This window comes from Hylobates moloch, unplaced genomic scaffold (assembly GCF_009828535.3).
Source record: "Hylobates moloch isolate HMO894 unplaced genomic scaffold, HMol_V3 SCAFFOLD_10, whole genome shotgun sequence".
NCBI classification, from domain to species: Eukaryota; Metazoa; Chordata; class Mammalia; order Primates; family Hylobatidae; genus Hylobates; species Hylobates moloch.
In genome coordinates, this window is record NW_026652285.1 from 73510061 (window position 1) to 73571008 (window position 60948).

At 39.0% G+C, this 60948-nt stretch overlaps 2 protein-coding genes and 1 pseudogene across 2 annotated transcripts; 1 reads left to right on the forward strand and 2 right to left on the reverse strand.

Annotated features, from left to right (window-relative positions):
- Positions 1 to 37385: 37385 nt before the first annotated feature.
- On the forward strand, positions 37386 to 41368 carry LOC116475339 (zinc finger and BTB domain-containing protein 10). The gene is given in 17 exon segments (XM_032761396.1): positions 37386 to 39201; positions 39204 to 39326; positions 39329 to 39392; positions 39394 to 39426; positions 39428 to 39509; positions 39511 to 39541; positions 39838 to 40048; positions 40050 to 40102; positions 40105 to 40226; positions 40229 to 40360; positions 40363 to 40423; positions 40426 to 40485; positions 40892 to 40993; positions 40996 to 41032; positions 41034 to 41092; positions 41095 to 41235; positions 41238 to 41368. Coding segments are annotated over 17 exon segments (1716 nt in total). The 5' UTR covers positions 37386 to 38927.
- Positions 40474 to 53399, reverse strand: BAAT (bile acid-CoA:amino acid N-acyltransferase). Its single transcript, XM_032164692.3, has 3 exons — positions 52680 to 53399; positions 49892 to 50094; positions 40474 to 43138 (listed from the first exon to the last, which is right to left on the reverse strand). Exons 1-3 carry the CDS (start codon positions 53140 to 53142, stop codon positions 42551 to 42553), a joined length of 1254 nt encoding a protein of 417 aa, XP_032020583.1. The 5' UTR covers positions 53143 to 53399; the 3' UTR covers positions 40474 to 42550.
- Positions 53299 to 58381, reverse strand: LOC116475441 (UAP56-interacting factor-like; annotated as a pseudogene).
- Between the last annotated feature and the right edge of the window lie 2567 nt (positions 58382 to 60948).

Consider the following 60948-nt stretch of genomic DNA (forward strand, 5'->3'; position numbering starts at 1 on the left):
GGTTTAAGTGTGCTGGTGAGCAGGTGCAGCTCCACCACAGCTGCCCATTGTCTGGTGAAGGTTTCTCTGGTTCAGGGCCTGGACCCAATGAGGTCTGTACCTAGGAATAACTAACTAACCAGTCACCACTTGTGGAATTAATTCATCATTTGAGGGATTTAAGTTAAGTGTGACAACCTTGAAAACTAATTTCTGTACATTTGGTAAAATTAAGTCAAGCCTACAAGGCAGACCCGGGAGCCAAGATTCCAGGAGAACATTGCAAAGAAGAAAGCTGAAAAAAAAAAACCACATTTTATTTTGCTGAAATCAGATCCCTGAAAAGTAAGACCTGGGTGGTGCTGATCCCGTTGAGGGGACTGCAGTTCATTTTGTTTTTTAAATATAATGACAACACCCACAATAGAACCTGGATGTATTCATGAAAGCCATGGGTAAAAGGAGGAATAAGAAAGGATGACATATCTATAAAACAAGAACACATTTTAAGAATCAGATCCAACTACAGAACATGAAAATTAAAAATGATCAAAATAAAACCCAAGAGATTGGCTAAATAGATTAGACACACCTTAAAAACAAGTTAGCGGGTTGAAGGGTTAAACTGTAAAATTCTCCAAGAATGCAGGAGGGGAAAGGAGAGCGAAAAGTAAGAGAAAATTTTAATATTCACGGAGAATGAATCCAGAAGGTCCAAAATCCTCTTAATAGGAGTTCCAAGGAAGGAACAGAAAAAATGGAAAAGGTGAAGTGGTCAGATAATTAACAGAAGCAAATGTCCTAAAGCTGAAGACAGATTGTCTTAGTCTGTTTGTGCTACTATAAAAGAATACAAGCGACTGGGTGCTTAATAAAACAAAGAAAAATATTTCTCACAGTTCTAGAAGCTGGGAGTCCAAAATCAAGGTGCCAGCAGGTTCAGTTGTCTGGTGAGGGCTGCTCTGTTTCCAAGATGGTGCCTTGTTGCTGAGTCCTCAAGGGAAGGAACACCATGTCTTTATGCAGCAGAAAGCAAAAAGACCAAATGCTCCATGAAGCCTCTTTTTATAAGAACCCTAACCTCATCCACAAGGGCGGAAGCCTCATGGCCTAATCACTTCTAAAAGGCCTCAGCTGTTAATACCATTACATTGTATGTCACCCCTCCCAATTTCAGGTGTTGGAACTTAATGTATATTACATTACATTAAGTGTTGAACTTAAGTTTCAACACCTGAAATTGGGAGGGACGCCATACATTCAAACTATAACATAGAAACAAGTTTTTAGTTTGAAATAGGCCATATAGTGCCAGTCAAGATAAATTCAAAGAGTACTAATAACCCTACCCTTAGTCTATCTTGATGAAATTTCAGAACAAAGAGAAAACTGTAAAAAGCTTCCAGAGAGAGAGAAAAAAATCCCACAAAGCAACAAGAATCAGACTTCTCATTGGCAAAAATTGTCACCAAAAAAAAAAAACCCAAACTGCTGAAAGAAAATAATTGTTAATATCAAATTCTTTCTCTATACAAATTATCATTAACATGTCATAGCAAAAGACAGACATTTTCAGATGTACTAAGATTCAAATGAATATGAATCTTTTAAGGAATTATGTGAGCTTGTACTTTGAACAAATGGCAAAATAAAAGTAAAGCCAAGAATTTCTTAAAAATGAATTGTAAGAAAGAGCAAGGATGCCAAAGTTATTGCTGTAAATATAAAAAGAAAGAGCAAGGAAATTATTAAAGCATAGTTATTATTGTTAAAAAAAATCTGAAATTAATGGGGAATGCCATGGAGAAAAAGATGTAGTACATACTAACATTCTTGTCTTTGGGGACAGAAAGGTAAATATCTTGAATATATCTCTTTTTTTAACTTTTTATTATGAAAAATTGCAGGCACACATAAAAATAGAGATAATACAACAAACTTGACTACACCCATCATCTAAACTTAATAATTATTCACATTTTGCCATATTTCCATAGTATTTTAAATTACCAGATATCACGACTCTATTATGCTAACAATGTCAGAAAGCATCTCTAAATAGTGATTTTTTACAGAACCACAGTAGCAGTATTACATGCAATAAGATAATAACAATTCCTCAGTATCATTTAATATCCAGTTAGATTCAAATTTCTCGAATTATCCCCAAAATGTATTTTTACAATTACCTTATTAAAACCAGGGCCACACATCACATTTTGTTGATATGTCTCAAGTCTCTTTTAGTTCTGAATTGCCCCAACCCATTCTAGCTTTCTTTTTTTCACGCAATTAACTTGATGAAGAAACAGGGCAGTTGTCCCACAGAATGACCCATACTCTGGATTTGTTAACTTGTAGGGCCATTTACCTTGTTCTCCAGATACCATAGTAATTATTAATTAATTATTAAAGGCTTGATTAGTTTCAAGCCTACTCCTAGGATTAGTTTCACTACTCCTGAAACTGTCGTTAGTAGTAGTTCTAAGCAGTGCTGGGCCTCCACATTACATCCCATCATGAAGCATATGTTACTGACCCCTCCTTTTTTTTTTTTGCTTTCTTTTTTTTAATTATTGTTATTATACTTTAAGTTTTAGGGTACATGTGCACAACGTGCAGGTTTGTTACATATGTATACATGTGCTACGTTGGTGTCCTGCACCCATTAACTCGTCATTTAGCATTAGGTATATCTCCTAATGCTATCCTTCCCCCCTCCCCTACCCCACAACAGTCCCCAGAGTGTGATGTTCCCCTTCCTGTGTCCATGTGTTCTCATTGTTCAATTCCCTGTCCAACAATGACAGACCGGATTAAGAAAATGTGGCACATATACACGGTGGAATACTATGCAGCCATAAAAAACGATGAGTTCATGTCCTTTGTAGGGACATGGATGAAGCTGGAAACCATCATTCTCAGCAAACTATCTCAAGGACAAAAAACCAAACACCACATGTTCTCACTGACCCCTTTTACAGATGCTAAATTTAAGCAGTGAGTTCAGGTGGTAATAATCTGATTCCTTCATTGCAAAGTGACATTCCTCCCCTCCTCCTAGTAATGGCAAATTATTTACAGGATAACACTTTGTACTTTTGCAAAATCACTCTTGGGTTTAAACGGAACAAAAAGCAAATCAGAACTTTTTTAGAAATTAATGAAATGAGAGCACTACATATCACAAAGCCAGAGAAATACAAAAGCGGCAGCAGAAAATAATTTATTTCTAAAAATCAAAAATCAATGAATCAGTAAAAAACAATTCGACCAAAAAATAAACCAAAAACTGTCCCTGGAAAAGATAAATAAAAGAGAAATATTTGGCAAATCAGGCTGAGAAGAAAAAGAATACATGCATATAAACAATAGGGGCCATGTCAAAAATTGTAAGAGAAAAATGTGTTCTAGAAAACATGGATGCAATTCTGAAAAAATATAAATGACCAGATTGGTTCTAAAACAAATTTTAAAACCCACATTAATCAATATGAGAAATTAATTTATTAAAATTAGATACATAAGAAAAATGAGTCCATTAATGAATGAAATTCACCTCACTAACAGATTGGAGAAGGAAAGCCTTATGAAAATAATAATGGCTAACTCTAGAATAGTAATTGCTGTGTGCCAGGCACTGTTCTAACAGCTTTAAAAATATTAACTCATTTAATTTTAATAAATGCCACAAAGGCATTTGATAAAATTCAATTTTATTAAAATGGTAAATATATATTTTAGGAATAAATAGAAGCATCACTATTCTAAAAAAAATTAAGACTACTGGAAATCTATAGCAAGCATTATACTTAATGGTGGTTTTGGAACTTTTCATATCAAGTGTCAGAAACGCAATTCAAAATCGTTTAAACAGAAGATGTATTTCCATCAGTAACTTGGAGGTTCTGGGGAATTTATCTAGATTGGCAATGCCTGGGCCCAGGGTATTGCTAACTGGGGTATAAAAGATTATTCAGTTTGCAAGGGGCCAGGTGTAGCGGCTTATGCCTTTAATCTCAGAACTTTGGGAGGCAGAGGCAAGAAGATTACTTGAGGCCAGCCTAACCAGATCCTGTCTCTCCAAAAAAAATTAGCTGGGCTTGGTGATACACAACTGCAGCCTCAGTGACTCAGGAGGCTGAGGTGGGAGGATAGCTTGAGCCTGGGAGTTCGAGGCTACAGTACGCCATGATCCTGCCACTGCACTCCAGCCTGGGTGAATGAATGTGACTCTGTCTCAACAACAAAAACAAACAATAAAACAATTTGCAAGGGTATCACCATTTTGAAATAATAATGTGCCTTAGTTCGTATAAACTAGGATTCAATTTAAAAAAATTTGAAACGTACCGATTTATGAGAAATACTTCCCATTAATGTGTGCCTGGTCCTTTGATTTTTGTCTGACCTCCTTCCAGTTGATTCAAGATGACTGTGAATCTAGCCAAACTAGGAGAGCCCCCTCTCCCCACTGCGTTCTTGCCTTATCCTAGTTATCCTCCCACCCGCACTCCAGCCTCTGTCCACCCCATCATCACTCAGCCTTTGCTCAGAGTTTGCTCTTCTGGTCTTAATGAGGTGTTGCCTGAACAATTTCTGGATCTGCCCCCAGGCGTGCTTCTGGGCTGCCGCATGAGCAGTAGCGTCTCCTCCCCAGAGCAAGGGCCTGGAAATGCCCAGGTTCCAGAACGCGAAGCACAAGAGAGCATAGGGTGGTTCTAGGAGGTGGCCTGCCCCGGGGTACACTGGCATCCCCCCCGCTGCTTCTGCCATGGCTCTGCAGCTGGTCCACAGCCTGCTCAGCGTACGCTTTGCTATCCAGGCATTCGTCACTCTCCCCATCGATGAAAAGAATCCAACCCCTAGCCTTTTCAACAGGAAGCACACTCTGCTGATGGGGCTCATCTCGGGGGTCTCCCTGGAGCAGTGGCGGATGCGCACAGCTCCAGAGACATGGACCTGCAGGCGCTCCTGAGTTGAGCTGATGGGTGTCACAATCAGATCCCCACATCTGAGTGGAACTTCAAAGCTGGCGTTTGGCCCGTTAATGCAGACAGTGGCCACCACCTGCTTCAGGTAGCAGGCCATAGCCAAGCCAATCTCAGCACCTTTGTACACGGAGATCACTCCAATTCCTGACCTTTGGATCTAAAGCACAAAACAAAGGGAATCTGTTACAGGTCACAAGCTGAGAAAGAGCTGTCCCGGGCATGCCAATAAACAAGTATGATGGAAAGAGTCAAAGAAGGTCGAGTCTTGGCACTCAGATTCACCAGCTCCTGGGACTGAGAATGTTACCCACTTACTCTCACTAACGTTTATTGCCTTGTAGGGATGATACCGACCTGGCAAGGTTGTTATGAGGATCAAGTGAAACAATAGAAATAAACACTCTTCATCAATGGTAGAGTTTTGTAAGGGCAAAAAGAGTCTAATGCACCAGAGATGCTTGGCATTACAAGAATAGAGCCAGGTAAGCTTTCTGAAGAATAAAATTCTTGTCTCTAGCCAGAAAAAAAAAAAAAAAAGGTGTTTTTCAGGTTCTCTCAAATATTATGTATGTGGAATTCACATTTAAATAGCATTTTATAGCTACAAAGGGTTTGCCCATATATTACCTCCATAAATTCAAGAGCTAATCCTGAAAGCAATGACAGTATAAAGACAAAAGGCTTGGATTCAGTAAATAATTGAATTGTAGTACCAATAGGAAAAGGTAGTAGCTTATAGAGGAGGATCATTAATTCTCTGGTAGACTGAGGGAGCTGAGGGGACATGAAAGGTCTGAAAGATGAGGGGGGAAAGGAAGGACACTCTGAACAGACAACGACAAGTACATAAAGACCTAGTTTGCTTATTTTGCTCACAGTTGTACCCCCAGCACTTCCTGTCATCAGAATCATCTGATTTTTTTTTTTAATTTGAGCTTCCTGAAACTCAAATTTTCGAGTGTCTGTTCCCATAGGTATGAGTGGGCCCAAGAATCTGATACTGTAAAATGTCCCCCAAGGAAATCGGGAAACATCTGTGTGATTAATGAATGAGGGAGTGAAGGAGGATGGCTGTAACTGGAAGTAGGAAATTGATTAGTAGGCTAAAACAGTCTCAAGGAGGATGAAGAAGGTGTGATGCATTGAGAAAGACAGGAGTAGAACCTAAAACACTTTGTGATTGGTTGAAGACTTGGGGGGAGAGGGAAGAAAATAGATGGGCAAAGATAACAAAGTGGTTTTTTTCAGAGTTTACTCTATGCCAACTGCTATACACACATTATCTCAGTTGGTCTTTCCAACAGCCAAACTGGATTCAGGAAACTTAAAAGATTTGCTTAAGGCCATAACATTATCAAGGGACAGAGGTGGAAATTGAAGCTTATCCCCTGAATCTAAATCTAAGTTGAATATCTGCAGTTGACTTTTCTTCCTCAGACTAATTTCACAAATAGTCAAATCTGAAATGGAAAAAAAAATAATTTGAAAACATTTTAGTTGGGATTTAATTCTTTTTAGGCAAACTTTTAAAAAGACCCAAATAAGCTCAGAAAAATTACACATGTTTTCTCAACACTAAAGATGAAGATGTTCATAATGTCCCAATAGGAAACATATCCTCTCTCTCTCCTTGAGAAGAGTTAAGGCTCTCCAGGGTTAGGGTGGAAAAGAATAAAACATTTGAGGAAGTCAAAGATAATTGAATGGTTTGGAGCAAGGACCTTATCAGATTGTATCTGTCACTTACTGCCTATGTAGTTTTGACACATTACTTTAAATATGCTTTCTCATCTGAAAAATGAGGTTGCTGTTGATAGTACTTCACAAGGCTATTGTGAATGTTACATGAGACTGCATATAAAATGTTTATCATAGAGTCTAACAAATAGTCACTCAACAAATGTTGATCCGTAAGAAATGGCTGACATTTGAACATTTTGATATGCAAAACAGTAAGTTAAACTTAGTAGAATACCAACCCTGATACTTGATATTGTGATATCTGTTTCTGGGTTTCTTCTTTTTTTTTTTTTTTTTTGGAGACAGGGTCTCACTCTGTCGCCCAGGCTGGAGTGCAGTGGCCCGATCTCAGCTCACTGCAATCTCTGCCTCCCGGGTTCAAGCAATTCTCCTGCCTCAACTTCCGGAGTAGCTGGGACTACAGGCGTCTGCCACCACGCCTGGCTAATTTTTGTAATTTTAGTAGAGACGGGGTTTCACCATATTGGCCAGGCTGGTCTCGAACTCCTGATCTTGTGATCCGCCCACCTCAGCCTCTGAAAGTGCTGGGATTACAGGTGTGAGCCACCATGCCCAGCCTCTCTTTTTAATCATTAGCACAAATATCAGTATTTTGGAACTCCTCAAGAGAATAGATCCTAGTTCAACTAATATTTACCTCTTAGAAGAAGCTAGGTTAATGTTACTATTCCAGTCCTTTCAATCATTAATGTGCATAACAATCACCTGAGGATCTTGTTAATATGCTGTTTGCTGTTTCAGGGATGGAAGATGAGATGCTGTATTTCTGAAGGCTTCCAGGTGATGCTGTGGCCACTGGTCCATGAACTACATTTTCAAAAGTAGAAGGACACACTTGACAAAGAGTGATAAATGACCCTTCCTTTTCAGATTCCTTTCTCTAGCCTGGCTGTTGGCATGGGACACTTACTCTATGCTTCACTCTGCCCCTAGCTCTGAAACTAACTAAAAAGCTAATTCAGCTAGTCAGATAATTCAGTCAAGCCAGTTTTGCCGATGCTCCCAACCTGATCTTGCATCTTTGTCCTGATCTTAGTTCCAGGACTCTTCAGTGTGACTTACTACAGCGTTATCCCCCTGCAGAGATAATCACTGAAGTTTGAAAACATGTCAAATCAGAGAATTCATGATTTGAGATGAGTGGCAGTAAAGCATTGAAGAGACCCTTATGAATAAGTTACAAACACTTCAAATGAAAGACATTTTGGTTTTTTTCCACTAAAAAATAATCACATTATGTCCACCATTTATTTATTGTCTTCTATGTGCCAATAAGCACAAAACTGATCACAAATCAACTCAACAATCTTACAAGGCAGCTATTACCATCCCTACTTAACTGTCAGCTCTGCTGTGTCCAAGTCTGCGCAAATTGGTAAAACAGAGCAGACACTGGTGACCTTGTTTTTTTGTAGTTGTCCAAGGTAAAATGGAAAGTATTTTAAATACCTTGGGATGAGCTAGTAGCAAGTTGGCAGCTTCCTCAAAATATTCCAAGTCCACCTCCTGCAGTTTGTCAGGCAAGTCTTCGTAGGCAAAATATGCTAATGCCAGCACTGCAAAACCATGGGAAGCCAAAAGACTGGCCCGATATTCTACTAGGCCCCCAGTGCCCGCAAACAAATCAATGACTCCTGGGAAAGGGCCTTCCCCTGCAAGTGCGAAGAAAGAAGAGAATGGGATCAGAAAGAGTGAAAAAAGGGTCAAATAACTGTGAAAATACAAGGTGAGCAAAATTAATTACACACACACACACACATACACTAGCACATTAGTTTTAAAACTTTATGGGAAATACTGGTTCTCTAATAATTTGATACAATTTGTTATTGTTTTTATTTCCATTATGATATGGTTTGGCTGTGTCCCCAACAAAACCTCAACTTGAATCGTATCTCCCAGAATTCCCAGAGTCAAAGAAGGAATTCTGGGAGATACTATTGGAGGGACCCAGGGCAAGGTAATTGAATCATAGGGGCTGGTCTTTCCCATGCTATTCTCGTGATAGTGAATAAGTCTCACGAGATCTGATGGTCTTATCGGGGTTTCTGCTTTTGCTGCTTCCTCATTCTGTCTTGTTGCTGCCATGTAAAAAGTGCCTTTTGCCCTCCGCCATGATTATGAGACCTCCCCAGCCCTGTGGAACTTAAGTCCCATTAAATCTCTTTTTGTTCCCACTTTTGGGTATGCCTTTATCAGCAGCAGGAAAATGAACTAATACACATTAACGGTGGTTTCTGTATCACCAAAGATTAGTTTCACCTGGAGGGAGAAAAAGGGCTCCTCACACTCGACCTTCTCGTATCTGCTTCCTCTGTACCCCAGGGCCTGAGAACCAGCACTGCACGGTCTGGCTGGCCTTGGGCTGAACAGTGGCTGAATCTTGAAAACAAATGGAGTCATATAGGTCCAGACTGACCCAAAAGGGGCTGTTCATCACATACTGCTTGAGCAGCCTCTGGAAAGGCCTCTCAGGCTTCAGAGACCAAAAGACGCCCATTGGATGTACCCACATGTAGTCACCTCCAAATGAGGGATCCTGCTCCAGGTCCACCTCACCAGCCTCATTAGCCCTGTAGAAGGCCATGGACCGGAACAGATTCCCCTTCTCACCCCTCAGCAAGGCCTTCAGAGTCACCACCTGGGATGGGGGCAGGCCTGTCCCTTGGATATGCGCTGGATCATCTGCAAGGGCACTTGCTGGGGTGGCTGACAGCTGGAATACTGGCAACTGGCAAGGGACCAAGTGGTGCTTCACACCCTGTAGTGGGAGAGAAGACTTTAAGTTGGAGATTTAAATCCCAAGAAAAGGTCAAGGCAAGGTTTGTATTAGGTCTGACCAAATGAAACTTCTGGGAACTTAGTGAAAAATGTACAGAACTTTTGGAGGAGGGAGAGAGAGACATGCAGCAAGTACTCATTGTTCTCATTTTACAGACGAGGAAACGGGTTATATGGCATGCTCCAAGTCTCACAAGTAGTTGATAGTAGAAGTGGGAATTCAAGCTATATCTGACACCACAGCCTCCTGTCTTACCCATTATAACACTAGTAAATCTTAGTTTTGTGGTTTTCAGTACATTAAGGTTTAATTCTTCAGCTGAAATAATACCCGTGTGACCTATCTTTACAAGATATTAGGAGCCAAGGGGGATAATACATGACAAAGGGCTCTGAAACAACACTGCTTTTCAGCCCCCACACCTGTTGGGTATGGGTATGGGCACAGAATTACATAAACACACACTCTGTTATATTGTCGTCGTTATTTTCCTTTTTTTTTTTTTTTTTTTTTTTTTTTTCTTGAGACGGAGTCTCGCTGTCGCCCAGGCTGGAGTGCGGTGGCGCAATCTCGGCTCACTGCAAGCTCCGCCTCCCGGGTTCACGCCATTCTCCTGCCTCAGCCTCTTCGAGTAGCTGGGACTGCAGGCGCCCGCCACCACGCCCGGCTAATTTGTTTGTATTTTTTAGTAGAGACAAGGTTTCACCGCGGTCTCGATCTCCTGACCTCGTGATCTACCCGCGTCGGCCTCCCAAAGTGCTGGGATTACAAGCGTGAGCCACCGCGCCCGGCCTGTTTTCCTTTTAGTCTGTCATCCCTACCTGCCATTGTTAGACCTCTAGCTCTTTGCAGATTTTCCATTGTTTGTTCTTTTTAAGGGAAAATAAAACTTCATGCTCTTGTCTTTGCTATTATGCTTTTCTAATAGAGTTATGAATGCCAATGTTGTTTGTAGTAAAGAGACTACGATATACATTTGATTGGCCATTTTGTACCCTACTCCATTATAAGGAAAATCTGGGGTCTTCTTCCCTCCCTCCCTTCCTTCCTTTCTTTTTTCCTCTGTACCCCATTCCACAAAAGATTTGACTCTGTTTACTGACAAAGAGTAAAACAGTTACAGAGTAAAATTAAATAAAATAAGATTTGGGAAAATATGGACTAGGATTACAAGTATTTGTCACAGAAAACCTGGAACATGAAAAGAAGGGCATTTTGTGCGTTGTAAGTTTGGTGCCAATCTACTGATAGCCAAAGGAAAAAGGGCTGCCTGGTCAGTTATGTTGTTCTAACTATTCTCATAGAAAAAAATTATCAGTTCCTTAGGGGAAAGGAAAAAGTGAGGCCCTTCCCAAAAAGATCTTTAGCTCTAAAAGATATTTCTCACATGAGACTTTGGCATATACATCTGAACCATTTTTCAACAATATCTTCACAGAAATAGCAGTAATAGGTGTCTCCCCTAAAAGCTTGACTCTCCAAGGGGTCCTTAATTTTGTTTAGGGGAAAATTCAAAATAAAGACTCTGGGGTTTGTATTTGTGAGCAGAAAAGCTTCTGTGGAAATAAATAGGCTCCAGTAGTGCAGGTGGAGGAAAAGAGCAACTGATGCCTGTCTTAATTTGTTGTGTATGCTATAAGGGAACACTTGAGGCTGGGTAATTTATAAAGAAAAGAGGTTTACTTGGGGCTCATGATTCTGCAGGCTGTACAAGAAGCATGGCTCCAGCATCTGCTCCTGATGTGGGCTTCAGGCAGCTTCCACTCACAGTGGAAGGAGAAGGGGAGCAGGCATGTACAGCCATCACATGAGAGAAGAGGAAGCAAGAGAAAGAGGGCAGGAAGATGCCAGGCTCTTGCTAACAACCAGCTCTCACAGGAACTAAGAGGGGGAGAATGGACTCATTACCACCAGGACCTCACCAAAACATTCAGGAGAGATTCGCCCCCATGACCCAAATACCTCCCAAGAGGCCCCACCTCCAAGAGTAGGGATCAAATTCAATGTGAGATTTGGAGGGGTCAAACATCCCAACTATAGCAATGCCCAATTCTCTGCTGTAGAGAAGGGATTGGTCATCAGAGGTAGAAGAGGATCAAGGGGAAATCGTCTTTTTGCATTTACTTTTAAAAAGTGATTTTCTGCAAAGGACACACTCCCACCTGATCCCTCATTAACAAACAGCACTACTGACCATTTTACACACACTTAAATTCATGGTCAATACAATAATTTTGAATACATAGAATGATTATGAATACTTTTTCTCAATATTGGGAAAGTTCATGACAGAAGGTGGCATCAATTCCAACTTCATGAGTCTTTCATTCATGTTAGGGAGATGGGACATGTAATATTAAAAAGAGTGTCTGGTGTCCCCTGCAACATTTCAATGTTCTGTTCCTTCCTGTAAGCCTCTGTATCTGCTGTCCTCTTTGTCCCCCAAAAAGATATCTTTAAGAAGACATCATTGATTCTTCCTCTCCTTGCTATTATTATCCTTCTCTAAACTTCTGTACAATGCATTAGCCCAATACAGCTTTTATTTTTATAGTTAATTAATTTGAATTGCTTACTATAACCACTCCTCAGCATGCATCCTGTATCTAGTTTTATCCTCCCAAATGAGCCTCTCAAGGGTAGTAACTGTGTATGAAAACTTTAGGGATCCTTTCGACATTGATATAATAAATTATACAATGTACATGTTTAGGAGTTATAAGGTTCATAAGGGGCAGAATAAAATAGCACCAAAAATGTAATAGAAATAAATATTATATAGTACATTTGTGATTGAAGATTTGAGGCTTTCTTCCCAAGTTGTGGTTCCTTTTTATCTGAGAATAGTCTCCTAAAGCCCAGAGCTATGATCACCCAGGAGCTATGTATGTACCTTGTGGTATCAACCCTGGTGCCATTACTGATTGGATTAGAGCTGAATTTCAGATTCAAGATGTCACAACGATGTTTTCACCTTGCTAGCTTAGAATTGAGACCCAGAGATCACCAGTCACTCTATCAGGGTCAAGACTAAGGTGAGGCAAGAGAGGCACCTAGAGGACCAAAATTTACTTTCATGTCACTGAGACACCAAGCCTCTAAGGTCTTCCTGATATTTTGCACCCTTGGAACCTCTCTTGCCTTACCCTGGCCCTGGACTCACATGCAATTGAATCCATAAAATTCAGAAGCTGAAGCTGTATCCGGATAATCCCAGAAAATCAGTCGTAGGGCAAAGATGTGGGAGTTTGAAGGGAGACGGAGAGGGAGAGGGAGAGGGAGAGAGAGAAGGAGAGGGGGAGGGGGAGGGGAGGGGGAGGGGGGAGGAGGAGTGTGGGAGAGAGAAGTTATGAATGAGTAAAGTAGATACAAAGATGAAAGTCAGAGAAAGTAATCTTACTGGATTTCAAATTCCTGGTTCTAACCACTCCTGAAGGTCAACTGTACTTGAGTTCCTTGAGACACTCTGGCATCCTTATAATAGAATCCCTTTGTTTACATTAGCTTGAGTTGATAACTATTACTTGCAATCAAAGAGTCAACTAGTTCAGCTTTGTATTTCACAAGCTCAGGATGATTGATTTCTGTAAGGTCATATCATGGTCAAGAGAGAAAAGGTGCCAAGTTTCCTGACTTAGTTGCATGCTTTTTTTTTTATTGGCCAACAGACTATGATTCAAACTTTGGGAAAGCATATGACTTTTACTTTTTCTAAAAAGTTCTACTAAGTGAGAAATTCCTCTAGGATATCCCAACAGTCTGGGGTTTCCTTTTGGTCGTATCTGAGAGTCCACCAACAGAGAAAATCCCAGCATTAAACTCCTTTCTAAAACCAGGCTTGCTGTGCCCCTAGACTGTGTGATAGAATCAATCTCACCCTGTTACGTAAAAGCCTGGTATCCCACATCACTCACCACCTCTCTGTGTTGTCTCTACTACTCCATATTAGTGAAGGCTACTAATGTTGAGGTACAGAAATCTCCAAATTTTGAGGCCCCTAGTCCCAAAAACAGATCTTTCAATATAATCCCACTTAACCTTTACCAATAAAAAGATATCTAATCTGGAAAAAATGATCTTGTTATCATAAACTGAAAAGACATATTATACATTTTATGTATAGATTCATTTCTGGTGAATTGATAGCATCAGCACACTGTAAACTAAGGAGATCAGTTGTAGGATTTATTAGTTTAGCTACAGAAAAATCAATCTTTTCCCATAAGTGTGGGTACTTTTTAATTCTCAGCCCACTACTATCAATTCTCATTAAAGCTGGGGTATTTGTTTGTAGACACCTGATTTTCAGTCCGTAAGAAACACAATGATTCCATCATATTTCTGTCCTTGAATCACCTGTTGAATTGCATATCAGGACAGTGACTGTCTTTAGGACTCTGAGCGTGCACATTAAACAGCCACGAGACATATGAGTCTGTATTAGTCTTTTCTCACATTGCTGATAAAGACATACTTGAGACTGGGCAATTCTGTTCTCCCCTTAATTTCTTTTTCTCTAACAGCAATTATTAAGCATTTACTAAAAGCTAGCTACTGGATAATATTAATTCCCATAGTAAAGCTTTTTCACTTTTCAAGGCTCTTTCAAGGTCATTATTCCCTGTGGGAATGACAACCCTGTAGGAATAAAAATACAGTATCCTTACACTACAAATTAGGAAATAGAGCTCAGTGAGTTAAATGATTTAGCCAAGTTTGCCTATGTAGTCAATGGTGAAGCAAGACTCTTAACTCATACCAGGTGACCCAACATATAAAACTTAACTATTTTTCCCAAATGAGAGTGGAAATATGAAAACTCACTCTTCTCTTAACCTACCCCTCCCTTTTTTCTTTCTCAATACTTTATTTTTAATTTCGTCTTTATTTTTCCTGACTCTGAACCTTTTAGTTAAGTATACACGCTGGTGCATACTTTGGCAGGACAGATAGTGAAATAGTAGAATTACAGCCCACGAACTCACGTGTGCACAAAATGTATTTTTTTCTGTTTTTCTAGATTCCAAGTAAATTCTATTTTAAGTCTTTGTTCTGAGATTATATCTCTGCCACCTGAAGAAACAAAGACTCAAAACAGAAATTACTTGGAATCCAAGTAAGTTTTCTGTGACTTCTATAATGCTGAAAGACTCGGGAAGCTTATACATTATTGTGCATTCTTCTGAACCTGCTGTGCAATGTATGCCAGAGGCTCCAAATTCAGATACCCATGGGGACCAAGCAGGTAACATAAATTTATAGATAAGGGCCAGGAATAAATGAGATACAGAACTGTAAAGAACTAAAGACAACCTAGTCTTTAGCCCAGTCTAAAGGTATTCAGTGTGCAACAAAACAAGATGTGAACCAAACAAAACATACTCATTTATGACTTCTGGAGTGCATACCAGCCATTAGGATTTTTGTAACTCAAAAACCAAAAGAAGATTTTTTTCCCCTCTTTCTGATGTGCCACCTTTTTTTAAGGCAATGGATATCAACTGGCCTCCTTTAGGTAGAAGAAGGACGACAAAGTGGAAATGCCAAAATGAGGGGATGAGAAGTGGGAAGTGAGGATCATCTATTAATATGTCCAGTGGTAAAGAACAAGTTGAGCCGGGCACGGTGGCTCATGCCTGTAATCCCAGCACTTTGAGAGGCCGAGGCAGGCGGATCATGAGGTCAGGAGTTCGAGACCAGCCTGGCCAATATGGTGAAACCTCATCTCTTCTAAAAATACAAAAATTACCTGGGCGTGGTGGTGTGCGCCTGTAGTCCCAGCTACTCGGGAGGCTGAGGCAGAAGAATCACTTGAACCTGGGAGGTGGAGGTTGCCGTGAGCCAAGATCATGCCACTACACTCCAGCCTGGGTGATAATAGAGCAAGACACTGTCTCAAAAAAAAAAAAAAAAAAAAGAACAAGTTGACACTGGCTTCAAAATCCAAAGTCTTCAAACCTTCCCCTTGCCACCTCTCCCCATGCTTAATCTATATGACTTTTTCCTACTTTTATTACATTTGTATTATCTTATTCTCAGTTGGATCCCAACTAATCCATATACATGGATTCATACCCTTGTTAGTTGATAAGGCTTATTGCTTCTCAGAGCTAGCTCCTCATAGATTCCAGAGTGTTAATTTATAAGATCCTTAAAGCTTCTCCTGTCCAACACTGCATTGTCATAATCATCAATAAACTACCTACTGTATAAGGGACACCCATCTGAAGAGGTCTCTCCTTCCTCTGGGCCCTCCAGCATGCCTCTCAAAGCACTTAATATATTGAGCCTTATAATCATTTATGTTGGTTTCTCTCTCCTAGTAATCTGAAATTTTCTTGAGGGCAGAATTCTGTTTGATTTATTCATCACTTTTACTGTATACAGAGCCCTTCACATTCCATGTGTTCATAAATGATTTTTTTTTTTGAGACGGAGTCTCGCTCTTTCACCCAGGCTGGAGTGCAGTGGCGCGATCTCGGCTCACTGCAGGCTCCACCTCCCGGGGTTCATGCCATTCTCCTGCCTCAGCCTCCCGCGTAGCTGGGACTACAGGCGCCCGCCACCTCGCCCGGCTAATTTTTTTTTGTATTTTTAGTAGAGACGGGGTTTCACCGTGTTAGCCAGGATGGTCTCGATCTCCTGACCTCGTGATCCACCCTCCTCGGCCTCCCAAAGTGCTGGGATTACAGGCGTGAGCCACCGTGCCCAGCCCATAAATGATTTTAACTGTACACTCTTCTTCATTCCCACAAACTCTCGTTCTTTTTCCCAAATCTTTCTTCCTTTTTACGGTTTTTTTTTTTTTTTAGTCTCTACAATATTGTCAGACCGATCTCTGCAAAACTCAAAAGTCAAATTACTCTTCTACTTTAAACTTCCAGTAGCTCCCAGATTCATTTAAGGGTAGAATCTAAATCCTTTGGCATAGCACTTGAGACCATTTCCAAGTGAGTGGCTCTACCATGAAGCCCTAGAGACTCTACATGCGTCTACATGGGATGCAGAGGCAAAGCTTGGACTGCCATATGACCTAAATCTGGGTGGAATGCCCTGTGATCCTCCTAGGAACATGGCAAGGGAGGAAATCTTCAGAGAAGGCTTCACAAGGTTGTTTTCTCATCTGCCTCCATCTTGTGGGATGCTGCCATATACCTCCCAGGTTCCAGAGGAACATGAAACTTTCCAACTTAACCCCTATGCTTCCATAGGGCAGAACTGCAGCTCTATAGCCATTTAGCTGCAGTCTGGAATTGACTGGCCAGCAATAAGCTGCATCACAACTCTTGTTGAAGCCATCTGACCCCTTTTGTTTCAGTGCCGTCCTTTTGGTGTGTGTGATAAGGACTCACAGGGCTGACATCTTTAGCTTCTCTTGTCTTCACTATATATATAAGTAATAATCTGGTTGAATCTAAAATTAGTTCATTATTTCTTTATCAGCTGAATCTGTAAGTTAGACTTGGATGGTCCTTTGTGCTTGGCACCCTTCGTAATCTGATTCAATCAAAGCCTTTAACCCTAATCTATTTACTAGTCTAAACAACTATCTCATTACAAACTTAACATATGATATTGTGAAAGTCTGCTTCTTTATCTGACTATCCATTTTCTGCTCTATACAAGTACAGTAGTCACTAGCCATACATAGCTAATTAAATGTAATTAATTAAAAATAAATAAAACAGAAATCTAGTTCCTCAGCCACACTAACCACAATTTAATTGCTCAATAATCACGTGTAACTAGTGGGTACTATATTGAACAATGTAGATACGGAACATTTCTGCCATTAGATAATATTCTATTTGATAGCACTGTTCCAGATTGTAAATTCCTCAAGGGCAGAAATTCTACCCTGTTCAACACTATGTTCTTCAGTTCTTAGAATAGGGCCTGACACATATTTACTAAGCAGGTGGCTGCTTAATAAATATTTGATGAATACATGAAAGAATAAATGATATGCATAAAATAAAAACCTTGAGTAAAATTTCTGAGAGACAATAAGAAAGAATAGAAGCCAACTTGACTGTTTATAGTATACTTCTGAAGATGGGAGATGCTTCAAGATCCGATTGAATATATTTTCCCAGCTTCCCCACTTTTTTGCCCTGGAAGCCAGGACTCCCCACACTGCAGGGTATCCAGGAAACAAAGGATACAAAGCAGTGGAGAACAAGCAGCATTAACCTTGCTGCCTCCCACAGGATTCACCTTGAAGTGGTTGGGGAGGGAGCCCTTAGCAATATGGAGACGGCCTTACTGGAGGCTGAACATGAAAGCAATGTTATGGAGTCTGGAGGTCCCTGACCACAGTGAAAGGGATCAAGTCTATATCACTGGGAGACAGTGGCCTGTTAGAAGAAAGAGAAGTCAAAAACTGGTAGGGCACCAAAAAGAGGAGGCAGAAAACAAAGAATAAAAGAACAGAAGGTCACCAATGCAGATTAAAATTACTAATCAAGAAACAAAACTCTTATTCTCTTTAGGAGCCTATTGCTTTTGTCATCACTGGCACTTCATCTCTCAGTCCAGGTAGAAATATCGCCCCCAGCTCACCTCCTCCTACTCCCATGCACTAAATCCCAGAGAAAAGTGTTTTGAAAGTCAAGAAACAATCTCTATAAATTCATATTAGCTGGACCCTTACTACTCTGACAGCCCAGCTGTGCATGTTGCCTCCAAAATACTCATCCAACAATCTCTTAGTTAGGTTGATGCATCTGACAAAAATCTGTGTTTCAGAACAATGAACCACCTGAGATGATGATTACTCATCCCTCAGAGAACTGTGTTTTCCTCTGGGATGAGAGAAACAAACACAGCAAGATGAAAGCAGCCTTTCCAGATGCCCTGCAGGCAGATGTATCAGAAAGCAGACCCTCTCTACAAAGCAAGGACATCCCTGACTCCCCAGATACTCACCGTGAGTTCAGCTGCAGGAGGCAGACTAAAGCAGGATGGCTTGCTGAACTTCGAAGCCAACTTAGAAGCACTGGATGCTTGCCTGTTGCTTGCTAATTTATATCATTTAAAACAACCCAGCCTATTGAAAGTTGAAATTGTCTGCACAGAAACCATCCACTACTCCTCTTTTTAAGTTCCCAGTGACAGGGCTACCAGCAGATGCTGCCGAAGGGTCTGGGCAGAGCCCAGTCTCTCTAAAAAGACTAAAAAGTCTGGTTTTAGTTCAGGTGTTCACAATGGAGTCTAATATTTCATCACATAGCTCAGGTTTCTAAGCCTTTTCTCTTGACTCACTCAATTCCTGGTTCTAATCTCCTTTGCTTTAGTTCCTTCTGTGTCTCCTCCTCTAAGTCAGCGGTCTCTGGACAGTTTCCTCTGGAACAGTGTCTAAGAGAGCAAGTCCCAAATACCAATTTTAGGAGCAATGTGAGCTGGTGGCATAAGACTCACCTGAGAAGCCTGTTAAGTAAAGATTCCTGGGTCCTGCACCTGAAAGTTTTGACTTGATAGATCTGAGATAAGGTTCTTGCACATGTGTTTTTAACAGGGATTTCTAATGTGTATCCTAATCTGGAAACCACTTTTCCAAAGGACAGCAAAAGCTTTCCCAGACAAAAATGCTACCCAGAACTGGAACTACTGAAATTTTCATTGTCCCATTGTTAATCCCATCAGCCAATGGCCATTGTCAAAATGTATAAATAAGCTAACTTACAGATTGTAGACTCTGCTTTAGGCTGTGAATTCCTTAAGGGAGGGGCCTTGCCTTTTTGTTTTTGTATCTCTTGCAGCCAGTAAGGTATAGTTGGAAGATCACTGGTCTCTGGACTCAGATTTAGATTAGAACCCTTACTTCATTACCCTGCGCGACTTACATCAAACAAATTACTTAACTCTCCATGTGCTTCAGCCTTCTAATTTGTAAAATGGGAGTAATATGATAAAATGGAATAAAAGTGAAACATAAGACTTGGAAAAAAGGGGTTGATCTTGGAACTCAAAGACATATTGGGATGTCTAGGAGAAGAGGGAGGTATTTTGGTACGCAGTTCTCATACTGGATGAGAGGTACATTGACTAGATAGCAAGGACCCCATATTAATGACTAATTTCCAGAACCAGATACAAACATAGGAGGTAAAGTGGAGGAGAGGTGCAGCAGAAATAGAAAGTGTTGTTTTTGCTAAGACTCTAAGAGAAACACAGAAAAGGGTAGGCAAGTCATGATGACCCAGGTGGCAAAGTGAAGTAAAACTAAGAAGTACATCCAGGCCTTCTCCACCCTGCTCCCCAGAACAGGGAATATGGTACTCCATAGATCATCAAGGGATATAGCCAATGAGAATTTAGGACACTGGCAAAGCACTGGACGTAAGGTGTTCACCATATACAAGGGAGGTATTTGCAGTTGTCAGTAGTAGGTATGAGCCACACACACACACCAAAAGTGAGAGGACATCACTCAGCTTTGGTCATATCACTGAAGAAGGCCTGGAGCAAGTAGAGCTAGAAAAAGAAAAAATGAATGGTCAGCGTCACAGGGAAGCAGATAGAACTTATTGATTAACACATGAGACATCCATAAGGATGCCCTACAAATAACTGTCAGGGGTGTTTTCAGGAGAAAAGATTTTCCACATTCTCCAGAAGGATCAGGAACTGTAAAATAGAGGTTAAGGTATAAAGTAGTTGGCATATTTTAGAGCTTAATGACTGTTACTTGATTTTCCTTGCAAACAATTGAAGAAAAATTTAGAATGCCTGGATACCCTAACATTGACAAATTATTTTAAATAAACCTCTGTTTTATTTGGTGCATTTGTATTATTCCATTTGGAAAAATTATAGGAAAACTTAAAATATGACACAGCTATATATGTGCGTATTTGCTTAACTAAAATGTATGCACATGCAAACTGAAGAAAAACACATATGGTCATCCAGATGACATAATCAAGCATACTTGTAATAATTAGCAGCCATCCTTAACTATTGTGAGATATAGTTCCTGATAGTAACCAAGATGACTGTGAATTTGCCAACATCCATATCTATAATGGCAATCACATAGCTATTATGGTATCAGTTCCATATTCATTCAACAATAATTCATTAAGTTCCCATTATGTCCAAGGATGCTTGAATTAACCAGGACCCTGTTCCTGCTCAAGAAATTCGTAGACTAGTTCAGGGGTTGACAAACTACAGTCTGCAGACCAAATCCAGTCTCTATCTGTTTTAATAGATAAAGTTTTTGTTTATGTGTTATTTACAGCTCCTTTCACTTTACAATGGCAGGCGATGATTGCAATAGAGACCATATATTTTGGAGCATTTCAGATTTGAGATTTCAGATTTTCAGTTTAATGAAACTGCATAAATAGTTTCAGTTTCTTTGGAAAACCCTGACTAATACAGCCTATGATCCTAAAACATTTACTTTCTACCCCTTTACAGCAAAAGTTTGCTGACCCCTGGTGTAGCTGAAAAGATAGAAAAAGTAAACAGGCAATTCTAATGGAGTGTGGTAAGTGCACTTCCAAAAATAAAATCCTAGGAATACTCAGAAGGGGCACCTAACACATAGCAGGAAAGATTCCTGGAAGTGGTACCTATGAGTGGAGCTTGACACCTGGGTACGGATTCACTGGATAAAGAAGTATAGAAGTGCCTTCTAGAAAGAAGGACAAGTTTATATATAGATATATCCCCTTTGTGGGACTGCAATATAATAAAAGCTTCATGAGGGCAGGCATTTTTTCTTACTGTTTTATTCCTTAAAGTATCCAATCACCTGGAACTATTCCTGGCTCATTGAGGGTGCTCAACAAATATGCACTGAATGAATTCAAAACATTCAAATGGCTGGAGTACTGGGAAGATGAGTTTGGAAGGAAGACAGTTATATAATCAAGTCAAACAACAAGGTGAGGCCTCAGAAATCATATGCTAGTTTTTGAACATTGATCAGTATTTACATCACTAATGACAGATTAGTTTGGACTTAGAAAACCGTCCTTATCTGCTGGATTCTGGCCTCCAAACCCAATGATTATTACTTGAGGGATTTTAGAGGTTGAGGTGGGAGGGGATTAATGGAGACTGGGAAATTTATGAATTTTCTCTTTGGAATGTGCTTTGAGACTAGTGCCCAAATCTGTAGAAAGGGGAAAGTTTTTGAAATGACAATTATTTTTAACTCAAGCCTGTATCCACTAATGCATCATCTTTTTTATTTACTTGGATGCAGTAGCCGTGACTAGGGGGTTTAGAGCCAACAGTTTTCATTAGAATGAAATAATAAAACATTGTCCCTGTCTTACCACATTTGCCAATGGCGGATTGACAAACCTAAGAAATGTTATGAATAGCATGCTCATGGGGGAAATAACTGGCTAGTTTTAAATATGTCAGTATGAAAATACTACTTTAAATGAAAGATTTCAATTGCATAGTGAAGGAAAAAATGATTTCTGGCTAAGGCATAAGTAAGCTCTACGTTTTTCCCTCCTTTGGTCACAATGTAGATTGGTCTTCAATAACACTTATCAATGATTATTCACAACTAAAATTAATCTTCCAGTTATCCTAGAATATTATTTTTCATTTTTGAATCCCAGGAAGTATTTCAGGACTCTTGTTATAACCTACCACACTGAACTGCTCCTGACTACCTGCCACGCTTAGCAAAAAGTCTTTTTCCTAATATAAATTTTAGTATCAAATTAATTTATACCATGTGTCATGTAACATCTTTTATCAAGGAAATTTGAAGTGGTTTTTGTGCCATTATAATTTTTTATAGTATTTTTAAAAATCTAGATTTTAGGCCGGGGTGGTGGTCAGCCTGTAATCACAGATTTGGAGGCCGAGGGGGGATCAGAGGTCAAGAGATCGAGACCATCCTGGTAAGTGAAACCCCATCTCTATAAAATACAAAAATTAGCCGGGAGGTGGCAGGTGCCTGTAGTCCAGTACTCGGAGGTGAGGCAGAGAATGGGTGAACCGGGAGGCAGAGTTGCAGTGAAGCCGTGGCCGTGATCCAGCCTGGAGACAGACGATCCGCCTCAAAAAAAAAAAAAAAAAAGGTTAAAATTTGGGAACATCTGATTGCTTAAGTCATGGATAAGGAGACGCGAAATGGTAGCAAAAATAAATGATTTTGCAATGAAGGCTATTCTTTTTTTTTTTTTGAGATGGAGTCTTGCTCTGTCACCCAGGCTGGAGTGCAGTGGCGCCATCTCAGCTCAGGCAAGCTCTGCCTCTGGGGTTCACGCCATTCTTCTGCCTCAGCCTCCTGAGTAGCTGGGACTACAGGCACCCGCTACCATGCCCAGCTAATTTTTTGTATTTTTAATAGAGACGTGGTTTCACTGTGTTGGCCAGGATGGTCTTGATCTCCTGACCTCATGATCTGCCCGCCTTGGTCTCCCAAAGTGCTGGGATTACAGGCATGAGCCACCACACCTGGCCACAGTGAAGACTATTCTAATGGTTTAAAGTCACCATGTATACTTAGGGATTCCACGAAGTTTCCACATAGCTACAACACAATAAATTGAAACTATGACTCTTTGTGATAGATCCAAGAATGTTCCTAGTCATTAATGGAACCTAAAAAATGTTCTCCATAAGAAGGGTAAATTTAGAAATTGAAGTGTTTCTAGCTGTCCTGAGATAAAAACAGCGATGGCGTGTGACCAAAATTTATTTCAAATTTCCAGAGAATAGAGTTTAACAGCGTATGGGAGAAAATCTCAATATAATGGAATGGAGAAAATATAGGGATAAGTCCCTGAATTCTAATCCCAGTCCTGCCATTAAATTAATTGCCAAAAAAAAAAAAATTCAAGGCTCTGTTATTTACCTATGCAATGAGAAGGCTGGCTCTAAACAATATTCAAAAAAGTTACTCATTAGGTAGCTATTGTATTTTCCTCTAATTTGGTCTTGGGGTCTCTCTCAGGAGCATGGGTAAAAACTCTTGCCCTACCCTGCCAGGGCTCCAGGGATTCGGTCATGAATGTTTATAGTGTGTCTTTTATGGGACACTTCTATATCAGAAGACAGCCTAATGCCTGGGTGTCCAACCCATGACAGGGTGTTCCTCTCACAGAAAACTTGTTTATACTGGAAGATGCCTTTGGGGCTCTTGTCTGACCTGTGTCCAGTTTATTCCTACCAAGACAGCCCCTCTCTAGGAGAGCCCTGATGGAGAAAGGAGGTAGGTTTGGGTGTGTTGGTCAGGTGAGACACAGAAGAGGCAACTTAGCAAAACACATGAAATAACAGGAGAGCGTATTACTTACAGATCAGAGACGAGAGGGAAAGAGCGCTAACGGGAAGGGAGAGCTGTCCACGATATGCACTCAACCAGCATGTGGGAAGCCAGAGAGAGAGGGACCTTTGGGCCAAAGCCTTTATTGGGGTTCAGGGTGTTACCCAAGCAGGTTTCCCAAGGGGAGTTTTAATTGATGGGTTTAGAACAAGTAGGCAACAGTTCCAAGAGGTCACAGGCAACTAAGAGGTGGTTGCTGAGCATATCTGCACAGTTCGTATGAGGTGTGGGGGTCAGTGGGCAAGTCAAATAAGTTGTATCTAGCTGTCCCCTAAGGAGGTGGTCACAAAAAGGCATTTGTATAAGCAGATATCTGGATCAGCAACACTGAGGAAGTTGGAAGAGGCAGAGAACTAGAAATTGTTGTCAAGGGTGACTAAGTCCTGCTTCTGGGATGAGAAAGTCCAACTTATACTCAAAATGGATACATTTGAGTATACATGCATATAAAGGCAAGATAAAATTATAAGAATTCACTATAGTAGCATCTTTATAATTTTTGCCATATCTGGGTACTCCCTGACCTATTACTGTAAGGCAAGAATAATATTTAATAATATCTTTCAATGCATTTACAATTCTCAGTAATCATTTTATTGTTCCTCTGAAGCTTTATTACATTAGGCAAAGCCCTGGGGCTTATTGTCCTAGGGAAGAAGGCAACCCTGCCTGGAAAGGTCTAGGCCTTGACCAAAGGTGGGAATGGATTATGAAAAACTGAAAATCCCAGAGGAACCTTTTGTTCTGTTTCCTGTTTGGAGTTCTGGAAAACACAGTAAAATGGGATATTGTGTGTTTAGACAAATATAGATTCAAAGATAGCATACGCAAGTCTCTTTTTGCTCTCCTGTTCTGTGAAAGGCTTCTGGAAGTTTCCATATTCTCATAGTGATGGGCTTGGAAGGCAGCTAAGAGTTGAAGGCCAGTAAGTCTCACCTGAAAACATGATGGCAATGGGTGATCTGGAATCACATAACTGTCCTTGGCCGCTTTATTTATAAGGAAATAACAAAGATTCAGTAATTTGTAAGTAATAGAAATTTATTTCTCACAGTTCTGAATGCTGAGAAATTCAAGATCAAGGCACTGGCCGGCTCAGTGTCTGATGAGGGCTTGCTTTCTGCTCCACAGATGGCACCTTGTTGCTGCGTCCTCACATGGCAGAAGGAGCAAAACCGCTCCTTTCAACATTTTTAAGGCTGATCCCATTCACGAGAGCAGAGCCTCTGTGATTTAATCACTTCCCAAAAGGTTCCACTTCTTAATACCATTACTTTGGGGGTTAAGTTTCAACATATAAATTTGGGGGATACACCAACATTCAGACCATAGAGTTCTGCTCCTGGCCCTCCAAAATGTATGTTCTTCTCACATGCAGAATGTATTCATTCCATCCCAGTAGCTCCCCAGGCCTTAACTTGTTCCAGCACAGATTCAAAAGTCTGAATTCCAAAGTCTCATTTAAATCAAATATGACTGAGATTCAAAGGTGTGACTCATCCTGAGGCAAATTCCCCTTCAGCTGTGAGCCTCTGAAATCAAACAAGTTACATGCTTTGAAAATACAATGGTGGGATAGGCACAGGGCAGATATTTCCTTTCCAAAAGGGAGAAGTAGGAAAGAAGAAAAAGATAATAAATCCTGACTAACTCCAAAACCCAATGGGGCAAATATTAAGGCTCAAGAATAATCTTCGACTTGACATTTTACCTTCTAAACACTTGGGGGATGGGGGGTAGTCCTGTCCATGGCTTTGCTGGGCACAACCCATACAGCATTTCTCACATATTGGAGTCACATGCCTATGGCTCTCCCAGGCTGGCATTGCACACAGGTGGCTCTACCAGTCTGGGGTCTTGGGGATGGCTCTGCTCCCACGGTTTCATTGGGCATTGCCATACTGGGGTGGGGCTCTCTGTGGTGGTCCTGCTTCTGTGATAGTTCGCTGTCTGGGCTCTGAGGCTTTCTGGGGCATCCTTTGAAATCTAAGGGAGGCAGGCGTGCCCTCACGACTTGTGCACTCTGCACTTTGGTAGAGATAGCACTGCACAGACACCACCAAGATTTACTATATTGCCTTCCAGAGAGTGGCCCAAACTGCACATGGGCCTGCTTGAACGATACCTGGGGCAGCTGAGGAGAATTGCATCAGAATGCAGGAAGTGGAGATTTGAGGCCACCTGGCGTCAAGGTCCTACAGATGCCCAAGCTTCCTCTTTTGATACAGATATGTTGCCCCCAGCCTTGGCACTCTGTGCCTATGTTAGGAAGGACAGCACAAATAAACACTGAAAGGCCTTTGGTGTCATTCTTTCATTATCTTGATAACTAGCACCTGATTTCTGCCTCACCGTACTAATCTCCTTATCAAACGGTTACTTAGCCACACCCTTGGTGTTCTCTCTTGAACACAACTTTCCATTCTATACAATATCACCAGGCTGAGAATTTTCCAAATCTTTAAGTTCTGCTTCCACATTTTATTATAAGTAGTCAAAATCCTCAACATTTTGCTTGGAGATTTCTTCTAGAACATGAACATGATTTGGCCAAGTTCTTTGCCCCTTTGTAACAGAGATCATTTCAGAGATCATAATCAGTTGCCAATAATGTGTCTCTTCTGAGACTTCATCAGAATGGACTTTACCATCTGTATTTCTATAATATCAACATTTTGATCACAACCACTTAGGTAATCTCTAAGAAGATGGAGGCTATTTCTACAGCTTCTTCAACCTCACCTTCTTCTGAACGCTCACCTGAGTTGCCCCGAAGTCTCCTTTCATGGCAGTGGACCTGTAAACTCTTTCCATCCTTTATTTATTATGCAGTTCCAAAGCTGCTTTCCCATTTTTAGGTTATGTTATTAACACATCACCCTATCTCTCTGTGCCTAATTCTGTCTTTGTCGGTCTCTGCTGCCATAACGAAATGCCTTAAATGGGGTAATTTACAATAGAAATATATTTCTCACAGTTCTGGAGCCTGGGAGGTCTAAGATCAAGGAACTAGCAGATATGGTCTCTGGTAAGGGCTACTCTCTGCTCCATAGATAGCATCTTGTTTCTGCATCCTCACATGGTGAAGGTGGCAAGGCACCTCCCTTCAACCTCTTTTTTATTTTTATTTTTATTTTTTACTTTTTTTTTGTTTGAACCTTTAATGAGAAAAACATATACTGTCGAGCTCAAGAATATGGTGAGTTTGGTGTGTCATTGGGCCAAGGGTTGGGGATACCCGTGGCAGAATTAGAAAACAGGATATACATCAACAAAAATTCACATGATCATAAGAAGGAAAACTGGCACTTGGCACAATCAACTCTCAGTTTCCTCATCATTCAGCAGCATATTGGGAGTCCTGCGGCTGAGGCAGAACACACGTCTAGACTCTGGGCACTGCAGGGTGCCCTCCAACACATCCACCTCCAGCAGCACATGGTGCATCTTCCTCAGAAACTGTTCATCCTCCTCATATCCCTTGACCGGCCCTTTAGGCACCCCAGTCAGGTGCAAGGTATGTATCAGCTGCCTCCAGGAGCACCAGTCACTCCTAAGGTATCATACTGTGCCACTAAGTGAGGGTTGAACTCCAGAGGGCAGATGCAGACCTCAGTGGCCTGGAGGTGCAGGGGGAAGCCATGGGGCCCCACCCCCGCACATGCAAGCTCAGCAGATTGTCTTCAACCTCTTTCATAAGGGCACTGATCCCATGAGGGCTTTGCCCATATGGCTTAATCACTTCCAAAAAGGCCCCACCTCTTAATGTCATCACCTTGGGGATTAGGTTTTTAAACATATAAATTTTGGGGGCATTAATAGTAAGATCATAGTAATGGGCATATGTGATGTACAAGCCTATCCCTTACATTTGTGGGACCTACAGCAAGAGTAAAAAATGAAAACCTACATATAATATTATAAATATTTACAATGAAAAGCCAGGCACAGTGACTTATGTCTCTAATCCCAGTTACTTGGGAGGCTGAGGCAGAAGGATTGTTGAAGCCAAGAGTTTGAGACCAGACTGGGCAACGTAGTAAGACCCTATCTCTAAAACTTTTTTTCTTAACAAAAGAAAAAGGTTTAATTGGACTCACAATTCTACATGGCTGGGAGGCCTCACAATCATGGTGGAAGGCAAGGGGAGCAAGTCACATCTTACATGGATGGCAGCAGGCTAAGAGAGCTTGTGCAGGGAAACTGCTCCTTATAATACCGTCAGATCTCGTGAGACTTATTTACTATCACGAGAACAGCATGAGAAAGACCCGCCTCTGTAATTCAGTCATCTCCCACCAGGTCCCTCCCACACACATGGGAATTATGGGAGCTACAAGATGATATTTGGTTGAGTACACAGAGCCAAACTATATCATTCTGTCCCTGGTCCCTCCCAAATCTTATATCTTCACATTTCAAAACCAATCATGCCTTCCCAACAGTGCCCCAAAGTCTCAACTCATTTCAGCATTAACCCAAAAGTCCAAGTCTGAAGCCTCGTCTGAGACAACACAAGTCCCTTCTGCCTATAAGCCTGTAAAATCAAAAGCAAGCTAGTTATTTCCTAGATACAATGGGGATACAGGCATTGGGTAAATGTAGCCATTCCAAATGGGAGAAATTGGCCAAAACAAAGGTGCTACAAGCCCCATGAAAGTCCGAAATCCAGCAGGGTAGTCAAATCTTAGAGTTCCAAAATGATCTCCTTTGACTCCATGTCTTACGTCTGGGTCACACTGATGTAAGAGGTGGGTTCCCATGGTCTTGGGCAGCACTGCCCCTGTAGCTTTGCAGGGTACAGCCTCCCTCATGGCTGCTTTCACGGGCGGTCATGGAGTGTCCTGAGTCTTTTCCAGGCGTACAGTGCAGGCTGTCAGTGGATCTACCACTCTGGGATCTGGAGGACGGCGGCCCTCTTCTCACAGCTCCACTAGCCAGTGCCCCAGTAGGGACTCTGTGTGGGGGCTTCGACATTTCCCTTCCACATTTCCCTTCCACATTGCCCCAGCAGAGGTTCTCCACAAGGGCCCCACCTCTGCAGATTTGGGTGGGAACACAGAGCCAAACCATATCGTTGGGCAAGTCCTATAGGCTGAGAGAAATAGTTAAATAAAGGCCATTTAGAGAAGGGTCAGGTGACCGTAACATCAGAGGGCTCTCAGGAAGATATCTTGGTAAATACTCTTAAACCTTTCCCCTTGACTCATAGCAGGACCACTCTAGGCTGGTCAACAGAAAGAACTGATCCTTTTCCCTGTGTGCTGTTTTACCAGAAACAGGAGGCTCAGAGCAGGGACACAGATGGGGGTATTTTCCAAGCAAATCTCCAGTTTCCCACTTGACTGCTATGTGAGGAACCCCTGTTAAGAGAGGATCTGACCCCTGAGCATGACTGGCAGTCTGAAGAGGAGTCTGCAGATGGACCCCATTTCTCACTAAAACCTGAGCATCTGACCTGAAGCCAGTGGCTCACTCCAGTTCTTCCCCACTCTTCCTGTGCAACCCCATGCTCAGTTCAAATATTGGCCGGCCACGATGACTCATACCTGTAATCCCAACACTTTGGGAGGCTGAAGCTGGCAGATTGCTTGAGCCCAGGAGTTTGGGACCAGCCTGGGTAGTGTGGCGAAACCCCATCTAGTTCAAAGTGGTCGGGGAGGCTTCACAATTATGGTGGAAGGCAAGGAGGAGCAAGTCAAGTCATATCTTACGTGGATGGCAGTAGTCAAAATAGCCAAAAATTTTAAAAAAAATAATTAGCTAGTCAGATGACATACACTTTTAGACCCACCTACTCAGGAGGCTGAGATGAGAGGGATAGTCACTCAAGCCAAGGAGTTCAAGGCTGCAGGACTGATGATCATACCACTGTACTCCAGTCTGGACAACAGAGCTAGACCCTGTCTCTTAATAAATAAATAATTATTTAAAATTAAGAAATCAAGAAAAACTGTTCAATAAAATATGCTCTATGCTCTTACCTTTAAATATGACTTCATGAGGACAAAATAAAAAATATTTGTAAAACTCTAATTTTTCAGTGACTAGAAGTCAACAAATACCAAAAAATTCCTAAACATAATTATAGTACATATCTAAGTGTTCTTTTGATAGGCCAGTAATGTTTCAAGTGAGTATAAAATAAAGACATTCATAATTTATAAATTATTATATATTTATTCTGTTTCATTTTAGCAAAATAACTGATTATGTTATTATAACCTATTTTCACATAATTTCTGTTCTATTGACAGTCATTTCTAAGGAAACATCTTTCTTTCAGTCATAATAGTTGTTAGGGTGTTTCTTAGTCATTTGAATTTGGAGAAATTTCATTCTGCAGAGGCTATAGAAACTGAACGGTCAAAACATTTTTATAGTAATACTTAAATTCAGAAATAAAACATGAATATACATATCAAGATAAACTATTGAAAGTTTGTAAATGATAAATTATTATAACTGCAGAAAATATTATAAAATATTTAATTTCATTATATAAATTTCTATCAATTATACTGTGATTTTAACTTTCCAAGTGATACCAACATCAATACATTTATGCAAAGAAGGGACATCACACTTTACACCTATTTATCTAAACACAGATACAGATCTAAGATTAACATAAACTATATGCAAAATGTTCTTTAACTGCCACATGCAAGTATTGCAGATATTACGCTAATCCTGAATACCTCCAGGATCACAAATTCGAACAAAAAGAAAAAAAATACACATTACACTATTGGGAAGAACATTTTGTTACCCAAGAATCTGTTGCATTTGTGCTATCTGAGGGGAATCAATGGTAATTATCTGGCCTTGTCTTTTGCAGAGGAAAACCAAAGATAAATTCTCCTACATCAACACTGATATAACACAAACCTTCCCAGTACTGGAAAGCTATTTCCTTTTGTTTCATGAACATAAGAAAAGCTATGTGGGACCTGAAACTGAGGTGCTAAGTGACATCTCTTGAATGCTAAGTAACAGGGACACCCATGTATTATTTCATAAACTTGTAAGGATGGTGGCAGTGTATGTGATATGTAAGGAGGGGGATTGTCTAAAACAAAAAAACAGGTGCCCTTCACAATTTTTATGTAAATCTAAAACTATTCTAAAATAAAAAATTTATTTAGAAAACATGTTTTTAAATACAGCACATATTATTTGTTTAATTAGTCCTCTACTATTGTCACTGTTAACTACTACTATTGTTGTTTTAAATAATATCATTTATGCACAAAAATGTAAATAATACAGAATACTGTATACTTTACAAGAAATGCTTATTGTATATATTTTCATGACAAAGTAATAACACGTGTATAACTAATAAATATCATATTATTCTGGGTTTTTGGTCTGGGTTTCTTTTTCTGAACAGTACTTCAAGGCTAGTGTCAATCCCCTGATTTCTTGGTATTTTAAAATAAGACTAATAATTAGCAAGTTGCCTGCATGATATATAAGGATGGTGCTCAGGTGAGCCTGTAAATATTTTAAACCTTTGGGAATTAAAACTTCTAAAATGATTGTTTTGAAGTTCAAATTGAGGTAGAAGGCTGGACTCAACTCCAGAGGTGGGGCTCGGACACCAGACCAAATTGAAGACTAGCTAAAACAGGGATGAGGCAGAAGCAGTTTTTCATAAGACATGCCTAACAGTGTGCCATGACAGCTTACCATGGCCATGGCAACACCTGGTAGTTGCCGCTCCTTTCCATGGCAATGAACTCATGACCCAAAAGTTGTCACCCTTTTCCTGGCAATTTCTGCATAAACTACCCCTTAATCTACATGTAATTAAAAGTAGGTATAAATATGACTGCAAAAACTGCCCTGAGCTGCTACTCTCAGCACACTGCCTATGGGGTAGCCCTGCTCTGCAGAAGCAGTCACAGAACTCTAACACCACCAGAGCTCTAACACTGCTGGAGCTGTAACACTGCCACTTAAAAAAAGCTATTTTCTTTTACCCCACCACCAGGTTGCCCTTGAATTATTTCCTAGGTGAAGCCAAGAACCCTTGCAGGCTAAGCCCTACTTTGGGGCTCACCCACCCTACATCAAAATGGTATGTAAAATATAGATGATAAGAAGAGTAGTATAAATTCTCACATAATAAATTTTCATATGAATTGAGTGTCTTTTTAGAAATACATTGGAATGTTACTTACAGGAGTTGACAATTATTTAGTATATGAAAGAATGTTTATCCTACATATTCAGGCTATTGTAATGGAAGTGAAATATATTTATTGACTATATGAAAGAAATATATTTATATGGATAGATTCCCAACTACATGAAGATTTTAGTGAAATTCCTAACTAGGTAATTAAAAATGTACTGAATTTTTTATTTTTTTCTCAGTCTTGTGAAGGGAACGACAGTAAATGTTTGTTATTTTATGCTGAAGTTTATTTATTTTCATATCAAAAGTTCTCATTCCTCTATTCAAGTTGCTGAAAGAACTTTAATATTAAATGACTTCATTAGTCTGCAGTAAAGAATAGACAGATCAATTTTATATTGTTTATGAAAAGGAGAATCTGGCCAGTCATCAACCAAAGTTAACAAAAGAAAGGGCAAAGCTTAATTGTCTTAGTGTGGACTTCAATAATTGGAAAAGCTGGGAAGATGATTCAGATGAAGACATGTCTAATTTTGATCATTTCTCTGAGATGATGTGCTGAGACCAGCTCAGTTGTGGAGACCCTAACCCAGCGGCACTAGAGGAATTAAAGACACACACACAGAAATATAGCATGTGGAGTGGGAAATCAAGGGACTCACAGCCTTCAAAGCTGAAAGCCCCGAACAGAGGTTTACCCACATATTTATTGACAGCAAGCCAGTGATAAGCATTGTTTCTATAGATTATAGATTAACTAAAAGTATTCCTTATGGGAAACAAAGGGATGGGCCGAAACAAAGAGATGGGCTCTGGCTAGTTATCTGCAGCAGGAACATGTCCTTAAGGCACAGATTGCTCATGCTATTGTTTGTGGCTTAGGAATGCCTTTAAGTGGTTTTCTGCCCTGGGTGGGCCAGGTGTTCCTTGCCCTTATTCTGGTAAACCCACAACCTTTGGTGTGGGCATCATGGCCATCATGAACACAGTACTGCAGAGATTTTGTTTATGGCCAGTTTTGGGGCCAATTTATGGCCAGATTTGGGGGCCTGTTCCCAACAATGATGAACAACATGAGTGGTGAGGAGGATGTGGATTTACCAGAAATCAATGGAGCAGATGCCGATTTAAAAGATAGTGATGAAAAAATGCTGGATCTGGAGTAAGGAATATGGTCATCCCCTCGATTTTGAAAAAGAAAAGCAACTTCTCTGCAAGATTTCATAATTGAGAGAATACCTGAGTTGACAGCTCTGAAGGCAGTTGCTGTATTTGCCTACTTTAATCCATTTGTCAACTTGTTTGTGTTTTTAAAGGCTTCACTGAGGGTTAATATGTATCATTTGTATGGGGCAATTTGAAGTCAGCTAAGGCAGTAACCTTATGCATGAACATTTCCCACGCTTCCATGAAGCTGTTGCGGTCCTAGGCAATTGATGCAGCAGTTGTGATAAACAAAACATATCATCTAAGTCTCCTTTTCTTCATAATGTAGATGCTGATAGGAAGCTCTCAGCTTAGGGAAAGATAACTAAATTTAGGGTATAGAATATGGACTTAAAAGCAGATGAAGCAAATTGGCTGACACCTTAAATTGATAACCTGCTGTTCTTCTGGTGTATACTTCAGGGCTATTCTACTAACATTTAGTGTTCAAAAACTTCACACTATTGTATGTAAGTGATCACTTGTCAATGTGCCAGATCTATCTTAGCTAAAACTAGTAAATGACTTAACTTAGATGGTTTCTGAAACCTGTACGTTTGGTATTGTTTGGCCCATAAGCATTTAATTCTCTTAGCATGGAGGATGAAGGAAGCTGTACATTGTTGCTTGAGAGTCTGCAGCTTTAGACCAGTTTTATATTTGCACTGGAAGTATGGCAAGTGAGTGAAAAAAATGTTAGTGCACTATGGATTTTTAATTTCCTTTTTTTTTTAATTGTTCTGCTTGTACCAAGGCTGAAAACCTCAATTTATGTTAGTGACAGTAGAGATTTTTTTTATGTCTACATTCTTTCTAATAAACTGCTGGAAGACTTCTTGGCTGTGCTTTTAAGTGTCTGGCTTACTGTAATTTTATGTATTTACCATTGATTGTAATGTATTTTTATTTGAGGAAGAATTTGGGATTTTTCCTCTGTTTGGAAAAAAGGGCTTGCTGCAATGTCATAGGAAACCTTTTAAAAATGGATCTGTAATAGAAAATTTTACATGCACTTTGCTGCAGTTGGAAAAAAAGGCATTGTGACTTTATTGAAATAAAACTAAATGTGTTGTCCTCCTCTAAAAAAGATAATAATAATTCAAGATTTGAACAAAATTTGAAAGAGGTGATGAAATTGTTCATCTCTACAACAGTATTCACGACTTGGACTGGACATGCAAGTTAACATATAATGCAAATTGATCTGCTTATTTGAACAACCTGAATTTATACTTATAAATCAAATTTATATCAGTCAGTGTTCTCCATACAAGACAACATGAGTATGGCCATTGTAAATCTAGCAAGGTGAACGAACACCTTAATCATAATATATTGGATTCTTTTTATCTTTTGAATTACCAAATTTCATCAGAAGTTTCTGAAAACAATCTATTGTGAAGAGTCATTTGAAAGAGTTGAAAAAAATCAAAGATAATTATAAGAATTTTCCTGACTTTCGGCTCTAATAGGAATATTGCAGCAGCTTAGTTCTAAATTACCCCACTCTTCCTAAAAACCAATCAGAGTTACAAAAAAAGGCACACTTTCGGTGAAACTAGAAGACAGCTAAATCTAACAAATTACAAATATTCACTCCCAGAAAGAGACAACACTGTGAGAAGAGGAAGCATCTGTGAGGAAATCAATCTCCAGGTGAGGCAGAAAGAGAACTGTCAGAAATAGAGAGTGGGACCCATAAGTGGCAGAACTCAGTAAGCCATTATGGTGGACACACTGATGCTGCACTGAGATCCTCCTTCAGAAATCAAGCATTTGTAATCCAGCTGTTGAAATCACTGCTGGGAAACAGCGCTCAGCTGTCAGCCATCTTCAAGGATTACCTTAGCTGAATAAAGCCATCTAAGGTATGCCCCAACACAATGGGTATTATCAAAAAAAGAAAAAGAAAAAAGAAAAAAACACGTGCTGATGAGAATGCAGAGAAATTGGAACCCCTGTGTATTGCTGTTGGAAATGTAAAATGGCGGAGCCATTATGAAAAACAGTATGATGGTTCATCAAAAAATCAAACATATAATTACCATGTGATCTAATAATTCCACTTTGGGTATATATCCAAAAGTATTGAAAAGCAGGGCTTAAACACATCTTTGTATACCAGTGTTCATAGCAGTATTATTCAAAATAGTCAAAAGGTAGAAAAAACCCAAATGTCCATCAACAGATGAATGACTAAATAAAATGATGAGTAAATACACATACAATGGAATATCATTCAGCTGTAGAAAAGAAAAGAAAATTCTGACACATGCTACAAAATGGATAAACTTTGAAGACATTACATTAAGTGAAATAAGCCAGACACGAAAGGGCAAATAAGGATTCTACTTATATGAGGAAACTAGAATAGTTAAATTCAGAAAAACAGAAAATAAAAAGGTGTTTCCAGGAACTAGGGTAAGGGGAAAATGTTATTGTTTAATGGATATAAAGTTTTAGTTTGGAAAGATGAAAAAATTCTGGAGATAGACAGTTGTAATGATAGCATATCAATGTGAATGTCCTTAATGCCAGTATACAGCATATATATTATAGAACTAAAAATTTTATGTCTATTTTTTGTTGTATCTATTTTATCACAATAAAATGTCTATCTTTTACAAAGTTTTGTTCATAGTTTTTATTAAGCAAAAATTTATCTAGATTCCTTTTTTTGCTTAAAATTTTTATTTTTTAGATCCAAAGGTAAGTGTGCAAGTTTGTTATACAGGTAAACTCATATGACAGGGATTTATTGTACAGATTATTTTGTCACCCATGCACTAAGCATAGTACCCAATAGCTACTTTTTCTGTTCCTCTCTTTCCTCCTACCCTCCACTCTCAAATAGGCCCCAGTGTCTGTTGTTCCCCGCTTTGTGTCCATGCATTCTCATCATTTAGCTCCCACATATAAGGGAAAACCTGCACTATTTGGTTTTCTGTTCCTATGTTAGTTTCTTCCAACTCCATCCATGTTCCTGCAAAGAACATGATCTTGTTCTTTTTTTGTGGCTGCTTAGTATTCCATCGTGTATATGTACCATATTTTCTTTATTCAGTCTACCATTGGTGGGCATTTAGGATGATTCCATGTCTTTGCTATTGTGAATAGTGTTGCAGTGAGCATATGCATGCATGTATCTTTATGATAGAACAATTTCTATTCCTTTGGGAATGGAATCCCAGTAATGGGATTGCTGGGTCGAATGGTAGTTGTATTTTTAGCTTCTTGAGGAATTGCGACACTGCTTTCCACAATGGTTGAATTTTATACTCCCACCAACAGTGTATAAGCATTCCTTTTTCTCTGTAACCTCACCAGCATCTGTTATTTTTTGACTTTTTAATAGTAGCCATTCTGACTGATGTAAGATGGTATCTCATTGTGCTTCTGATTTGCATTTCTCTAATCATCAGTGATGTTGAACTTCTGTTTATATGCTTGTTGGGCATATGTATGTGTTCTTTTGAAAAGGGTCAGGTCATGTCCTTTTCTGTTTTAACTCTGGCAACATTAATGTGCCATATTAAGGGTTTTTTTTTTAAATATTTTATCATGTAATTTAATTTTAAATATTTTTTTTATTTTCCTGGTATGTGAAAGGCTAAAAAATATAAAGAACTGGTTTGGACTGGAAATATCCACTATAATATAGAAAAAATATATTTTACTAGATATCAATAAAAATCCAGGTTGTCTTTTAAAAAATTACCAGGAATAATTATATATCCAGGATCATACTACTAAACTTTCTAAAAAGGAGATAATTTTTATTGTAATTAAACTATTATATTAAAAAAGAAATTTTTAAGATTCTGTTTATGAAAGAAGTACATTGGTATAATATCTAACCCAAAAATATCATGAAAAAGGACACAACAGTTTAATCCCATTTATTGATGTTAATTAAGAATACATCATGACTAAATGAGTTTCATTTCTCAAATGCAAAGATGACTAAATACTAAAAAATTATTTATTCCATTTAGATATCCAGAGAAAAACCATAGAATTATTTCTGATGATGCTAAAAAGGCACTTGAAAAATAATTCAAAAAATTCTTAGTTTAAAAAAATTTTCCATAGACTATAAATCAAGGGATATACATGAGGCCAAATACCAACATCATACTATATAGGCAAAAACATTCCTCTTAAAGTCCCAAACAGGAAATAAGAAAATTACACCCATTATGACAACTATTATATAACTTTGGATTGGAGGTGTTAGCCATTGCATGATTATTACTCATATAGTCAAAGGAGATGTTCCTATTGACTGGGTCTATGAAATATGACCACTTCTATAACTGAGAGAGGAGGGAGGCTATTAGTCTCACTCAACAAAATGGAATGATTTTACTCTAAACAGAGGGAGTATCAGAAATCAGATAGAAGGAAAAGAGTTTAGGCACACACAACCAAAGTGTCCTCAAGTTACTTCCACTACCCTAATTCTTCACTGGCTCCCCACCTACCTACAAAACGATTAAAATATATTTCTAGTCATCTATCTTCACCTTGATTATCCACCAATCACCTTCCACTTCCATACATTGCAATTTAGTAGCTCAGAAATATTTGGGCTGTGACTTGCCCCTTAGAGAAAACTCCTCAAAGTTGACCTTGGACAAGGTTACTTGGATTGCACCATGCCCAGGACCATAAAATTATGTCTTGCAAGCCAGATAACCTACAGCCAATTTTTGTACTGCTTGTGTGTTAAGAATGGTTTTTACATGTGTAAATACTTGGAGAAAAAATAAAAAGAAAATTACTATTTTGTGATGCAAAGACTATATGCAAATTTTAGTGTCCATAAATCAAGTTTAATTGAAACACAGACAGTCATTCATTACACACTATCCATAGGTGTTGCTGTGCTATCATGGCAGAGCTGAGTAATGGTGACAGGGACCTTATGGCTTGCAATAATGAAAATATTTGCTATCTAATACTTTAGAGAAAGAGTTTGCCAGCTCCTAATTTAGAGACACACAATCCCCTCATCATGGCTGTGTCCCCAAGTTGCAATTCTGGGAATTTCATATGGTTCCTTTCTCATTGCTGAGAATGCCAAAATGTTGGACATTTTGAAGCACAAAACTAAGTTTATTTAATTTTATTAGCTTTTGCTGAATTATTGATTGTAGACCCATTCTGTGATCTCATATCCATACCAACTTCCATATTGCCTTAAACTAATGGATTATTTTCCCAGATCTAGTTTTCCAATAACAATTGCATTACTATTTTAAAATGAGAGATCTAAGCATATTTAATTTGAGTTTTAGGACATCAACAAACGTCAACCTCTGTTTCATTTCATGTCTCTTTTATAAGCCAGGGCATTCTGTAGTATATAGTGGTAGCTTTTATTCCCTTACGTATTGCTATGATTGCAAACTGGAACATTTTAGGTCAGGTAGAACAGTGTATGATATTGGGTTAAGTGGAAACCGTTTTTCCCTTTTAAAGTTAAGGCGACCATTCTCAGTCCTCTTGCCCTTCTCTTGCTGTGACTTCCCCTTACAATAAAAGATCGAAGATATTCCTCTGTGAAGGGCAGGACTATAGGAGCTGGTGAAGGAGAGACTGTCCAGAACTTCCCGCTCATGCAGTCGAAGTCTCTAGTGCAGAAGCTGCAGTGCTCCTTTCAAAGACCTTGTAGCTCAAGGACTTTCCCTCTCTGCAGCATTCCAAGGATACTGGCCTTATATCTTGAGGTTGGTGCCAACTGACCCCATGGATGATGGAGGTCTGAACCTTCCCCAAGTGGGGCATGATGAGCTTTCTTGGGGGACCAACAACAACAAAAACACCCTTCTCCTGTGGTACCGCATCTCTGTTGAGTACAGACTCCATGGAGATAATGCCAAGGAGTCAGGAATACCATTAGAGGAGGAGTACTGTGAGTGTACTAGAAGACTAAATGAGAATTATTACTGCTGTCAACTTCTGTGGCAACAAAATGAACAAAAAAAGAAAGGTAGCCTTTGTGGTGTCAGCACTGTGGTAAGCAGAAAATCTGTAAGGCTCCTAAGAACATCCTGGTTGCTGGCAGCCATTTCTTTAAGACTTTATATAGCATTAAAAACTAAGAAAGCCCTAACCGAAATAATACTACCCACTTAGATATTGCTGCAGTCAAAATTTTTCAGTCTTTGTAGACTTCTTGTATTCTGGTAACCTGGTGCTCACAAGCCAAAATAATGACAGTGGCCTATCTTCAAACAAGTGAAATTTCAAACTTGCTGAAATTTTATTAAAGATTCCTAAATTTATTAAAAATTAAATATAGGCATTAAATCAGAAGTTCCATGGGCCTGCAGTTGTGGACTATAATAATAGAAAACCAGGCTGGGCATGATGGCTCATGCCTGTAATCCCAGCACTTTGGGAGGCCAATGCACATGGATCGCTTGAGGCCAGGAGTTCAAGATCTGCCTGGCATACATGGCAAAACCCTGTCTCTACTGAAAATACAAAATTAGCCAAAGGTGATGGCTCACACCTGTAATCTCGGCTACTCGGGAGGCATGAGAATTGCTTGAACCTGGGAAACAAAAGTTGCAGTGAGCCAAGATTGTGCCACTACCCTCCAGCCTGGGTGACAGAGCAAGACTGTCTAAACAAACAAACAAACAAAACTCAGTTAATAGAGATGGTCTGTCTTCATCATGGTATCAAAAAATTGCCAATTTTTGGGCAACAATAAATCTTACCAATTTGGCAAGTAATATGAAAACTGAAAATGATGGCTGTAATGTCAACAAGGGCCAAACAGAAAACTACCAAGTGAATGACAATAGTTGGATCCAGAATGCATCTCCTGAAATGGCTGAAAACAAATCCAAAGGTCAAACAAGTGTTTGCTTGGAATAATATGGGCTCTCAGGGAATTCAAGAAACTGGGAAACATGGAGGAAAAACAAAACTACAAGGAGATTTATTTATAATACATCATCTAATAATGAAACAAATTTGGAAGATTACTCAATGATGCAGCCACCTATTCCCTTTTCAGAGGAAAATACGCTACTCACATTTGAGTAGAAATCTTGGAAGAACCAGATTTGGATGTTGCTTTACTTTCAGGGCCAGATGATGATAAGAATGTATTGGCTGAAGCTGGGTCTAATCAAGATGGAGGTGATGTTAGAACTTCACATGATTTTATAATAAGTATGGATTGATGCCTGGCAATTCAAGTGACTTCAAGTATGAATTGATACCAGATACTTTGATTTCAAATATGGATTATTGCCAGAATCTTGGCCAAAACAAGAAACTTGGGAAAATTGTTAATCATTCGTGTTAGGTTGTTCTTGTGTTGCTGTAAAGAAATACCTGAGACTGGGTAATTTATAAAGAAAAGAGATTTAATTGGATCATGGTCCTGCAGGCTTTACAGAAGCATAATGCTTGCATCTGCTTGGCTTCTGGGGAGGCCTCAGGAAGTTTACAATCATGGCAGCAGGTGAACGGTGAGGAGGCATCTCACATGGTGAGAGAGGAGGCAAGAAAGAGTGTGAGGATGGGGAGGAGGTGCCACACACTTTTAAACAGTCAGATCTCTTGAGAACTCACTCACTATCATACTCTCATGAAGACAGTACCAAACCATGAGGGTCTACCCCCATGATCCAAACATCTCCCACCAGGCCTCACCTCCAACACTGGGGATTACATTTCAGCATGAAATTTAGGCACAACAAATATCCAAACCATATCATCATCTCTAATCATGAATAAGTTAAAATGCCATCATTGTAGCTAAGCAGCCAAATGCAAACAAACACTAAAAAAGCATTGCTTATTCATACAGGAGTTAGATCATTTAGCTGTGATTTTTTACACTTGAAGAAAACATGTAAGAAAACATTTCTTGGTGCATAAGAAGGATAAAAATGCAAATATATGGTATGTAAGATCATGTTAGCAGCCAGTGTTGGAGTAAGACATGGATCTTGACCCTATGGTTTTTGTGTAGACTGTACCAATAAATCACAACCAGGAAGGCCAGAAAGTGTAGATGAGAGACAGGATACAGAATTCCTCATGATAAAGACTATGAGGAGAATGAAGTAGGAGAAGCTGATGAAAAGCGGGTTGATGCTGGAGATCAGAATGATCCATCTCAATGAGATGAATTAGCAGATGTTTCTATGTCTCTAGATATTTAACTGACCCACTATATTCCTCAAGGATACTGCATTTGGACATAATACAAATTGACAGTTTGGAATGTTGAACTTAAAGTCTTGCAAAATGTGGTACATGCTAGATGGTAGTTATGTTGCTATGAGAACTGTATGATCAAAGCCTTATAGCAAAAAAAAAGTTTTAATATTTGCAAAGGACTGTACAGCAAACAACCATGTGGTTGAATTATATGGAGTCCTCATATATTCAGTTGGTTATCAAACTAAAGTATTTTTTATTTACGGGATGTACAGTAACTATTTGGGTCTTATGGAAATATAGTACCTGTCCTTATAGAGCTCACATTCATGTGCTACTCTAACATGACTGAAGAAATTCATTGTGGAAGTACAGTGACAGTTGACCCAATCACTCAGTTTATCAAACTCCCCAGGCTAGCCTGTACTAGTAGAGTTGTGTTTCTATTTTTATTTTTTAGTTGTATTAATTTTATTTTTAATACAGATTTTCAGCAAGGGGCATTTTCAACCTAATTGGTTCTATTTTCTTGTATTTTCCATTTTAATTTGCTTCATAACTTAAACCAAGGCTCTTCTAGTCTTAGTTATTATGTCTCAATTATGTGCCAATGGGCATGTTTTTAAGAACTGAAGAGGTAATTCATTGCAATGAACTAACTGACTTCCTCCATTCCTTCTTTCCTTTTTGACATGAATTTTAATACCCCACAAATGAAAAATGATGTTGCAAAGTTACCGTGGTGAAGTTGAAAAATATCACTAAAATGATTATAATTTAGTATTAATTTTCTCCTGCTGCTCTAATCTGATAAATTCTTACTATATAGTGTTTTCTGACATAGTATTTGGTTTTAGATATCTGTTACTTCAGTGCTATTCTTGTTTGCCTTTTCTTATTTTTGCCAGTGTGCTATACCTCAGTCCTATTTAGAAGAACTGATGGAAAGAAAAGTCATGTAAATAATAAGTAAAATGATTTGTTTTAGGATTTATCCACCATGTTATGCATAGCTTGTTATGCAGTATAAGTGAAATATCAGGTTTTTACCCTATGCTCTTTTTAATCGTTAAAATTAATACAAAATGTGTGTGGCAGTTGGGGGAGACATTCCACCATGAAAATTGAGAGAAGGTCCTGGTAAAGAGATTTGCTTCTTTATTTTCTAGGAATATCTAGTCTTCTTAGAGTTGACTGGTCACATTTGGAATGAGGTGCTTCCTGAGAAATCTCTGGATCTCTTTCCAAGAATGTTCCTGTGCAGCTGCGTGTGGGATCACCTCTCCTCCCCAGTGTAACCTCAAATCGTGGGTCGTTGAGGCACAGCACAGAGGAGAATAGGGAGGTTCTATCAGGTGGCCTGCCCCAGGGTAAGATAGCAGGGTCCAGTTGTTCTTCCCATGTGTCTTCAGCTGTCCTATGGCTTGTTCAGCATGTGCTTTGCTGTTGATAGTCTTATCACCTTCTCCTACAATGAAGAGGAATTGCCCCTGGGCCTCCTCAATAGGAAACAAATATTGACTGGCCCCAGCTTGAGTTGTCTCAAAAGTGCGATAGAGCTCTAGTAACCCCAAGGCATTGGTGGATATTAATTGTGCAGAATGGGGAAGGGGCTGATGGATCTGACCACGATACACCTGTGGAATGCCAAAAGGAAAGTTGGTCCCATTAATAAGTACCGTGGCAGTGACTTGCTTTAGGTAAATAGCCATAGATAGTCCAATCTGTACTCCTTGACATACACAGACTACCCCAACGCCTGAGCCAAAGACCTGAAAAAAATAATAGAAATGAGAAATTATTCTAGCCTTCATTTAGGAAAACTCCACAATCTCAAACAACCAAAGAACTTCACTGGCTAATGAGAACACAGCAAGTATTAATCCTACCCACATCCCTAGCTATAGAGTTCTGGAATATATAATATGTATTCAAAAGAAATACTCCAAAAATATGTCAAGCTTTACCGACTGTATATTATGGATTCAGTATTGTGTTAGGTTCTGAGTTTAAAATGCCCTAAAGAAATGCAAATGTCGTGGGGAAAATAAGAAATGGCACATGACTATTGTGAATCATGTGGGTCAGGGTATAGATGATTGGTACACTTTCCTCCCTTCAGAGGAAAGGGCACCTTGTAGGAAGAGACTGAGAAAGAAAGTGAGATCAGTAGGATAGAGTTGAACAGAGGATTCTAGATTTGTTTTGTTTTTTCCAAAAGTTTTCTCATTGTGGAGAAAAATGTCATAAAGGAGGCTTGGCTCAGCTTCCTCCATCATTGTCAGTCATCAAATAAGCATCCTTAAATTATCTACCCTATGGCAAGCACTGGGAGTCACAGAGAGAAAAGGAACAATCTCTTGTCATTAAGGAACTCACTGCCAGATGAAGACACAGGAGGAAAAAAAAAACACAACAGAAGACTGGAGCATCATAAATTCTATGATATAAGAATGCATATAGGCTAGACTGCCAACCCAGATTAGCAGGGAATAAAGGCAGGGTCAAAGAAAGGCTCTCAGAGGAAATGGGCTACAAAACAAATGAGTCTTCATATCGAAAAATGAAAGCCAAGCCTGGTTAACATAGTGAGACTCCATCTCTACAAAACTAAAAAATTAGTTGGATATGGTGGTGTGTGCCTGCCTGTAGGCCCAGCTACTCAGGAGGTTGAAGTGGAAGGATCACTTGAGCCCAGGAGTTCAAGGCTTTAGTGAGCCATGACTGTGCTACTGTACCCCAGCCTAGGCAATAGAGTGAGACCCTGTCTCAAGAAATAAAAATAAAAAGAAAGTCAACAAGAAGGAATGGTATTCTATGCTGAGTATAGCAGACACTGTTAGTTGCCTACACAGGAGCCATTCTCCACAATTTCAAAGGTAATATGACCTTGATTTTGTGTGGCATAGCAATATATCCAGCCCCAAGGGATAAATTCTGATGGATCCTCATCTATTTCCTTTTCTCAGCCTCTCTTCTAAGGCCGACATATTCTACCTAAGGACTTTTTCCCCCCCCGTGCAAAATGACACAGAATCATGAAGAGAAAGCCTATGTTTATGATCATTCTTTTTAGACTAGGATGCTGGCCTGTTGACTTAATTCCTGAAGCTGCCAGAGTCATTTTGTGACCTTCAGAGTAAGGCTAGAGAATTGCAGAATTGTCAATCTAATCTCCTTGATCAAAAACTACACTGAGTTTCTAAGTCAGAGTTTGAACCACCTATCACCAAACCTGTTATGTAAGAGAATAAGATACCTTATGTTGATGTTGTTTAAGACACCATCAGCCACTTTTTTGAGAAATGTAGCCAAAACATTCCTAATGTATTCACCATGGGAGAAACTCATGCAAAAACTGAGAGGCAATGAAGAGCAAGGCATTTAGAGGAACGACAAGTAGTTCTTCATGATTTTAATTTAGTGTATAAGGTGGGAAATAACATAATAAGTCTGAAAAAGAAAACACCAACTTTACGGTGCATAGCTTTGAAAGATATATTAAGCATCTTCAGTTTTTTTCCTAACTAAGGAGGAAAATTAGGACAAATTTTATGGATGGGCATAAAATAAGACTGAATAAGTATGCGGAAGTCAGATCATAGGAAGTTTTGTCTAACATGCTAGGAAGCCTGGCCTTTATCCTATAATAAATAGGGAGACTCTTAAGCAAATGAGTAAAATAGTTGTGTTCTAGGAAGGCCCATTTTACAACTCTGACTTGCATAAATGGAGGCAGAAAAGCCATAGCTTAATGCACTGATATAAGCAGGAAATTATACTGTCCTGAACTAAGGTAACAGCAGTTAAAATGAAAAGGAAACTACATGCTCATGAGTTAATTTTTAGTATTGAGTGTATTGCTCCCAGTTACCAATTTGGTTGGGAATTCTAAGGAGGAGTTAAAGAAAATTGTTCTTTGTGCCACAAAATAAAGCTCTGATTCTCCCTGAGCACTGGCTCCTGGCAAGGACAGAGTCCTAGAGAGAAGCATCACTTTTCTAAAACCTTTGTTGACTTCCTATATTTATTTTAATTGATCTCCTATATTTTAAAGGCATTTTATAAACCAATGTTTGGGATATTTTCCCTACTACTTAGAAACACATGAATCAATATACAACTCATGCCAAGCTGATGAAAATGTGAGAAATTCTTAGGGTAAGAGGGAAAAAAAAACTAAACAAATGGAATGAGTCATATATACTCTCTATTTTCTACTCTGCACATTTAACAGGGGTGGCTTGAATCAATTAAAAGTTCCTTTCAAGCTCTGAAATTCTATATTTTTTAATTTTAATTTTATTATTTTTTATTTTATTTTTATTTTTTGAGACTGAGTCTCATTCTGTCGCCCAGGCTGGAGTGCAGTGGTGCAATCTCGGCTCACTGCAACCTCCGCCTCCCAGGTTCAAGCAATTCTCCTGCCTGAGCCTCCTGGGCTGGAACTACAGGCACCCGCCACCACACCTGGCTAATTTTTGTATTTTTAGTAGAGTTGGGTTTTCTCCATGTTGGCCAGGCTGGTCTTGAACTCCTGACCTCAGGTGATCTGCCCACCTTGGCCTCCCAAAGTGCTGGGATTACAGGCATGAACCACTGTGCCTGGCCTAATTTTTATTTTTAATTGACAAATAGTAATTATACATATTTGTGGGGCACAATGTGATATTTCAGTGCATATATACATGGTGGAATGAACAAATCAGGATGATTAACATATCCATTACCTCACAAACCTACCATTCCTTTGTGGTAAGAACATTTAAAATCTAATCTTTTAGCAATTTGGAAATATACAATACATTATTATTAACTATAGTCACCATGCTGTGCAACAGATCACCAGATCTTAGTCTTCTTGTCTAATAGAAACTTTATACCCTTTGACCTACCTTTCTCCCCCACCTCTCCCAATCCTATATCTTAATATATAAGATAGAGAGCGACAGTTATGGTAAGGAAAGATGGGAACTCAGAGTGGATTTGGCCATGAAAGATAAAGTAAAAGCAAGTATAACATGAAAGAACAAAAAAGCATGACTCAAATCTGTGCAGGCTTTTTAATGTTTCTGGCCCTTGCCAAAACTGTAACTCTTATTACAACTTCTATCACAAAATTTGGGATCAGGAAATTATGAGTTCTTAGAAGTTACTTAAAATCAACACATAGAGAAATAAGACCTGCAAGAAAGATCTCTGTTCTTAGAACAGAGCCCTCAGAAATGATGCCGCATATCTACAGCTATCTGATCTTTGACAAACCTGACAAAAACAAGAAATGGGGAAAGGATTTCCTATTTAATAAATGGTGCTGGGAAAACTGGCTAGCCATATGTAGAAAGCTGAAACTGGATCCCTTCCTTACACCTTATACAAAAATTAATTCAAGATGGATTAAAGACTTAAATGTTAGACGTAAAACCATTCAAATCCTACAAGAAAACCTAGGCAATACCATTCAGGACATAGGCGTGGGCAAGGACTTCATGTCTAAAACACCAAAAGCAATGGCAACAAAAGCCAAAATTGACAAATGGGATCTAATTAAACTAAAGAGCTTCTGCACAGCAAAAGAAACTACCATCAGAGTGAACAGGCAACCTACAGAATGGGAGAACATTTTTGCAACCTACTCATCTGACAAAGGGCTAATATCCAGAATCTACAATGAACTCAAACAAATTTACAAGAAAAAAACAAACAACCCCATCAAAAAGTGGGCAAAGGACATGAACAGACACTTCTCAAAAGAAGACATTTATGCAGCCAAAAAACACATGAAGAAATGCTCATCATCACTGGCCATCAGAGAAATGCAAATCAAAACCACAATGAGATACCATCTCACACCAGTTAGAATGGCCATCATTAAAAAAGCAGGAAACAACAGGTGCTGGAGAGGATGTGGAGAAATAGGAACACTTTTACACTGTTGGTGGGACTGTAAACTAGTTCAACCATTGTGGAAGTCAGTGTGGCGATTCCTCAGGGATCTAGAACTAGAAATACCATTTGACCCAGCCATCCCATTACTGGGTATATACCCAAAGGACTATAAATCATGCTGCTATAAAGACACATGCACACGTATGTTTATTGCAGCACTATTCACAATAGCAAAGAGTTGGAACCAACCCAAATGTCCAACAACGATAGACTGGATTAAGAAAATGTGGCACATATACACCATGGAATACTATGCAGCCATAAAAAATGATGTCCCATTACTGGGTATATACCCAAAGGACTATAAATCATGCTGCTATAAAGACACATGCACACGTATGTTTATTGCAGCACTATTCACAATAGCAAAGAGTTGGAACCAACCCAAATGTCCAACAACAATAGACTGAATTAAGAAAATGTGGCACATATACACCATGGAACACTATGCAGCCATAAAAAATGATGAGTTCATGTCCTTTGTAGGGACATGGATGAAACTGGAAAACATCATTCTCAGTAAACTATCGCAAGGACAAAAAACCAAACACCGCATGTTCTCACTCATAGGTGGGAATTGAACAATGAGAACTCATGGACACAGGAAGGGGAACATCACACTCCGGGGACTGTTGTGGGGTTGGGGGATGGGGGAGGGACAGCATTAGGAGATATACCTAATGCTAAATGATGAGTTAATGGGTGCAGGAAATCAACATGGCACATGGATACATATGTAACAAACCTGCACATTGTGCACATGTACCCTAAAACCTAAAGTATAATAAAAAAAAATAATAATAATAATAATAAAAAAACTGGTGGCTTCAATGAAAAAAAAAAATCTCTGTTCTTATCATCCTTCAGAAGAGACAATGTGAAGCAGGTTTAATGGAATTTCTCAGAGTCTGGGGAAAAAAATCTGGTTTCCAGGCCTGGATTAATCATTAACTAGCTATCTATGTGACACTGGCAAGAACAGTGATGAAAAAGTCATGCAGCAAATATAAGGGGAACAAGGCAAAGACAATGAAAAAAGAGAGTCACATAACCTCTCCACTTCTCATCTAAGCCAAGAAGGCTCACAATGATAATACTGACTGACATTTCAAGGGCAGTTCCATTATATGCATCAAAAATAGCCATTTAAAATGTTCACTACATCAGTAGATTGTCAGTAATTGTTGCTTATCTTATTTCTGCAAACCTGATTATATTTTGGTGATCCTTATATAAAAAACCATGTAGTATGGAGATTTAATTTTATTTCAATTCTTATTAAAAAAAAATAGAGGCCAAGGCAGGTGGATCACTTGAGGTCAGGAGTTTGAGACCAGCTTTCCCAACATGGCAAAACCCCGTCTCTACTAAAAATACAAAAATTAGCCAGGTGTGGTGGCACGCGCCTATAGTCCCAGCTACTCAGGAGGCTGAGGTAGGAAAATTACTTGAACCTGGGAGGTGGAGGTTGCAGTGAGCTGAGATTCTGAGATTGTGCCACTGCCTCTAGCCTAGGCGATAGAGCGAGACTCTGTCAAAAAAAAAAAAAAAAAAAAGGAAAGGAAAGGAAAGAAAAAATATTGGGCAATTAACAAGGTTTAATAAACTCCAACTCTATCCCATATCATAGTAGCAAAGCACATGTTTTAAAATTTTAAAAGGCATATGGATTGGAAAGCACTAATAGTATTATGTTTAAGGGCTCACGAGTAACTAAAAATTCAGACTCATTCTTCAAAGAAATACAGATTATCTGTCCAGTTAAGTATAGTGATGAGAAAAATGATAGCTAGTTAATAATTAGAGCTATAAGATAAGGCTGAAGCAGTATGTAGAAGTCAGATCACAGAAAGTTTTGATAGAAAGTTTTGTCTAACATTTGTTCATCTTTGAGTGCTTAGTATTGCCAGGTTCTATGATAAGCATTTTGCATGCATTATCCTTTTTTCTTTCTTTCTTTTCTTTTTTTTTTTTTTTCGCTTTGTCACCCAGGCTGGAGTACAGTGGCAGGAACATGGCTCACCGCAGCCTCAACCTCCCAGGCTCAAGTGATCTTTCCTCCTCAGCCCCTGCTAAGTAACTGGGACTACAGGTGCCTGCTACCCCACCCAGCTATTTTTTTAGTATTTATAGAGAAAGAGTTTGGCTATGTTGCCCAGGCTGGTCTTGAACTGTTGGCCTCTATTAATCCTCCCATCTTGGCCTCCCAGAGTGCTAGGATTACAGGCTTGAGCCATCACACCCAGCCAGTCCCTTTTTAAAGAATAACCATAATATCCTATGACTTCTGTTAACTTCCAAGTACGATTCTCAGTGAACTTGAAATTCTATTCATGCCCATGTTATTTATAATTCACATGATTTATTTCTCATCCAGTGTCTTTTGCTCAGAAAGACAAAATGCATAGGAAGGCAGCCTGTGCACATTGTAGTATCAAAAGGCACTGGCTTCTGGCCAAGTGTCAGATCATGCCACTGCACTCCAGCCTGGGTGACAGAGCAAGACCCTGTCTCTTAACAAAAACAAAAACAAAAAAACCCCAGGGACTCAAACCTACTGAAAAGGCAAAAATTACCTTTGGATGTCTCAGGAGAAAGTTGGCAGCCTCCTCAAAATATTCCAAATCTGTTACTTCTGGTTTGGCGGGCAGGTCTTCATAGTTATGGTAAGCCAAGGCCAAGGAGGCGAAGCCATGACTGGCTAGGAGGCTGGCCCGAAATTCAAGCAGCCCACCCAAACCACCAAACAAATCAATTACCCCTGGGAAGGGACCCTCTCCTGAAAAATAACAAAACAGAGAAGGTGTGGAAAAGATAAGAAAAACTTGAAAATACAAAGCAGAAATGCAAATGATAAGATAATAAAAGAAAAGATAAAATAAAGAAAAGAGTAAAAACATGAGAACACAAAGCAGAAATGCAAAATTACATTCAAATGTAATTTTGAAATTAACATTTAAATATTTAAATACAATTCCAACACTTTTAGCCTTCTACCTGGGGCAGAATTAAGGCCCATTGAATATATAATGGAACACAATATCTAGACGTTTGACTAGGAACTACATTCACAGACATATTTACTCTCTGCAGCTGAGGAAATGGGAATTCACGGTAGTTTCTATACTCTTGTTGTAAAGAAAGGCATAGAAATTAGGCCAGGGCTTCTTAACCTATAAAGAAGTATAAAAATAAGCTTTAGGAAATCCGTGAAGATCCTGAAATTACAATATATGCAAAATATGGTATATATATATTTACAGGTGAATTTTACTTATGAGAGGTTCCACACATTTAATTTGGTTCTCAAAGAAATACATGGTTCAAAAAAATTTTTTTAAATGATTGTATTAGCTAAAATCCTGACTTAACACTGCTCTGCTACATTCATTTGACTATACAGTGATGAAATCTTACACCTAAGCTTATGTAAATGATGAGCCCTTTTATTCAAAAACACCATGTTCATTTTCTGCAGGCTGACACATGGTAAAAAGTAGGGATGGCCAGAGTATCATTCTACACTCACTCCATATAGGCAGCTTTTTTCCAAAATAAAGCAGAGCCCACACACTGAAAGAAACTTATGATGCACTTATTAGGGATATTCTATTCTTTCATAAGTGGTTTTAACTAAGACAGAGTGATCCCATCCATATTTGAAAGGAGTGGCTTGATTTAAAGGAGTATTGGGAATTTTTTTAAATTACTATAATTAATTACAATGAATAAAGAAGAAATAAAGTGATGTTGAATATATCTTAGTTTTAAATTATCATTTGCATAAATGAATAAGGATATTTTTACCATCTGATTGACAAGAATGGGGGAACACTTAAAAGCACTGAGGCTTTTATCTTGGAAGAATGTTACGGTCAAGAAATATTTGTGATCTGATTCAACCTCCTTATAACCTGACACAACTCAGCTCTCTTTTGTTGCCCCTATAGAAAACACACTTGAAGCAGGAGACCCAGCACATGCAGTGTTCAAGAGGATTCACAAACAGCACACTCTAAACCACTACATCATCCCAAGATGGAAGGCCTGTACCAATAAACAGATTTTTAACTGGGGTGGGATAATAGAGGCACAGCAATTTGTGCCATTTAATTCTTGGTCCCTATACATAATAAAGTAGTCTACATGCTATTTACTGGGTATTTTAAAAATTCAAATTTATCTGAACAAGTACATGGGTTATGGCGAATTTGGAAAGGAAAGCTTTTATTGCTTTTTTTCTTCTGAGAAATTAACTTTGCTTTATTTGGCCCCACAATAAACTCTGAGAAATGTACCAAAAGATGTTTAAACCACTTATTTATTGGTATTTGGAGATTTCTGTGGGAAACTATGAGTGTTCTGATAAGTTTATAGCCATTAGGAAGCATGCTATATTATTAGATTCATGGAATAGTCTATAAATATGTAATATTTATGAAGCTAGAGGGTACAAAGTTTCTTGCATCCTCTATATTTGCTGCAATCTTTCAGTCCATCTTATCTCCAGCTTATTGTGGCAACAAGGTAATAACCCATGCCTAAACTGAAACTGACAGAGCCTGTACAAGGATCTGGGATATGGTTTCCATCACATCAAGATGAGGGTCTTCATATAGCTATAAGATTAGAGCTATAAGATAAGGCTGGAGAAGTATGCAGAAGTCAGATCATAGAAAGTTTTGTCTAACATTTGTTCATCTTTGAGTGCTTAGTATTGCCAGGTTCTATGATAAGCATTTTGCATGCATTATCTTTTTTTTTTTTTTGCTTTGTCACCCAGGCTGGAGTACAGTGTCAGGAACATGGCTCACCGCAGCCTCAACCTCCCAGGCTCAAGAGATCTTTCCTCCTCAGCCCCTGCTGAGTAGCTGGGACTACAGGTGCCTGCTACCACACCCAGCTATTTTTTTAGTATTTATAGAGAAAGAGTTTGGCTATGTTGCCCAGGCTGGTCTTGAACTGTTGGCCTCTATTAATCCTCCCATCTTGGCTTCAATGCAGAAAAATTTAGCATAAATCCAAAGCTATGTAAAGCCCATAATGTAGGGACTCCATAAACTGTATGTAGTCACATTCTTAGACAAGCTTCAGAATTGTTGAGATGAAACTTGAGCTGGAGTAGAATATTACCACATTCTTGTTCTGACCCAAGGTTAACATTGATTGTAAGGCAGGAAGCAGTGCTCTAGGTATTATCCATATTCAAGTTAAATTTCTAGAGGGATAATGCATTTAAAGTGGAAAAACAATAATAACAATAACCAGAGTAATTCTACAAGCTATTCAAGCTAAATTTCTAGATGGATAATATATTTAAAGTGGAAAAACAAGAATAACAATAAGCAGAGTAATTCTACTCACCTGGAGGGAGAAAGAGAGCTCCTCGAAGGCGGCCTTCTCGAACCTTAATTCGTGTGACACCAGATGCCACATACCACCTCTCCAAAGTCAGGCTGGCCTTTGGAGCACTGGCAACTTTATTGTTCACTATTAACTCTAAGTCATAAAGTTTTACTTGGACCTGGAAAGGCCTATTCACATCTCTTTTCACCAGTCTTGTTAATAGCTTTTCAGGTTTCAGAGACCAGAAGAGACCCATGGGGTGGACTCCCATATAATCCCCTCCAAGTGAAGAAGCATGCTTCAGGTCCACCTCACCAAATTCATTGGCCCTATAGTGGGCTTGAGAATAAAACATGTCTCCATTTTCATCTTCCAGTGATGCCTGAAAACTCACCATCTGAAAGGGAGTCAGGCCTGTAGCTCGGATATGCACTGGCTCATCAACAAGTGCACTCACAGGGGTAGCTGTCAACCGGATCATTTTTTTAGTGTGGCACCTGGGATGATTCTTCAGGAATATCTTCAGCAAAACCTCAAAACCTCAAAAAAGAAAGAAAGAGGAGCAGTAAAATAAAGTAGAGATAAGGGTTGATGAAAGGTGAATTGAATCAGCATTCAGACCACTTAGGAGTCAGTTCTAATCCTCTAGTTCTTTAGAAACTTCCTGATATAGTCTTCTAGTACAGGACACCTGAGAGTTTTCAACAGATTTCTAGAAGACAGTAAGCAAGCTGACAAATTTTATAACAATAATGAACCAGTGTTAAAGAAGCAGCAGCCAAAATATGCATGAATGGTATCAATACATCTAGGAAGATAACACAATCTGTTATACAGAACCTTTAAAAAAATCAGGTACAATGGAGGATAAAAATAAGATGTGGGTTTGAAAATATGGTTATTTATTGAACGTCTATATACATATGAGGCATTTGACTTCACGCTAATCCCTTCCCCACATCTTGGAAACAGAATGCCTTGCATCCAAGAGTTTATCTGCAACAGAACATAAAAAAATAGAGGGATCATGGAATAGGAATACCATACAGCCATGAAAAAATGAAACCATGTCCTTTGCAGCAACATGGATGCAGCTAAAGGCCATTTCCCTAAGTGAGCTAATGCAGAAACAGATAACCAAATACCTCATGTTCTCAATTATAAGTGGGAGCTGAACATTGGGTACACATGGACAATGGGAACAGTAGACACTAGGGACTGCAAGAGGACAGAGAGAGGGACGGGGACAAGGGCTAAAAAACTACCTATTGGGTACTTTACTTAATATCAGGGTGACAGGTTCAGTCATACCCCAAACCTCAGCATCATCACCTAATATACCTAACAATCTTGCACATATATCCCCTGATTCTAAAATAAAAGTTAAAAAAAAAAAACCCAGAAGGATCTCAAAAGAATGAGAATAAAATCTTTGGAAAGAACAAAAGGGGTGGTGTGTGTATTGCTCTCTAGAGAAAAAACATCCATAGCTTTGTACTTAGGATTTACCCAAAGGAAAGCAAAACTAGAAGCTGACAAGCCCTTCAGGTACATAAAAGTCCTGCTGAGCTTTTTGTAATCTTTTAAAAATTAAGAAATGCCCGTCTCCTTTTAATTAGCATGAAGAAAGCCACAGGAGTTACCACTGTTCTCTCTAACAAACACAACTATCTGCATAAACTACAAAATTAGTTTTGGGGTTGTTGATTTTTTTTTTTTTTTGGTCTTTATTTTTGTTTTGTTTGTAACTCATTAGATTACTGAGAATGCAAAGAATCTACATGAATTGAACTCCAGCAAGTGACAAGCTGCTCCATAGGAAACAGGAAATTTTCTCTTCTACATGCTGATTTACAATTATGATAAAGCAGCGAAAAATAAACCCAACAGAAAAAAATAAGGAGAAATCAACAGAAAATGTAATGCACTTTTAATGGGTATGTGTGGATTGGTTTGATAAACTAGAATTCGAAGAAACTGTAGCCACAGAGTAGGTCTTTCTCTATCTGCCAACTTTCTGTAGAGCTTCACCATATGCTCAGATCGAGATCAGGGGTGCAAGCTGAAAGAAATCTGAGGCATTGCAGGCCTTCATGTAAAATAAGGCAGCTGCCTTTCAATGAATGGGGTCAGAGGAGCAGAGTAGAGAGAGAATAGGGAATAGGAAATTAAAACACCCTTGTATCATATTTCACAAACTGTTCTAAAGACAGCAAATTCTTGCTCAGCTGCTTTTCCTTGCTGTAAAATAAGCTACCAGTAATTCTAAACCAATCTAGAATGCATTGTTTCTGGACCAAATATAAGCATGCATACTTAGAAAAATGCTTGGCAATGAGTACTTGGCCTATTTGTCCCCATAGCCATAAAAAATAATGTGATCATGTCTTTCGCGGGAACAGGGAAGAGTATCAAATAGCTGAGGAAAGACTAGAATTTATTTTTAAATTCTGTGACTGACTTCCAAAAATCCCTTATCACTAGAAGTATTGGCAAAATATCAGATATTAAGGATCAGATTTAATTCTTTGATATAAGCATGAAATTTTTACTGATAGCTTTCCAGGGCTAGCATAAACCATTAAGTAACCCAAGAAGCATGAGAGACAAGAATGAAGTCTAGTATACAATGCAAGGCAGGCTGAACGATAATGATGTTTTGTTTTATAGGACAAGTCAACATTAATAATATACTCCAGAGAAACTATCACCTACTTGGATGTTTTTAACATTATAGCAAACTAAAATGTCAAGCTTCAAAATGACCAAACTTGTAATTTACAGCTGGAACATTTTGCTGAATTTGTTATTATACTATAATTTATAGTGTACAACATCTGAGGACTCAGCACTGTCTTGGCAAACAGACTAACGCCTCCCGCCCATCAAAGGTCTGCGGGGTAGGGGTGAAGCCCTTTTCTCCCCATCAATACTGAACTTTATACCATACAAGAAATCAGTGAAAGGTAAACAACAAGGTACAATGTAATTCTATTATATATTTTGCATCTGTTATTTGTGACATATACAAGTATATTTTTGGTTTTGGAGCTATAAATTAATTTAGCAAGCTTCAAAGCTCATAAATTTTAACTTTTCAAATGAGAAGTAACTTTTCAACTAAAGTTTAGGACTTTATGGCTATTAATTTTACTATCAAAATGTCTGAAGGACTCAATTCATTTAATAATTATAATTCTTCTAAATATCATTTGAAGAATTATTTGTGGACACTAGACTCAAGACTACACTAAATCCAAACAGTACACATATGACCTAAGTTTTGAAGTTTTTCATCTCAGTTACCTGTCTTTCAACTTGCTACTTGCTCTCATGCTTTCGTTTAGTAAATACAAACTGTCAGATTCTTAAACTGGACCCTCTCCTCCAAGGCCCTATCAGGTAACTTTGTAAATATGCATCTTCAGCCTTTAAGCACTAACATTTTAAGCTGAGACTAATGCCTAGAGCCACATTTCTTATTATAAGTTCAGCACTAAAAATTCATAATTCTGGGGCATTAGCCTAAAATGTACCTGAAAAGTGAAACAAGTTTCAGATATTTTCATAAATCTTAAAACTCCAAACTAGAATTCCAATATTTTTAAAAATATCTCTCATGAAGACAAGGCAACTGTATTTACTGCATCAACACTACTAAAGGATAAGTGACAGCAACAAAGGGACCTACTCATATTTCAGAAGGCCAAGATTTGTCATGATAAAATCTAAAAAAATGGGCAAGTCTCAAAAAAAAAAATGGGCAAAGGCAATGAGATCCTAAATACCACTAACATAAAAATAATCAATTTCTATGTTTCTATCTTCCTTCTGCTATAAGAGGAACCGAAGAAGTCAAATAGATAATTGTTCTGTCTGAGCCAACAATGAAATCTTTAAGAACAGGTATATTCCCTGTTATTCTCTCAGGGCATTATATTATACTTGCTTTATTTTTAAAAAATAAAACCTTCAAAAATAAAAATGAGTTAGCCTTGTGAATATTTTGAAGCATAGTTTCTTGAATTTCTGTGAGAAACTCTTCAAGCAATTCAATTTTTCAGCATCATCACTCAAAATTCCCTTTGATATGGGATCTATCCCATGATTACTGATATAGTTTGGCTGTGTCCCCAACCAAATCTCAACCCTGAATTGTAATAATCCCCACATGTTAAGGGCAGAGCCAGGTGGAAATAATTGAATCATGGGAGTTGTTCCCCCCCATACTGTTCTCATGGTAGTGAGTAAGTCTCACAAGATCTGATGGTTTTATACATGGGAGCTCCCTGCACAAGCTCTCTTGCCTGCCACCATGTAAGACATGCCTTTGCTTCTCCTTTGTCTTCCGCTATGATTGTGAGGCCTCTCCAGCCATGTGAAACTTTGAGTCCATTAATCCTCTTTCCTTTATAAATTACCTACTCTCAAGTATGTCTTTATTAGCAGTGTGTGAACAGACTAACACAGTTACAAAGCAGCTTCCTCCTTTGTTGTTTGTCAGAGTGGCTCTTTGTTCCTTCAGGATCCTAAACTTCTCATTCAAAGTCATCTCTGTCTGTTTTCCAGCACAATTTATGTCAATTGTAGGGTTCCACTTCAGGAACTTTTGTTATGTCAGATTGCTTCCATTTTGTTAAAAATGAAGATACAGCAGTATGAATTAATCCTGATTTCTGTGTTGTTGGGCATTGCACTGCTCCAGGATTGTCCAAAGATAGAGTCAAAATTCCTCCGTTTGTGGTGAAAGTGAGACAGCCAGTGGGAAGGAGTCCATGGAAAAACTCCGACCGCATATAAGCACTGGGAGGAATGCACACTGGGGTGCCACCAAAGTTTCTGCCATTTGCAGTAGGGAGGAGCCTGGCCCCTCCTCTTCCTGTGTGGAATCTTGGATTCAAATGGCGAGGCAGGGAGCGCACTAGCGGAGATTCCGGCTTTGCCGAAAGTAACTGTTCTCCCTTTTCTCCTTTTTGCCCAATAAGTTCCATTTTTCTCACTCCACAGATTGTGAGCCTAAATTTTTGTGGCCATGGGACAAGGACCACATCTTTAGCTGAGCTAAAAAGAAGTCCTGCAACAAAAATCTGCCACTGATGAGTTCTCTTTCGTACTACATTATCCAGCAATTGCTGTTGTGTTCAACTGGGTCTGAACCTTCAGGTCTCTTCTAAAAAGTTGCCCGACGCATGTGTTTCTGATGGCTTAATTTATTTCCAGTCTTGGTAAAATTGGCTGGAATGTTATTTTTTTCTGTTTAGCTGGTTAGGTCCCTTGAGAACTGCAACTGTTTTTTTCTGCACTTCATATTTGTCCCAGAAGGTTTGCCTTCCTTTTTAACACTAGAAAATATCGTTCTATATTCCTGTCAGTTAGAGATGGATGATTCATAGGATTAATTTCTTTGTGAATTCCAGTTGATTTCCTGGATGCAAGGCCAGTGATAACTCCATAAAGCTGTCTCTTTCCAGGCATTACTCTTCCTCTGTGCTCAGACTAGTCTTACCAAAGCCAGAATTCTGTTGAATTCTCCATCATACGCTCATCCTGAATTGCCAGGCTCCAGTTAGAAAATTCTGCTTCTTTCCTCCCTGTCAATTTAGTTTGATGATATCATCCAAAGACATACCAATTTTGCTGAGATTTTCATTGTTGCAGGCTTTCAGTGGCAGCAACGAGGTCACCATGCCTCCCACCAACCAGGTACCAAAATGGTTCATGGCTGGAGACGCCTCACTAGAACAGTCAGCAGAGAAGGCCACAGTTGGAGGCCTGCCACCTCCCACTCACGCACAAAGACTAGCTGCATCGTTGGAGGCCTGCCACCTCCCACTCGTGCACAAAGACTAGGAGCATGTAGGCATGCTGGCCCGGTTTAGTGGTATTTTAAAGATTGTTTCAAAATGAATGGAAGAAATGATATAGATACAACTAAATAGATCTAAAAGTTGGAGAAAGAGAAACATAGAAAGCAATTTTGTAAGAGGGCATCAATGGGCATTAGGTAGATTCCACGTCTTTGAAACTGAAAAGCTATTGTGAATAGTGCTGCAATGAACATTCATATGCATGTGTCTTTAAGGTAGAGCGATTTATTTATATTCCTTTGGACAGATAAAAGCTTTATGGGATTCTTGTGTGCTCAAAAGCTGAGTGAGAGTCAATGAAATCATTTATAAAATTGTATTAAAATTAGATTTACTATTGATAATACTCTAATACAAAGTAAAATTTAGTTTTCTCTTTTGAACAAGATTTTCGGATAGTATTAATGAGAGAATAAAATTTTTGTTTACCTTTTGAGTCTTAATACAACACTATCAAATGTTGGGTGGACCAAAGGGAGTCTCTGCTGGTTCTCCAACATTAAAGAGCCCCAAACCAGTTTTCTATATTTACACGAGATTGGGGAAGTTCCAAAAATCAGAAGGCAAAAATGACAACGAGAAAGCTGATTAATAATTTCCTGGGGCAATGTGGAGACAGGCTAATCAGATAAAGATTGACAAAAAGGCCCACATCCCTTGGCTCAACTCCTTGCTGGGAACCCAAAGGTTTTTTCACAAGAGAGGGTAAAATGGTCTGGGGGTGGAGTACAGAAGTTCCTGAGACTAGAGCATAAAACATAAGGATTGATAGGATTATAAAAGCTAAAATGTTTACAACACCCCTTCATGCTAAAAACTCTCAATAAACTAGATATTGATGGAACATATCTCAAAATAATAAGAGCTATTTATGACAAACCCATAGCCAATATCATACTGAATGGGCAAAAGCTGGAAGCACTCCCTTTGAAAACCAGCACAAGACAAGGATGTCCCCTCTCACCACTCCTATTCAACACAGTATTGGAAGTTCTGGCCAGGGTAATAAGGCAAGATAAAGAAATAAGGGATATTCAAATAGGAAGAGAGGAAGACAAATTGTCTCTGTTTGCAGATGACATGATTCTATATTTAGAGAACCCCATCATCTCAGCCTAAAAACTCCTTAAGCTGATAAGCAACTTCAGCAAAGTCTCAGGATACAAAATCAATGTGCAAAAATCACAAGCATTACTATACCAATATTGGACAAGAAGAGAGTCAAATCATGAGTGAACTCCCAATCACAATTGCTACAAAGAGAATAAAATACATAGGAATACAGCTTACAAGGGACGTGAAGGACCTCTTCAAGGAGAACTACAAACCACTGCTCAAGGAAATAAGAAAGGACATAAACAAATGGAAAAAAAATTCCATGCTAATTGATAGGAAGAATTGATATTGTGAAAATGGCCATATATAAATTCAATGCTATTCCCATCAAGCTTCCATTGACTTTCTTCGCAGAACTAGATAAATCTACTTTAAATTTCATATGGAGCCAAAAAAAGAGCCCATATAGCCAAGACAATCCTAAGCGAAAAGAACAAAGCTGGAGGCATCACGCTACCTGACTTCAAACTATACTACAAGGCTACAGTAACCAAAACAGCATGGTACTGGTACCAAAACAGATATATAGACCAATGGAACAGAACAGAGGCCTCAGAAATAATACCACACATCTACAACCATCTGATCTTTGACAAACCTGACAAAAACAAGCAAGAGAGAAAGGATTCCCTATTTAATAAATGGCCCTGGGAAAACTGGCTAGCCATATGCAGAAAATGGAAACTAGACCTCTTCCTTACACCTTATACAAAAATTAACTCAAGATAAAGACTTAAATGTAAAACCTAAAACCATAAAAACCCTAGAAGAAAACCTAAGCAATACCATTCAGGACATAGGCATAGGCAAAGACTTCATGACTAAAACACCAAAAGCAATTTCAGCAGAAGCCAAAATTGACAAATGGGATCTAATTAAACTAAAGAGCTTCTGCTCAGCAAAAGAAACTATCATTGGAGTGAATAGGCAACCTACAGAATGAAAGAAAATGTTTGCAATCTATCCATCTGACAAAGGGCTAACATCCAGAATCTACAAGGAACTGAAACAAATTTACAAGAAAAAAACAAACTGCCTCATCAAAAAGTGGGTGAAGGATATAAATAGACACTTCTCAAAAGAAGACATTTATGCAGCCAACAAACATATTAAAAAAAAGCTCATTATCACTGGTCATTAGAGAAATGCAAATCAAAACCACAATGAGATAATATCTCATGCCAGTTAGAATGGTGATCATTAACAAGTCAAGAAACAACAGATGCTGGAGAGGATGTGGAGAAATAGGAACAGTTGTACACTGTTGGTGGGAGTGTAAATTACTTCAACCATTGTAGAAGACA

Coding starts and splice junctions, on each gene's coding strand:
- BAAT (XM_032164692.3), bottom strand. CDS start 53,142: ATGATCCGGTTGACAGCTACCCCTGTGAGTGCACTTGTTGATGAGCCA. Junction 50,095..52,679: donor AGCTCTCTTTCTCCCTCCAG/GTGAGTAGAATT, acceptor GTTATTTTTCAG/GAGAGGGTCCCTTCCCAGGG. Junction 43,139..49,891: donor TTCTCCTGAGACATCCAAAG/GTAATTTTTGCC, acceptor TATTTTTTTCAG/GTCTTTGGCTCAGGCGTTGG.